At 45.3% G+C, this 72089-nt stretch overlaps 1 protein-coding gene, 1 pseudogene and 1 gene segment (V, D, J or C); all 3 read left to right on the forward strand.

Annotated features, from left to right (window-relative positions):
• Positions 1 to 15901: 15901 nt before the first annotated feature.
• LOC114198081 (immunoglobulin omega chain-like) lies at positions 15902 to 26255 on the forward strand (the record flags this gene model as incomplete). Its single annotated transcript, XM_028089357.2, has 3 exons — positions 15902 to 16176; positions 17707 to 17771; positions 24427 to 26255. Coding segments are annotated over 3 exons (741 nt in total), but the record flags the coding sequence as incomplete, so codon positions are not given.
• A 10194-nt stretch (positions 26256 to 36449) lies between these two features.
• Positions 36450 to 36969, forward strand: LOC114198083 (putative non-functional immunoglobulin lambda variable 5-48). The segment is given in 2 exon segments: positions 36450 to 36495; positions 36605 to 36969. Coding segments are annotated over 2 exon segments (411 nt in total).
• A 4602-nt stretch (positions 36970 to 41571) lies between these two features.
• Positions 41572 to 42308, forward strand: LOC148162298 (immunoglobulin lambda variable 5-45 pseudogene; annotated as a pseudogene).
• Positions 42309 to 72089: the final 29781 nt, after the last annotated feature.

The raw sequence follows: 72089 nt of genomic DNA on the forward strand, positions 1-72089 counted from the left end.
AGCTATACAAGTGAAAAGCCTCACAAATATAGCAAATGTGGAAAACACCACTCAGCTGCATCACATATCTTACTCAAATTCAGAGACATATTGGAACTTCAGAGACATACTGTCTCATAGTGGAGACAAAGCCTACAATTGCAAAGGATGTAGGTATACATTCAGTGATAGTGCATATCTTATCTTATTGAACATCAGAGACCCTATGTATATATGTATACATATGTATGTGTGTATCTTGTTATTGAAGTATAATTAACACTCAGTGTTATACTGGTTTCAGATGTACAACCTATTGATTCCACAAGTCTACACATTACTCAGTGCTCACCACAATAAATGTGGTTACCATCTGTCTTAACCATATGTTATTAGGATATTATTGACTATATTCTCTATGTTGTACTTTTCATCCCCCTGACTTATTCATTTTACAACTGGAAGTTTGTACCTCTTAATCCCCTTCACCTATTTTGCCCATCCCACTACCTCCCATCTCTCTAGCAACCACCAGTTTATTTTCTCTATTTGTGAATCTGTTTCTTCTTGTTTCTTTGTTTGTTTTGTTTTTAGGTTCTATGTATAGGTGAAATCATATGGTACTTATCTCTCTTTGTCTGACTTATTTTCTTAGCATAATACTCTCTAAGTGATCCATGTTGTCTTATATGGCAAGATCTCATTCTTTTTGATGGCTAAGTAATATTGCATTTATATATATATATATATATATATATATATATATATATATATATATGTATGTATGTTTCCTTCATCCATTCACCTGTCAATGGACAATTAGGTTACTTCCATGTCTTGGCTATTGTAAACAATGCTGCAGTAAACATAGGGGCATGTACATCTTTTTGAATTACTGTTTTTTTGTTTTGTTTTAATTTTTATTTGAGTCTAGTCAACACACAATGTTACATCAGTTTCAGGTGTAGGTGTGAAATCTTAGTGTAATGAATGTGCGAGAGCCGTTAGGCATACCTTTAGTCCTCATTAACGTCAGAGAGTTTGCTTTGGAAAAAAGTTCTACAAATGCAGAAATTGTGGGAGATCTTTCATAGGATCACACCTTATACAATGCACATTCAGAGAGATACCATATGAGTATAATGTAAATGAAAATCATTCAGCTGGGTCTTATCTCTCGTCCTACTTCAGAGAACATACTGGGGAGAAATCCTATGAATGTGATGAATGTGAAAAAGCTTATAGTCAAAGTACTTATATCATGTGACATCAGAAGATTCACACAGAAGTGAAAGGCTATTATTATTATTAATTATTATTATTATTATTATTTAAGAGGGAGAGCGTGCTCACATGGGTGCTAGCTGGGGGGGCAAAGGGAGAGGGAGAGAGAGAATCTTTTTTTTTTAAAGATTTTATTTATTTATTTGAGAGAGAGAGAATGAGAGATAGAGAGCACGAGAGGAAAGAGGGTCAGAGGGAGAAGCAGACTCCCTGCTGAGCAGGGAGTCCGATGTGGGACTCGATCCCGGTACTCCAAGATCATGACCTGAGCTGAAGGCAGTCGCTTAACCAACTGAGCCACCCAGGCACCCAGGGAGAGAGAGAATCTTAAGTAGGCTTCATGCCCAGCATGCAGCCTGACGTGGGGCTTGATCTCACAACCCTGAGATCATGACCTGAGCCGAAATCAAGAGTCAGACGCTTAACCAACTACGCCACCCAGGCTCCCCAAAAGCTTATTAATATAGTCAGTGTGGGAAGGCTTTTAACTAAAGTAAATATCTTAATCTGCATCCCAGAGCTCCTACTGGGGTAAAACTCTATCAATGTCCTGGATGTGGCAAAGTGTATAATCGTAGGTCATCCTTTATTCAACATAAGAGGATTCATACTGGAAAAAAACATTTGAATATTAAAAATATAGGAAAGCCTTTACTCAGAGCATTAAGCTTATTTTCTATCTGAGGATAAATATGGGAGAGAAATCCTATGAATGTCCTGAATGCAACTAAGTCTATAATCATAGGTCATAGGATCCTCAACGTAAGAGGATCCATGCTGGAGAAAAGCCTTTTGAATGTAATGAATGTGGGAAAATTTTCTGATGGAACACACGTCTTACTCAACACCAAGAATTCATACCAAGAAAAACCTTGTAAATGCAGTATGTGGCAAATCTTTCAGTAGAAGTATACACCTTAATCAACATGAGAGAACTCATACTGAAGAAAAACCCTACAAGTGTAGTGATTGGTAGTAGTCACTACCAATCCTTTGGCCAGAGCACATATGTGACTCAACACCAGAAGATGCATGCTGGGGGAAAACCCTACGAATGTATGAAATGTGGGGAAGACTTCATCATAAGTGCTACCTTATTCACCATCAAGGATTCATAAGCGGGTGGGGGGGTGGGGAAACTGGGTGATGGGCATTAAGGAGGGCATGTGATGTGATCAGCACTGGGTGTTATATGCAACTAATGAATCATTGGACACTACATCAAAATCTAATGATGTACTATATATTGGCTAATTGAATTTAAATTTAAAAAGAAAAGGAAAAAAAGGATTTATAAGAGAAAAGTCTTAATGTGCCAAACATAAAGAAATTCAGACAAGAGAAATTCAACAAATACATTTAACGTGAGAAATATTTCAGCTATAATGCAAACTTCTCAACATCAGTGAAAGATCAGTTCAAGAGAGATATTCTATGAATAATAATCATGAGAAATACTTCAGCCATAGTATATTATTTATATGACATTTTCTCTTTCTAATGAAGGATTCCTAGAAATATAAATTTATAAAATATTGTAGTGAATTTTTATCTCTCACTAAATATTAGGGAATAAACACTGGAAGAAAGTACAAATAACATATTTTCACCACAAAATTAGTCAATAAGGTGAGCCCTTTCTCCCAATACTAGTAATCAACTTTCTAGAAAAATGTAAAAATAATGTATTTGTATCTTAATAGCATCTAGAAACAATATTACAAATGAGGAAAGGGTTTAATGTTGCAAATCTGATGCCCAACTTTTTATAGAAGTAACTTTGAATTTGGTAAATATAAAACTGGCATGTCAGAGGCCTATACAGTACATAGCTCTAATATTAATCTAAAACTAATCTAGGCACTACAGTGATGAATCCTATTATCTTGAATTTACCTCAAAATTACAGTGTACTACATAGGGTTTTTCTTATTTGGCAATTCCCAAATTTTGTTGCAAAAATTAGAGAATGGATTTTTTTTTTGAGATGATTTAACCCAGATATTTTTCTTTGAAAATTATCGTTATTCCTTTGATACCATCTGGAATCACCTCTTCTGCTTTTCTATCTTTGCTATTATGTTTAACAAACACAGGAATTAAAAGTCAAACATCCGAGGCACCTGGGTGGCTCAGTCGGTGAAGCATCTGCCTTCAGCTCAGGTCATGACCCTGGATCAAGCCCCACATCAAGCCCCACATTGGGCTCCCAGCTCAGTGGGGAGTCTGCTTCTCCCTCTGCTTCTGCCCCTCTCCCTGCTCCTTCTCTCTCTCTCTCAATCTCAAATCAATCAATCAATCAATCAATCAATCTTTAAAAAACTTAAAACTTCCTCTTTTCCAGCTGTTTGAAGGGAGGGGTTTCTGTCCTTTTTAGCCAATCAGGTTATCATTAGCAAGTGCAGTTCAAAGAGCTCAGTATGCAAATTTAATGAGACTTAATAGCTAAGATTCCTTTACTGCCCTTATTAGTTACCTTATTATTTAATATAATCAAAACCCTTACATCTCCTACATTCAGCAAAAACAGTTCTGTTTCTCATCACAGGATTTTTGTCTTAAAAGTAACATATTTCAACTATTTCTAGAACATGGTTGTTTTTCCTTTATCAGCTTTTAAAAATTAATCTCTATGAGTTACATTATAAGGTAAGTGAAATAGGTGAGACCAGTTTTCTTAACTTATACACTGGAGTTTATGCATCCAAATGGACTATATCCTTCCAAATAGCCAACATAAAAGGTTCTCTGCTAAATCCTGGGCTATTTCCATTGTTTGCAATGCCTGAAATTCTCTTTGTTTTGAAATGGCCCTGGAGGAGTTTTCTGGCCATGCAGGCAAATTAATGTCACTTAATGCCATGGATGCCTTCCAGTGGTGCTTTCTGGTTTTGTTCTGCCTGAGTCTCTTGACACTTTAGCCACTCAGCTGAGGACACTTGAAATGTTTCATTTTGTTGATATGAGTAACAAATGAATTCTCCCAAAGAGTTAAGCATGACCCCTGGTGAAGGCCCAGTGGAGTTGTATCAGTCATCTCGGGCTGCCCTAACAAAATAACACAGATTGTGTGGCTTAAACAACAGAAATTGCTTTTTCTTACAGATCTGGAGGCTGGAAGTCCAGGGTCAGGGTGCCAGCACAGTCAGATTCTGGTGAGAGATCTCTTCCTGGCCTGCAGACAGCTGCCTTTTTGCCATGTCCTCACATGTTGGAGAAAGAGAAAGCTCTGATGTTCATTCCTCTTCTAATAAGGGCACCAATCCCATCATAGATCCCCACCCCATGACTTCATCTAAACCTAATTATCTCCCAATGACCCCGCTGCCAAGTGCCATCACATTGGGGGCTAGGCCTTCAACATATGACTTTTGGAGGGGACACAAGCATTCAATCCCTAGCTGGGGTGCTTCATTTTGTCCATGTCAGAGCTGATTGGCCCAGGCATATAGATTTTTACTAATTTGTTGACATCACAGACACAGGTGGCTGGGCCCTGGGGATGTGCATCACCATAAATCATATGCCATGTGCCCTGAATAAATGAATAACTAATGGACAAGATTTCACTAAACCCATGTCTTCCAGGCACTGGTTGCACATTGTCACTCCCTTTTGGCCATAAATTAAGGGATGAATATAGTCTTTCCAGACAATATGACATAGGGCTTATCATTTTATCATGAAAGTGCTTCTAAAACTTGATGAGAAAGTAGTCAGGCGAAAATGGTGGTGGAGTAGGAGGACTCTAGGCTCACCTCATCCCACAGATACAATTGGATTACTCCCAAATCATCCTAAATATCCCAGAAATCAACCAGAAGATTGGCAGAACAAACTCCACAACTAAAGGTAGAGAAGAGGCCACATTGAAGAAGGTAGGAAATGCAGAGACATGGTTTGGGAGAGAAACAGATCATGACTCCATGGTCAGGAGGGAGCTGTGGTCATGGAGAAGGGTGGGAGACAGACTAGCACATGGGAACGCAGGGGGAAAATGAATCCCCATAACAACTGGATTGGAAAGCAAGAGAGGCTGAGTTTCACAACTTCTGGCAAGCTGTGGGACATAAAGCTTGGAGTTTTAAAGGTCAATGGGCTTGGCTGGGATATACCCCTGAAGGCACTGCACTGCTTGTGGAGAGAAGGCAGGCAGACAACCCACAGATATACAGCGTGGAAACACCGATCTGAAGAGCGCCTGGGGCACAGGGTGGGGAGGTTAATTGCTCATCTCAGAGTGTGTCCCAGAGAGGCAGTGTTCATGGAGAGACCCCTCTGGGAACAAAAGTGTCCAGCACCATTTCCCTCCCCTGCCTCTCAGCATAAACACAGGGCCACCTGCAGGAACCAGCACATCACCAACACTTGCTACTTAACTTGCTTACACCAAGTCCCGCCCCCTTCACTCCAGTGGAATCACGCTTCCAGTCATGCTTGCCTCAGTCCCAGTTTGGTGAGCCCCCTCCCCCAGAAGACTGGCCCAAACGCCTGTTTACACCATTCCCAACTAGGGAGTTTTGTAAGGCTTTGGTTCTGGTGGAAGCGGCAACAGACCAGCACAAGCAGAGCAGAGCACACCTCGTTAAATGCACCACATCCAGGCCAAGGACCAAACACCACCCACAATAGGCGAAGAGAACCTCTGTAGATGACTAGCCTGGAGGAAAAAGTGGCCAGGGCAAAATAGCAGACCACACACAGCACACATTGGGGACACTGCCTGAAGTGCCAGGCCCTGGAGAACAGGGGACATTACACAGCAGGGTACACAGGCCCTCTTCTTCGTAAGGACATTGCCCTCAAGAACAGGAGACACAGATGACTTTCCTAACACAGAGAAACAGGCACAGAGATTAGACAAAATGAAAAGACAGAGGAATTTGTCCCAAATGAAAGAACAGGACAAGAACAGGGCCAGAGATTTAAGTGAAACAGATGTAAGTAACATGCCTGATAGAGAATTTAAAGTAATGACCATAAAGATACTCACTGGACTTGAGAAAAGAGTGGAAGACATCAGTGAGACCCTTAACACAGAGATAAGGAATAACATAGCAGAGATAAAGGGCTCAATAAATGAAATGAGAAACACATTTGATGGCATGAACAGAAGGCTGGGAGAAGCAGAGGAATGAATTAATCACCTAGAAGACAGTAATGGAAGATAATGAAGCTGAACAAAAGAGAGAAAGGAGAATTATGCAAAACAAGAATAGACTTAAGGAACTCACTGACTCCATCAAATATAATAACATTCACATTATAGGAGTACCAGAAGAAGAGAGAGGAAGGGGGCAGAAAATTTATTTGAAGAGATAATAGTTGAAAAATTCCCTATTCTACGGAAGAAAACAGATATCCAGATCCAGGATGCACAGAGAACCCCCAACAAAATCAACAAAAGCAGGTCCACCCCAAGCCATATTATAATTAAAATGGTAAAATATACTGATAAAGAACAAATGTTTAAAGCAGCTAGACAAAAGAAGACAGTTACATACAAGGGAAACCCCATAAGGCTATCAGGGAATTTGTCAGCAGAAACTTTCCAAGGCAGAAGGGAGCCAGTCAAGGAACTCACAAAACAAAAGGATTTAAAACATGACACCATATACCTAAAACGTGGGGAGGAGAAGAGTAAAGAATGGGTTCACACTCAAATGACCATCAGTTTAATATAGACTGTTATATGCAGAAAATGTTATATACAAATCTAATGGTAACCACAAATCAAAAACCACTAATAAATATGCAAAGAATAAAGAGGAAGAAATCCAAATATATCACTAAAGAAATGAGCAAACCATGAAAGAGAGAAAGACAAGAAATGATTAGAGAAAATCTTCAGAAATAACAGGTTATACAATGGCAATAAGTACGTATCTATCAATAATTACTTTGAATGTAAGTGGAATAAACACTCCAATCAAATCAGGGTGACAGAATGGATAAAAAACCAAGACCCATCTATATGCTGCTTACAGGAGACTCATTTTAGACATGAAGACACCTGCAGATTGGAAGTGAGGGGATGGACAAACATTTATCATGAAGAAAGCCAGAGTAGCAATACTTACATCAGAGAAAATAGACTTCATTTTTTAAATATTTATTTATTTATTTATTTTAGAGAAAGAAAGAGAGTGTGCGACTGGGGGGAGGAGCAGAGGGAGAGAATCTCAAGCAGACTGCCTGCTGAGCATGGAGCCCAATGCCAGGCTGGATACCACCACCCTGAGAACATGACCTGAGCTGAAATCAAGAGTCAGATGCTTGACTAACTGAGCCACCCAGGCACAACTAAATAAAATCTTTTTTTTAAGATTTTATTTATTTATTTGACAGAGAGAGAGAGCAAGCACAAGCAGAGGGAGTGGCAGGCAGAGAGAGAGGGAGAAGCAGGCTCCCCGAAGAGCAGGGAGCTAGATGCAGGGCTCAATCCCAGGACCCTGGGATCATGACCTGAGCCAAAAGCAGATGGTTAACCGACTGAGCCACCCAGACGCCCCTAAATAAAATCTTTTTTAAAAATTGACTAAAGACCCAAATGTGAGGGGCATCTGGCTGGCTCAGTTAGATGAGCAGCCGACTCTTGGTTTTGGCTCAAGTGGTTATCTCAAGTTCTTGGGATTGAGCCCTGAGTCGGGCCCCGCACTCAGCCAGGAGGTCCGCTTGTGGATTCTCTCTCTCCCTCTCCCTCTGCCCCTCCCCCTGCTCTCTCTCTCTCTCTCATCAATCAATCAATCAATCAATCAATTTGGGGGGGGGAGCCCTAAATGTGAGACCTGAAACCATATAAATCCCAGAAGAGAGCACAGACAGTAACTTCTCTGACATTTGCCGTAGCAACTTTCTTTCCAAATAGCTGCCCTGAGGCAAGGGAAACAAAAGCAAAAATAAACTATTAGGACTATATATATATTTAAAAAAAACAAACCAACTCTGCACAGCAAAGGAAACGATCAACAAAACTAAAAGGCAGCCTATGGAATGGGAGAAGATATTTGCAAATCACATATCTGATAAAGGGTTAGTATCCAAAATATATAGAGAGAACTTATAAAACTCAACACCCAAAAAAACAAATAATCCAATTAAAACATTGGCAGAAGACATGAACAGACATTTCTCCAAAAAAGACATACAGACAGCCAACGGACACATGAAAAGATGCTCATCATTATTTATCATCAGGGAAATGCAAATCAAAACTACAATGAGAATATCGCCTCACACCTGTAAGAATGGCTAAAATAAAAAACTCAGGAACAAACAGGTGTTGGTGAGGATGTGGAGAAAGGAAACTGGTGCAGCCACTGTGGAGAATGGTATGAAGTTCCTCAGAAAAGTAAAAAATAGAACTACCCTATGATCCAGCAATCCTACTAGTGGGTATTTACTCAAAGAATACAAAAACATTAATTCAAAGGGATGCACATTTGCAGGTCTTCAGATCAAGAGAAGTCCCACTCAAAGTCAAACCAAGAACTGCACCTGAGGAGTTTCACCTGCACCTGTACCTGGTTTAGATACTGGATTTAGGTTCTGGACCTTGAACCTGAGCCCAGTGCCATAACAGGATAAGACTTGGGGGAGGGGCTTGCAAGAGGTGAGTGTATTTTGCATGCAGGAGGAATGAATGTAAATACTTTTTGGTCAGAGAGTAAACTGTGGTGGTTTTTAAAAATGGCCACAAACTTTCTGACAAACGTCGCACTGAGAGGTGGACTCTACGCCCCCTCCCTTTGAATCTGGCATGGTTCGTGACTGCTTTGACCGACACAATATAGTGGGAGTGATGCTGTGTGGCTCCCAAGACGAAGTCATAAAAGTCTGTGTGGCTCCTTGGGACACTTGCTCTCTTGCAGGACACTCCCCAGAACCTGGCCACCATGCTGAGAGGAGCCCACGCCACATGAAGAGACCGTGATTAGGTTCTCAGGTTGAGAGTCCAGGCTGAACCCCGTCTTTGAGTCTTCCCACCCAGGTGCCAGCCATGCCAGTGATAAAGCCTCCAGATAATTCCAACCCTCAACCATGAAGTCACCTCAAACTATGACAGTCTATCTGGCTGAGACCTCAGTCTGCTCACTGTGGCGCAGAGATGAGCCCCCATGCCCCATCTTAATTCCTGGCTCACAGAATCCATGAACACGATAAAATGGTAGTTTTACATCACTGAATTTGGGGTGGTTTTCTTATAGCAACAGAACATCCTCCTGCAGGGAGATGTAGCCTGCACATATGGAGGTAGGAGGAAATGTTAGTAGCTGTCTTACTGGTAATCACCCACAGAGCTCTTTGGGTCTCAGGCTAGTTTACGACAAACACAGTTTACTGTGGGGGTTCAAGAGAAGCTCACAGAACTCAGAGGCAGGAAGTAGAGCCAAGGTTCCTGGGGGCTGGAGCTGAGAATGGAGCCTGCAGGAATTAGGGCTGTGCTGACCTGCTCTCTCTGGGACTGTGCAGGTCCACCTCCTCCAAGTGCCCTCCTTGTGGGAGCCTCTAATGACTCCTGGCCCCACGGTCCTCCAGGACCCTCAGTCGAACTGGGCACACTGGCTGCTCCCATGAGAATTCCCAGCCCACGGGGAATTAGCTTGGGAACCAGGCCTGGCTGCCTTTGGCCCCCAAAGCCAAGGCCAGGCAAGGGGTGGTCCCCTGCAGGGAAGGCACTCTGAAGTATGTCAGTCATCCAGATGGGTGGGCATATTTTTGATCAGGAAGAAATAAAAATAGGCATTGTTGGCTGATAATCACTTTTTTGGGTCTTTCCTGTATGTCTGAAGTATCTAAACCTTATTGTCCAATCTACCTACCTTCCTTCCTTCCTTCCTTCCTTCCTTCCCTCCTTCCTTCCTTCCTTCTTCCCTTCTTCCTTCCTTCCTTCTTCCTTCCTTCCTTTTTTCTTCCTCTTCTCTCTGTCTCTCTCTCTCTCTCTCTCTCTCTTTCTTTGTTCTCAAGTTGCTCCCAGGGAGAAGGGGAGTAGAGGTTGAGCCCAGGGAGGAGCCTTCTCACCTGGGGCTTACCCCAAAGTGTTCAGATCCATAGGACTCATGGAAAAGCAGGTGAAAGCAGGAACTGCCTGGAAACCTGCCTGCCCCTCACCATCATGTCCTGGCCCTGATGCTTAAGGGACTCCAGGGAGAAAAGCAAAAACCGTGTTTCTGACACTCACAATGAACTTCACTTGTCCTTGGTCAGCAAAGCAAGGGCCTTCGTCCCAGGTCTTTTGATTATATGGGCCCTCCTGTCCCAGGATGGCACAAGCATTCGGCTTTCTCCTTCTAGCAGGACAGCCCCTAGTGCCTGGCACACTGGCCTTGAGTCCCTACCAAGTGAGCCATAGCCAATACTGACCCCCTGGCACCCCCCACTCATGTCCTTATTTCTGTGCCCAGAGTCCCCACATCTTGACATGGCGGTTCCCAGAAAAAAACCTCAGCAGATGTCTCACTCTTTCATGTGTGTGGCAGACCCTCAGAGTGGACACGTTTCTATCCAGGAATAGGGAAGCAGGGGCAGTTATGTACATCTGCAGACTCTTCCCCTCATAACTCACCCCCACTGCCATCAGAAGAAAAGCCCAGGGGTCAAGGGCAGCAGCTGGGGCTTCCTGAGGGCACCTTCCTTCCTGTTCTGGGTGGTCCCAAGCAAAGGACCTGATTTTCTGGGCAAAGAGAAATGGACCCACTCCTACCCTTGAGGATGGGAACAAACAGTAGGTCAACAGTCAGGATCCCTCAGGACCTGGCAGGTGTCTCTGGAGTCTTATCCTTCTCACTCAGAGGTCACATGATCTGCATTTTCCAGACTCACCTGCCAAGCACACACATGTACACACACACACACACACACGCACACAGGGAGACACAAACCAGAACTGTGAGACAAGAGCCATCAGCTAACACTCAGGTGCATGTGTGTACAGACCATGAAATAGAAGTCACAAGTAGAAGCACACAGAGTTACACATGGCCCAGACCTGCAGATATGATGTCACTTGTATGCAGATGCATGCTCACACAGCTACACACACACCCTCAGACAGACCAGACTGTGAGATAGCGGCCAGCACGCAGGCCCACATTCTGTCCTGTAAATAGGGACGTGATTACAGTGTCACATGAAAGCACATGCCCCCAGAGGGAGCATGGATGAGAACTGTGAGCCACAGTGTGTATACACAATCATTCTGGTAGATCTGCAAAGGTTGCAGTGGTACACAAACTCACACAGAACACAAATATATGAAGACATACAGACTATACCCACCACCCAGCATCCACAAACACACAGTCCCACTGGGAAACCCACAATCAGTCATGCATGCACACACAAACACACACACAGGTGCACACAAGGCATTCACTGGCATAGACTGGTACTCTCACAAACACAGACCTATAGATCAGCAGTTACACCAAAGGCACACACATTCACAGGTGCACACAGATTGTCACACACACAGGCACACTTCCATACTTAGACACACACACACCCCATCCAGGCAGTTGCTTCTGATTAACATTGGTCCTGCACGTGGCAGGAGTATTAATCATCTATAGCTGTGTAACAAATAACTCCAAACTTAGTGACTTAAAACAATAACAGATATTATTTCACACAGTTTCTGTGAATCAGAAATTGGAGAGTGACTTAGGTGGGTGGTTCTAGCCTGGGGTCTCAGTCAAGATGTCAACCATGGCTGCACTCACCTGAAGGCTTGACTGGGGCTGGAGAACCCCCTTGCAAGATGGTTTGCCAATGGTTGGCAAGTCCATGCTGGCTGTTGGCAGGGAGCCTCAGTTCTTCACTGTGTCTTCTCAGTAGGGCTTCTTGAGGGTTTTCGTGACATAGCAGCTGGCTTTTGTCAGAGTGGATAATAAAAGAGAGCAATGCTGAGCTGTAAATGCCTTTTATGACCTAACTTTAAAATCTACACATTGTCATCTCTGCTACAGCCTATCGGTTACAGACGTCAGCTCTAATCAGTGTGGGAGGGGACTATACAAGGGCATGAGCACCAGGAGGTAAGGATCATAGGGGACCATCTTATAGGCTAGCAACCACAGTCCACCTCTAGTCTCTGGTGATTCACATCTCTCCCATGTGCAAAATACACTCATGCTTTCCTGAGTCTGCCAAAGTGTCATGCAATTACACCATCTGCTCAAACTCTATAATCTTGTCATCTACATTAGGTCCACGTGTGGATCTACATCAGTATTTTCTCAAGTTCAGCTCCATGAAGGCTGTTGCTCTTGCTCCAAAGAACTGTGAACTTACAACTGCCCTCCACTGCTCACCCAATATACATGGTGAGACAGGCATAAGATAACTGGATGTTCTTGTTCAAAAGGGGGACAGATATGGGAGATACACAGGAATCATTGGTCCACAGTAATTATGAAATCTGGAAATGCATGGCTTACGAGCTCTTTGATTAGGTCTCAAGGTCTAGGAATAATTCCTCATGGCATTTTGCTCAGCCCTCTGAGTTACTGTTCCTTTTCCATGAAAGGTTCTTGTGTTTATAACTGTGTAGTCTTATGTGTTATCAGTCTGATTCTCATCGTATAGAAAAGTTTGATCATCAGAAGGCTTCTTTTCCTTTTGTACTGTCTCTGTCCCTTTTGGTCCAAGCTGGTGGCACTTTTGCCAATATAATTGTCTTAAAAGTAGGGCAGGTCTCCTGTGAATCTTATTGGAGTTTATGCAATTAGACAAAATCCACACCCACAAATCTCTTTGAAATAAGCCCTTTTTTACTGCGGACTTACACCGAGTTGTCCAAAAGACAACATACTTATGTTTCTAAGAAGCTCTTTGGTTTGAATAGCTTTCTGAGGCACCACACTTAGACTTTTCTCAGTTCTTAACAAATAATTCTATAATTTCTTTTTTAATTTAAAAGCTTTATTAAGATTTAACTCACAGTCCATTTAATTCACCCATTTAAAATGAATAATTTGATGGGTTTTAGTATATTCACAGAGTTGTGTAACCATCACCACAGTCGGTTTCAAATATTTTCATCAACTCTCAAACAAATACCACCCCAGAATCATTAGCAATCACTGTCTATTTTCCCCAGACTCTCAGCCCTAGGTAACCACTAATCTACTTTGTCTCTATAGATTTCCCTATTCTGTCCATTTTATACAGATGAAGCCATACAACGTGTGGTCTTTTATGACTGTACTCTTTCATTTACTATAATATTTGCAAGATCCATCCATATTGTAGCATGTATCGATATTTTGAACAATGACTAATATTCCACTGTATAGCTATTCCTCGTTTTATTTACCCATTCATCATTTGGTGGACATTTGGGTTGTTGCCACTTTTTGGCTACTATGAATAGGAGAGCTATGAACATTCATGTACAAGTTTTTGTGTGGACATAAGTCTTCATTTATCTTAGGTATATGCCTAAGAGTGGAATTGCTGGGTTATATGGTAACTCTATTTTTAGCCTTTTGAGGTACTGCCAGACTGTTTTCCAAGGCATTTTTGTATCATTTTACATTCCCAACAGCAATGTATGAGGGTACCAATTGCTCCACATCCTTGCCACTACTTGTTACTACCTCTTTTGGATCGTGGCCATTCTGGAAGGGGTGTGAAGTGGTATCTCAGGGTAGTTTTGTGCATTTCCCTGATGGCTAATGATGTTGAGCACCTTTTCATACAGCTTCATCTTCATAGCATTTTTCCTGACTGTGCCCTAGATTTAATCTTTCCCTGCAAACCATTTCCTGATTTCAGCATCATTTGCCATCTGGAGAGCCTGGGAATTTTCAGATGCAGCAATACCTCACTCCTTTTTGTTTAATAGTGAATTTCTCCCCTCTCCTATGTTCCTATGAGCAGCAAGAAGCCAGGAAGCACCGTCAACACTCTGTCTGGAAACTTCCTTAGCTAGATCACCCAGTTTATTAGGTACCTTTTCTACCTTCCATGTTACTACAGGTGACCACATTGCTAAACTTTCTGCCACTATGCAGCAAGGACTCCCATCTCTCCAATGTCCAACATTCTCCTCCATTTCCTTTAAGCTCTCATCCAAAGTATGCTTTTAAAAAATATTTATTTATTTAAGTAATCTCTACCCCCAACATGGGGCTCAAACTCACAACCCCAAGATCAAGAGTCACAAGATCTTCTGACTGAGCCCCCCAGGCACCCCATCATCTGAAGTATCCTTCAAGTCCATCAGACTTCTAAATAGATCCTTCAAAGGCAATTATGCTTTCATTACCACTCTTCTCAAATTCCTTTTAAATCTTCATGCTCTTTGCTGGTTCCAAAACTTCTCCCACAATCCAGTTTTTGAGGCCACAGCATCCTATTTCTAAATACTGGATTTAGTTATCTGCTTTAATTATATATACTACTTTTACCTGTACTTGTTATCTATTGCTGTACAACAAATTACCCCTGAATTAGTGACTTAAAACAATAAACTTATATTCTTGTACTTCATGTCTGGCTATTCTTGTGTTGCTCTGGCTCGAGATCTTTTATAAGTTTGCAGTTAAATTGTCACGAGGGCTGGGGCGTCCACTTTCAAGATCAATCCTTCTGTGGGTGGCAAGTTGGTGCTGGCTGTAGGCAGGTGGCCCAAGTTTCTTGCCATGTGGAACTCTCCAGATTGCTCAAGTATACTTAAGATGTGCTGTTGGCTTCCCCGATAAGTGATCCAAGACAGCAAGGCTGAAGCTTCAATCAATGTCTTTCATGTCCTAGCTTCATAATTCACACACCACGATATCCACCATATTATTTCTGTTACACAAGTCATCCCTACTCAGTTTGGGAAGTATCACACAAAGATGTGACTACCAGGAGACAAGATTTATAGCGGCCATTCTGGAGGCCAGCAACCACAGCAGGGTTGTGCCGTTGCTGGCTGGGTACAGCTTGTGGCCAAAGCTGAACCTGGGATTCAAGTCAGGAAGGGTGAAATTTTTCGAGCACTGTGTCAAGTCTGGACCAGACCCTCCTTCCCCTGCTCGTGAGGAGGGACCAGCATCGGGATCACCGGGCCTGAGAGCAGGGCTGAGGATTTCCCTACCCCTTCCCCTGTCCTTCCTTGCGACCTCAGGTTAGGGGCAGCAGGGGCAGGAAGCCTGGTAAAACCCACCACCACTGGTATCCTTAGGGCATGAGGTGCATGAGCCTTTTCTGCAAAGATGGATATGGACTGGGACCCACCTGAATCCACCTGGAGAAGTGGACGAACTGATAGAATCATTCCATGTTCCTGGGCACCATCTTCCGGACACCCCTGCAATTAGACACACACGCAGCAGTCCAGCATGACACCGGAACTACACTTCCCAGAAAGCTGTGCTACAAGCTCGTCTGGGTCGGGCGGTCAGAGCATCTGGGAAATGGAGTCCGCTGTCTGCGCAGCGCAAAGGCTCCCGGGAGTTGTAGTGGGCGCCCGGTCCGCGCAGGCGCACCTTCGCACAGCGGTCTTCCGGCTGCTCCTTTGTGGCTGTCGCTCGGCTTTTGTGGGAGGGCGGTCAGCCCCGGGACCTGTCTTCGAGGCCGGGCTCCGCGCCCTCTAGTTCACAGCAGCTGATCCCGAAGCCGGCCTGAGTGTGTGGGGCCCGAGTGATGGGGTGTGGGCGCCGCCTGGGGTGTGGGGCGCTTGCTGAGCCTGCCTGACCCCGACCTTGATGGGGGCGCAAGGGGCTCCGCGTGCGTGATTGTGCAGCCGGGACTGCGTGTGCGACCCCCCGGGGCTCCCCTGCAGGCTGTCCCTGAGCCCCAGGAGCAGGACCCGCGCCTCTGGGCCTGGCCTGGGCCCCAGGAGGCTGCAGAGCTGCCCACACCTCCGGGGAACGCTGCCGAGTGGCGCCATGGAGACCCCTGCCCCGAAGCCCCAGGAAACAGGTACAGCGTCACTCTCTGTCTGTGGATTTGTATCGGAAGAGACTGAAGGTGAAGTTTCCTGCTGTGAAATTCTATACGGAAAACTCAGAAATGACAGCTGTATGAACGTTGATGAATCTTACCTACCCAAAGTTAAGCAGAAGAGTAACACACAAAACGATTACGTTTATACCAAGGTCAAACACTGGCAAAATAGAAACTATTGTTTATGGGTGCAAAGTTGTGGTAAAACTGTGAAGTTAAGCAAGGAAAGTATTACTGTAAAAGCCAGAAGCGTGTTTAGCTGGGGAGTGTAGGGAGGTGAGGGAGAGAGATGGTAAGAGAAATAGGGCAGAGGCTGTTTCCGGGACACCACTAGTATTTATTTCATGACCTGTGTCAAGAATTCCATGGATGTTCTCTATACAACTGTCCGCTCCAGCGTAAGGTTCTTGCACGCACTGTATGTGTGTTTCACAATCAAAATCAAGTACAATGTAAAATAGAAATGGTGAGAACAGGGGCACCTGGGTGGCTCAGTCGTTGAGCGTCTGCCTTCGGCTCAGGTCATGATCCCCGGGTCCTGAGATCGAGCCCCGCCTCGGGCTCCCTGCTCCTCGGGAAGCCTGATTCTCCCCCTCCTGCTCCCCCTGCCTGTGTTTCCTCTCTGTGTGTGTCTCTCTCTGTCAAAGAAGTAAATAAAATCTTAGAAAAAAAAAGAAAGAAATGGTGAGACCAGACATCCTTGCCTAGTTCCTAATATCAGGGTTAAAACATTGAATGTGTCATTATTTATTATGATGTGAGTTGTAGGTACTTTTTGTGGATGCCATTTATCAACTGAATAAGTTCATTACTGGTTTGCTAAGCATTTTAATCATGAACTAGTGTAGAATTTTATCTAGTGATTTTCTGCATCTATTAAGATATGATTTTCCCCTTCATTCTCTTAATATGATTTTAATGTGATTAATTACATAAAATTCCTAATCTTAAACCAACATTTTTGTTTTCTGGGATAAACTCCACTGGAGGATATACACACACCTGCACACTTATATATACATATATTTTTGATTTGCTGATATGTGGTGAGGATTTTTATATCTATGTTCCTGATATTGGTCTTTAATTGTCTTGTCATGATTTGTCAAGTTTGAACAGCAAGGTTGTGTTGGCCTCATGAAATGAGTTAGGAAGCATTTCCTTTTCGATTTTCTGATGGAGTTTGTGTATTTTGCCTTTAAGTGTTCGATAGCATTCATTCATCACTGAAAACCATTGGGGCCTGGAATTTTCTTTATGGGAGGAGCTGGTCCTGAGAGAGAAAGGATCTATGCTGTCAATGTCTCAGAGATGTCAGAAAAGACAAGGAAGCCAAGGGAAAAGCCCCACTCTTTCTCCACGGTGTAGAGCCCCAGGGGCACAAGTGGTCGTGTCCTTTGTGCCCCTGTTGGGGCGCGGGGGGAGAGGTGAGCAGTCCTCTCTGGACAGTTCTGGGCCCACAGGAGCAGGCACTCATGTGTCCTCTCTCTCTCTCTCTCTCTGCAGCTTTTCCTGGAAAAGAGGACATGGCCAAGGCACAGGTGACGCTGAGGACTTTGCTTTCTGTGCAGGTGGGAGTCAGGCAGCGTATGTTTATTCTTTCTGACCTTTGCGTGTTTATTTATTGGAGTCGTAATGTTTATTTAAAGCCCACTTCTGTGAATTTTTTAAGTCATTAAATTTTCAAATAAGTAATACATGCACATAATTGAGAATTCAAACATGCAAAAGGGTGAACGGAGAAGTGCAAGTCTTCTACTTCTGTCCCCAGCCCCTCAGTTGTCCTCTGCAGACAACCTCCTGTGTATTCTTTTAGGGATAATTTATACATATGCAACCATCTGAATTTGTATCCTTCATCCATTTCTTTTTCACCCAAGTGGTAGAATGCTACACACACAGGTTATCACTTTGCTTTTTTCTACTGTGGCAAGATATGTAGAACATAAAATTTGCCATTTTAACCATTTTTTAGCATACCCTCCAATTACATTCACAATATGGTACACTCGTCACCGATTATCACCACCCAGTTACCATCAAGCGAAACAGAAACTATATAAACTAAGAAATAGGGGCGCCTGGGTGGCTCAGTCTGTTAAGTGTCCAGCTCCTGGTTTTGGCTCAGGTCCTGATCTCAGGGTCATGGGATTGAGCCCTGTGTTGGGCTCCGCGTTTAGGATGGAGCGTGCTTGAGATTCTCTCTCTCCCCCGCTCCCTCTGCCCCTCCCACTGCTCGCTCTAAACAAACAAACAAATAAATAAAATCTTTCAAAAAAATAAACTAAGAGATAATTCCTCACTCTTAACATATGATATGTGTTGTAGCATGTATCAGAATTTAACTCCTTTTCATGGTGGGATAATATTTCATTGTATGCATATCCCCCATTTGTGTATCCAATCATCTGTTAATGGACACTTGGGTTGTTTCCACTTGTTAGCTATTGGGAATAATGGTGTTGTGAACATGGGTGTACAGGTATCTATCTGAATCCCTGTTTTCCATTCTTTGAGGCATATACCTAAGAGTGGAATTGTTGGGGTATATGGTAGTTCTGTGTTTAACTTTTTGAGGAATCACCAAACTGGTTTCTACAGCAACTGTACCGTTATACATTCCTACCAGCTGTGCAGAAGTGTTTCAGTTTCTCCACGTCTCACCAACACTTGGTATTTTCCGTTGCTTTTATTGCAACCATCCTGGTAGATGTGAAGTAAAATTTTATTATAGTTTTGATATGTATTTCCCTAATAACAAATGATGTTGAGCATCTTTTCATGTATTATTTGGCCATATGTATACATATACATAGATATATTCTTTGGAGAAATGTCTCTTTAAATCTTTTGTCCATTTTTATTTTTATTTAAAGATTTTATTTATTTGAGAGAGAGAGCATGAGCAGGGGGAGGGGCAGAAGGAGAGATAGAATCCCAAGCAGACTCCACGCTGAGGACCCTGAGATCATGACTTGAGTCCAAATCAAGAGTCAGATGCTTAACCGACTGAGCCACTCGGGTGCTCCTGTCCATTTTTAAGTTGGGGCTTCTTTTTTTTTTTTTTTTTTGGTGGTGGTGGTTGTTAATTTGTATGTGTTCTTTATATATGGTGGATATTAAGCACTTACTGTTCTTTGGACCCAGATTTTAGACACTCATCCCCCATGAATTCACATTAGGCCATGAGGGTTTTCAGTGCAGGAGAGATGGAAGAACCCCTCAATAGAGGAGGGCTCCATTTATAGTAATGTTCTGTGTATAACAATCTTCATACTAATTAAAATTATAAAACTGATTTATTTATTTATTTTTGTTTTGTTTTTTAAAGATTTTTATTTATTGAGAGAGAGAGAGAATGGTAGAGAGAGAGCATGAGAGGGAAGAAGGTCAGAGGGAGAAGCCGACTCCCTGCTGAGCAGGGAGCCCGATGCGGGACTCGATCCCGGGACTCCAGGATCATGACCTGAGCCGAAGGCAGTCGCCTAACCGACTGAGCCACCCAGGCACCCAAATTATAAAACTGATTTAAAATATATTAAGTATACAAGAGAGTCAAATATAGAAGCATTTTGCAGGCTGAATTTCAAGGAAACTTTGAACCCAGAAAAGTCAGCAGGAGCAGAGGACGCATTTCCCTGACAGCGTTCTGTTCCCATGGCAGAGACAGGCATCCAACGTCCTTGCAGTGCAGGCTGAGGGGACCTCACAGGGGAATCCAAACCCACACCAACACCAACGGTCAAACTGGAAGACGGGTCCGTGTAGAATTACTATGAGGTGTGAACCACCTTGGTACTCGGAGAACTTGAAGCCTTTTCCTTGGTTCAAGATGATGGTAGACTGGTTATGACCCCAAGCTCCTGGAAGAGGCAAACTCCAATGTCAAGTAATCCTGAGATACCTGGTAACGTAAGCAGTGTGCAATACACCATGTATTTAACCATCCGGAGGTCATTAGTGATCTGGATAAAACCTGTCAGCCCGAACACCACAGAGGACACCTCTTCATTCTACTGCTCTGGGCAGTGATACTGGAATGATCCAATTGCTGAAGTCTGGACATCATTCCAGGAGCTCTGGGAGGTGTCAGATGGGCTGGACGACTTGGTGTCTCGGCCCAGCAGGTGGCGCTGTGGGACTGGGCCTGTGAGGACGGGCTTCTGGTCCAGACCAGCTGGGGAACTGCTCTACTCACTCCTGCCCACTTGGCAGGGGGTGTCTTCACTGAAGTGTGGCTGCAGCACCTGTGTCCCCGCAGCTGCGTGGGGGCTCAGCTCTGACTCCCTCCCTCCTTCCTGCTCCATCCGCCACCCCATGGAGGCCTTGCCCAGGCTGGTGTTCAGACAGGGACAGACCCGCCCACACCTGGAGCAGTTGGCATCATGAAAACTAATCACGTGCCATGCTGCGGGGGCCCAGGGCAAGAGACCCCTGGGGACAGGAGGAGGGGAAAGCCAACAATGTGGCCTCAGCCAGCGAGCTCTGGGGCGTCTCTGTCCTGTCCTGATTCCTCTCTGGCCTCCTCCCTCATAGACAAGGAGTTCCCTTTAGGGCTGAAGGGAAAAGCTGCTGCGGTGGGAGGGGGGAGGCATTTGCACTGCTTTGTTCCCAAACAAGTCCCATTCTTTCTGTCACCTTAGAGCCTCCAGCTTTCCTTCCAGACTGTGGCACTCTGCCATCCAAGGCATCGGGGTCCTTGTTGGGGAAAAGGAAAAAAAAGTGACATATATTATAAATTATTATAAATAAATATCACATATTATAAAAGTATATAATATATACACATTATATAAACATATATTAAATGTGTACACTATATTATTGAATTATTACATCATTTTATATATACTCTAGTAAATATAAATGTCATGTATTATATAAAATACCATAGATTATATATGAATATTATATCATGTGTATGTTACAAGTTGCATGCTGCATATACATATCGTATATTATAAGTTATACATTTAAGTACCATAAGCTATATATAGAGGGAGGGAGAGGAAAATGAAGTTACTGGGGTCTGGGAACTAATATGAGTTTGCTCCGTCCTGAATTAAATTTAGAGACCGAGCCAGGTGTGGAGTCACACAAAAGAATCCATATTTGCAGCAAATAAGGGGATCACAGGGAATACCTTGCAAAGCCTTGACTCCCAGAGCAGGAGTGAGTGGGTTCTTTTTATTATTTGGGATGAATATTCAGAGGGGAGCTTTGTCATCCCACGTCAAGGTGGGCGTAAGGTCGGTCAGGAGTCCTGAGAGTGCAGGCCTACACAGGCATCCTCTGCTCTGTGAATGCGGCCAGTGCTCCTCCTAGTGCAGAGACTGTCACATTATAACGAAGCAGAGGTGGCTGTCCCACAAGGGGAAGGAGCTAGGGACCTGCTCCCAGAGCCAGCATTAACTGGAAAGGGTTTGAGCTCCTTAACTGAGGCAAGGAGGCCAAGGCCTGGTTTCCTTGGAAACAGCCCGGGGGGTGTCTCTGATGTGCTTAGACTGTTTCCTGGATTGTTAGAGATTGTCCATTTTTGCATTCCTTTTCTTCCCTTAAAATCCTTAACTACTGAAGTTTTCTTGTTTTTGTGTTTGTTTTTGTTTTGCATTTCTTCTTAATCCTGACACCTCTCAGGAAGATCTGCAAGATGTGTGCTGGGAAAGTAGAGCCACTAGGGCAGAGATCACAGGAAATAGCTGGGGGCCTAAAATGACTTCTCCTGTGCCAGGAACACTATATTCCATCTTCCCCCCACCAACCCTGGGGACCCCTAGCTTTTTCTGCTCACACACGGACCCACTGATGGGACTCCTTGGTACTGGAGCCCCTGGTAGGCAGTGCGCATCAGCATGGTCCTTCAGAGATGAAAACACCGCCCAAAGGCAGCTCTCCCCTGGGACAAGCAGCATCTCCTTAGAGCCCCCGGGAGTTGGAGGCAAGGGAGAGGCTCTCTGCTCCTTCCAACTTTGTGAGGGGCTCCTGGGCCCACGGTTCTTCTCCCACATCCAGTTTTCCAATCCTCGTGCTCACCACTGGCTCCAGACCGTGCCAGCAGGAAAGGATTCTTCTGACCCGGGATGCCTTGAGAATGCCTGAGACAGGTTCTAGGGTGGGCTCAAGGCTCTCTTCAAGGTCAGGGAGCCTGGCTGATTACTGTGAATCCCCAGTTTATTCATGATGGAATCTACAATAAATTCATTAGTTCTCAAACTGTCATGATATTTCGTTGCTCTTCCTAAGGAATATGATATTGGTCATTTATTTCTATATTTTATGGTGACTTGCAGAAGCTGACAGTGTGTTTTTCAGATATGACAATTATTCTTTCCAGTTTTTCCTTTTTCTCTTAAGTGTTAGGTCCTCCTTATCTTCAAATTTGAAGCAGATAGAATTGCATACTTTTCTCCAGTGTATCAAAGAATCTTTTGATAAATGGACACAAAGTGATTGAGTAGGAACCTTTGTGCGATAGAAGTTGGACTCTCAAACACAGACACTGAGAAAGGCAAAGAGAAACCATGCACATTATATGAAACACACAGTGTGCTAAGAAATTCTGAAATGAATATAAAATCACATTTTACTTCACGCTAGGATGAACAATGATCTGACACCTGTGGATATTCCTTAAATGTGTGTTTAAAGAGTGAATGAGTGAATGAATGAATGCATGAATGATGCAGACTAGGCCCTCAGGCGGAAGGTCACTGTAACACACACGTCCTCCCTCTAGGGGAGGGAAGGCATCCCTCGGCCCTGGTTCTCTGTGAGTGTTTCTGCACCTCTGCACAGGTCATACCATGGCCTCTATGTGACAAGGGGACAACGGACCCATCACCAGCCCTCCGCCTGCTCTCCCACCTGACCTCACCTGTGTCCCTCCAGGCGTCCCCGTCCATCCACCTGGCACACGCTCTGGCCTACCCCTCCCTCTCCCACAGTCCAGGGCCCAGTCACTCCCTGTGTCCCACCTGGGGACACAAGCCACTTCACCCTTCCCTGTTTCCTTGGCTGTCATCTTCCTCCGGTCACCCTCCCCCCAATGGCCCCTTCTAGGTTTCCCTGTCCCAAATGCTGTCCGTGGACTGCCCATGGAGCTAATTCTCTAATGAGCAACAGTGAGGACAGGCCCAGCTGGGATTAAGAATCTCACAGCAAGTGGACGAGAGGTCACAGGATGTCCCCGCGCTGGTCGCTGCTGGACACTCAGGCCCTGCCCTGTCTCCAGACGCCCCAGGAGCCTCTTCAGGGTTCACTCTGTCCTGTCAGCCCTGCTCAGGAAAGACCCAGCATTCCCACCCTCTGCGCCCTCCTCTCTGAAGCTGTGCGTCCCCTCCACAAGCCCCTGTTCACATTCAGCACCCGGAGCCAGCCCACCTCTGAGAGCCTCCTACAGGGACAGATTCCCTCTGCTCTCTGCTCCCCGGGTCTTGCCCTCAGCTCCACGGCGGTCCACAGGCTCTCCTGGGTCAGGACTGCTCATGTACCTCCTGCTGGACCCCTGTCCACGGAGGAAGCCTGATCAGGGACAGCACACCAGGACCTCTGTCCTTCCTTGGAGGGTCACTGTCACCTGGTGCGAACAGGAATCAGAGGAGCAGGTGAAGGAGAGGCTTGCTAGCAGTGCGAAAGAAGGACGTATTTGCTGAGAGACGAGCAGGGGGTGCGGTGAGGTGGCATCTGGGTGTTCGTGCAGGCTAGGGCTCCCAGCTGGGTAGTCCTCCACCGACAGGAGGCCCTAGGGCTGGGCCCCTTGCTTTCAGTGGGAACTGGGCAGTCGTGTCCTCTCTGGACCTGGACCAGTCCCTAGACCTGGCCTGTGTGCGGTCCCAGCAGCTGCTTCCTCCAGGCCCACCAGGGAGAAACCAGTGCATCAGGAATTTACCCCGTCAAGGGGCCACAGGCCTGGGAGTGCACAGCAGGGAGAAGCGGGGGGGGGGGGGGGGGGGGGGTCACATTTGCACGAGCAGCTGCTCTGTGCGGCCCCTGGACAGGGGATAAGACAGGCCCGGGGCAGCCCAGCCCCAGCTCCGTGGCCTAAGAAGGGGCTGTGACACCATGGCCTGGAGCCCCGTCCTCCTTGCACGCCTCTGTCACTGCACAGGTGGGGACAGGGCCCAGTGCCCGAGGGCGGCCCCCCAGCCTGAGTCCGATCCCTCTGGCTCAGCTCCTCATGCACACGCACCCCATTCCTTCTCTTCCTTCTGATGTGTGTGTCTGCAGGCTCCCAGTCCCAGCCCCTGCGGACACGGCCGCCCTCCCTCTGGGCGTCTCCGGGAACGACGGCCAGACTCACCTGCACCCTGAGCAGGGACAGCGGTGTGGGCGGCTCTAACATCGACTGGATCCAGCAGCGGCCAGGGAGCCCTCCCCGGTGTCTGCCGAGGTTCCCCTCAGACTCCGAGAAGCACCAGGGCTCCGGGGTCCCCGGCCGCTTCTCGGGCTGCAAAGACGCCTCGGCCAAGGCGGGGCTTCTGCGCATCTCGGGGCTGCAGGCCGAGGCCGAGGCGGACTCTCCCTGGGCTACAGCTCACGGCAGTGGGCGCAGCTACCGCTCCTCACAGCCTCTCAGAGAAGGAGGAGGTGAGACGAAAACCAGAGATCTTGTCTCTGAGCCTCTTTGATTGAGAGGCTCCTGTAGGGGAGACTCCTCTGTGGGGAGACCTGTCCTTGAGGAGGAAGGACAGACACACAGATTAGGCTGTCGCCTGAGCCGGCACAGGTGTCCCAGTGACGTAAGAACGAACGTGAGGGTCGAAGCCAATGGCAAAGAAAGAATTCTTGGGCCATCTTTGGTTCAAAAAAGGTGGTTTCATTAAAGCATGGGGACGGGACCCGTGCGCAGAAGGAGCTGCACCGGGGTCGGGAGGAGCGGCCCATTACGGACTTTCAAGTCGGGAGGGGGTTAGGGATAGTGTAAGTCTCCGAGGAATTTTGGAAGCAAGGCTTCCAGGACCTTGAGTGGGCTAGCTATTGTTGGGAAAAGGTCATGTATTACCGTCTAATAAACCCTTAGACGTGAGACCCCTCAGTTGTATATCGGTGGGCCATATGCTTGGGGGATGATTGCCAACACGTCTCTTGGGGGGGTTAGAGATAAAGTTTCCAAAGGAATTTTTATACATTAAAACAGACTTACAGGATCCTGGGGTCGGTTCAGGCTAGCATTGCCTTTTGCCCTTAGCAAAGCGCTAACATTGAAGCAGTTGAGTCCCTAGAGGAATGTCTCTCTGCCTGTTTCAAGGACTTCGGTGGGCTCTAGGTAGTAAGGATGTTGAATAATTTTTCTTCTGCCTTTGTTTCCCACATCACTGTCACACAAAGGAAACTTGATCTGCAGCAGACGAGGAGATCAGGGGAAGAATTTCCAAAGCTGTGGCTCCCTGAGTGGGGGTGAGCGGGTGCCATTATTCAGGGTTAGGATGAATGTTCACAAAGGGGAGTTTTGTCATCCAGGGTAGAGGTGGACATAAGGTGGTGCAGGGAACTGAGAACACAAACTGTGATGTATCCTGTGGGGTGTTCCTGAAGCTTGTGCTCCTCCCAGGGCAGGGATTTAAGATTATAAGAGGCAGAGTCACACTCCATGGTCCTTCTGTGCAGGAGGAGTTGGTGGATGAGCTCAAGTTGGTCCAGGCTGCCAGGCTTTTCCTGCTGTTTGCCTCTGAAATGTAAGGTTAACTTTCCTGTGAAGAAGAAGGGGTGTTCCTGGGAGTCTTGCTGGTAACAGTTTTCACCTCATTAACCCTGTGGAGCATGGTTTCAATCCTACAGAAAATGACTGGAGAACGTGCTTTAGGTGAATGTTTGCTTTTGTTAAAGCACTCAGAGTTTTCCCACTGAGTTACTGTTTCTGAGGTGGTTAGACTGTTTCCTGGCCTGGTAGGACTCTTAGGTTTTGTGTTCCCTAAAGCTGTTAAAATCCTTAACTACTGAGGTAATTACATTTCTTTGTTCTTTCCTGCCTAGGAAATTCCACAAGATGTGTGCTGGGCAGGTAGAAACTGCAGGGCATAGATCACAGAAAATAGCTGGGGGCTAAAATTACTGCTGTAGGGTCAAGGAAGCTATTCCGCTTCATCCCCCACCCACCCACCCTGGGGACCCCTAACTTTCTGCTTGCAGATGACTCAGGGTATCTCTTTGAAAAATATTACACTGATAGGATAATTCAGTAAAGTCATGAGAAATATATAAAATAAAGTTTCTATTACTTCTTTCAATAATAACTTAAATAATAATGGTACTATTTCACATGCTAAAAATAACGAAAATGATTCTCATAATATTACCAACAAAGTAAAAGTGGTAATGTTATGGGACAGAGAACTGGTTTCTGAACTTAGGTTCTGCGTTTGCCTCCGGATAGTCAATGCTTGAGACAAGGGATGGAAGCGATGGTGGGAAAGGAACGGGTGCTTTACTCAGGAAGCCAGCAACCTGGGAAGATGGTGGACTAATGTCTCAAAGACCATCTTCCCCATCCAGGAGAAGCCCTAGAGTTTTACAGGGGAAGGTGCAGGAAACGGTGGGGGCTGTGTGCAGAAAAAGCAAGTGCACAGGCAGCTAGTCCTATGTGGACATGACCCTTAACAGACTTGCTGGCATCCTTGGTAGGGCTGTTTCAAATGTGCTCAGGCCTTCTCCCCCGGGAAAGTCTCGTCCTTCACTCCTCTGGGCCACTGGCCTGCAAATCTCAGGAAAGTAGGGTAGTTCTGCTATGAACCAAGGGACTTAGCTCAGCAAACAAGGAGTGCATAAGCTTGAAGCAAGTTCACCCTTAAAACCAGTGGGAGTGCTGTTACACTAAGAGGAAACATCCTCAGATGTGTGCAATCTGTATATTAATGAAATTATAAAATTCCCTGAAGAATATGCAGCACATTTGAAAAAAGGGTGAACATCTTATTTTTGTCTTGAATAGGGAAGTCTTCTAGCTTCTGTTTTCCAGTTTGGAGTCTGGATAGGAAGATACATTCTAACATCAAGGAAACTGAGAAAAGTCTGACTATGTACTGCAGACGGGGGCAGATAACAAAGGATTTACAGAGACGGAAATGAGAAATGAAGGACCACAGTGTGTCTGAACTAGGGACGCCCCATAGGGGGTCTCACACGTTCACAGGGGAGCAGTCAGCATGGCCACGTGCACCTGCAGCCACAGTCAGCTGGGGACTCGGGGGAGGGAGCAGCACGGTGGATTCCATGGAGGTAGGGTTAGTGAGGTGTGGGGACTAACCCTTGAGGAGAACATGGGATGGATTGCGATGGTGATAATGATGACCCATGATTTTTAGTAAGTGAGGAAGAACGGAGTATAAGGAAGTGAAGAAAGCATCAGGGTAAAGGAGAGAGAAAATGGCATTTCTTCTATGTCATGAATATCTTCCCACCCACCTTCACTTTGGACCGGAAGTCCACCTTCCCACCCTGCCTCCTACCTTGCCATCTTGATACTAAAGCAGGAGTGGAAATAAATCAGTTGTGATCGTAGCCAAACTATTAGAATGACAGAGGAGAGCAGGGCTCCCTCACCTTCTCAGGTAGATTTGAGTCTCTTCTACTACCTCCTCATTGATGTGGGTTCCCCAGGTCTTGTAACTCCACACGTTCTCCATCATGACTCCACTTCCCTCTTGACACATCATCCACCCCACTTGTTGAATTGCTACAAGTATTCATGGGCGGCCCTCACCCTCTATTGCCAGGTAGTGACCTGAACTATTGTTATATACGCATAATTCTGAATATATGACACAGTTTTTGAAAAGGAGGGAATCAATTCTCTAAAAGTTACGAAATCAAATGACTGCATCCACCTCATCACCCAGTGTGGACTCCATATGTCATGATTACTTCTCCTTTCTCCCTCGCCCACAGAGACCTTGCTGGTTAGCTGTCCTGGATAATCTCACTCCCGACCAGCTTTTATTCATTCTGTCTTCCTGCTCTCCCTGGGTGGCATTTCCTCCAGACTTTCCCTGTTGTCCCTCATGCCCGACCTGCTCTCCAGCCAACTCCCTGCCCTCCCTTTCTCATGGTTGCATTTCACAGACTGGTACCTTCCACCACAGGTTTTGCCCTCTTGTGACCTTGCCCGTCATCATCCACTATGTCTTCATCCAGGATGCTCCTACACCTAGATTCTTTCCAGCGCCACACCATACATTCCCACTTCTAGGAGCCTCATCCACTGCATATAGGGAACAGACATGCAGAGGATTCTCACTCAGCAAATTTGTAAAAGAGGAAAGAAATGGGAGGGGGTACCGGATATTTCTTCTGAGCATCTATTCAAATGAATTGGGTAGACCTATTACAGATTTTGAAAGATGCCCTCGTTATTTTCTTGGTAAATGTAGAACAATAACATTATGATATCATTTACTCACAGTTGTAGAAAGATGATATTTAAGAACGAGGGGAAAGCCTGAAAAGATAACCATATGAAGCTGTTTACAAGAGTTATCTGTAAAGGCAGCTGGATGGAATTAGCAAGAAAAATAACTTTAAACTCTGCTTCTACACCACACATAGTGTTTGGATGTACTGCTTTGTGTCATATTATGTTTATTTTTTATGTACCATTCATGTGTGCAACTAAAAAATAGGATTTACTTTCTTCACAGAGTGCCCAACATAGGGAACCTAAGGCCCAGGTTGGTTCAAGTGACTGTACCACTGGAATTCAAAAACTAAATATTAAATCTGCATATTGTGAGTCCCTGATTGACTAATATATAAATCGTATTATAATATCTGAAGGCATCAATTTAAATGTAAAAATATTTTATGCAAAGAGAAAAATACTTTTGTAGAAATTTCAAAGATAATATCCAAATAGAAGTTTTTACAAAAAAGGATGGCAAGAGCATTGAAGACAATAGTCTTGAAACACATAAGCAAATGTGTGAATTAAATATGTGGGGAAAAGGGGCACCTGGGGGGCTCCTTTGTTAAGCGTCTGCCTTCGGCTCAGGTCATGATCCCAGGGTCCTGGGATCGAGTCCCGCATCAGGCTCCCTGCTCCGCGGGAAGCCTGCTTCTCCCTCTCCCACACCGCCCCCACCCCCGCTTGTGTTCCTGCTCGTGCTGTGTCTCTCTCTGTCAAATAAATAAATAAAATCTTAAAAAAAAAGGGAAAAATAAACTATATTATTCTTACATGATGTGATCATTTATGTAGAAAATACAAAATAATTGACATGAAAAGAAAAATCTCAAAACTAATAAGCAGTTACAACAAAGTTTCAGAATGCACACTTAATATAGAAGAATCAAGTGCTTACCCATTAACTAGCATCGAACGAGTGGAGTGTGAAATATACACAATTTATATTAGCGCTGAAAAAGGGGAAATTCTTAGGTATCAATCAAAAATAATATGTGCAAGATCTATGTAAGGAAAATAACACAATTCTGATGGATGAAATCAAAGAAAAACTAAATAAATTGAGAGATATTCTATGTTCATTGATGAGAAAGCTCATTACTTTCAAGATGTCAGTTCTTCCCAATTGGATGTATAGATTCAAGGCAACCCTTAAAATCCCAGCAAGTTATTTTGTAAATCCTGAAGAACTGATTCTAAAGTTTATGCAGAGAGGGAAAAGATCCAAATTAGCAACATAATATTCCAGGGGAAGAACAAAGTTAGAAGACTGACACTTGAACTTGAAGACCTATTATAAAGCTACAGTATTCAAGATCAATAGAAGACAAATAGAGAAATATAGATCACAATGTGTTATACTTTGTGTCTGCCCTGCTTTCAACAGATGCTCAATGTTGCCAGAATATGTGTGTCTACCAAGATCTCCAGGTGAAACCCATCTCCTTCCGAGAGAACCTGGTGTGGAGAACATGGGAAGGACTGAGTTCAGGGAGTCCAAGGCCAGAGGAGGTCTGAGGCTGGAGCAGGGGACAAGGGGCGGAGCTGCGAGGTGGATGCGGGGAGTGGGGGGAGTGTGCAGGCCAGAGCAGGGAGGATCCTTAGTTGTGGAGGGGCTTGGGTGTTTAGCAAACAGTAGTGAGGAGTTACTGAAGGGGTTGAAACCGTGGGGTGACCTCCCCGAACTAAAGAAGAAGGACCTCTCTGAGTGCCTTGAGGAGAGGGTTTCTGAGGGAAGTGGGTGATCATGGTCATAGGCCTTTTACTTAAGGTCCCCGTGAGTCTGGAGATTTGGTGACTATTTGCACATATAGCCAATTTGGTTTTGGGGCCCAGTGAGAACATGATTTCTGCACCCCTTTTCCCAGGCATGTGGAAACAATAAAACATCACATTCATCTTCCTACTGAAGGAAAGCAATGGGTACGAAACTACAAGTGGAAAATAAATTTAGCTACAATATGAACAGTTTGTGAGGCAGCAAAGACAGAATCCTGACAAGAATTTGAAAGAAATACTCAGAAACCAATGAAGTTAGGAGCTACATCTTACTTCCAAACATAAAGAGATATGTGTAATATTCACCACTAAAAGTTCAGTCAGGCAAAGCTGTTAGCTTTTCAGAAATCACTCGGTCATATCTGATCCCGATCAAACTGTAACAGCCACCACATGACCTTTGAAATGTTTGCTGAACTGATGTCTTGGGAGTATGTCACTGAACTTACTTCCTGGAAAATGTCCAGTCTTTACCATTCCCTGAAGATCCCCTTCAAGTCCCTCAAACCAGCTCCACTGTCCTCTGATCAGTGATGTTTGACATGATCCATTCACCTTTTACAGTAACTTCTCTGAGGATGGTGAACACTAATGGGTTATTTGTGTACATTTTTGCCCTTTCCATAGAGAGGTGTCCCTTCAGAAAGTGAGAAACCACAGTAATCATGTACAATGTACACGAATCTTGGTATCTAGAGATCAGTCATGGGGGTGAGAATAGACAGGGACCTGGTGAGCTGCTGAAAGTCACTGGGCTCTCAAGGCTTTGGTCCATGGTGAGGTGGGTGCCTTGTGACCAGCAGGGACGCTGTGGGTCTGCCCTCTTGACCCCACCCAGCTGTCAGGTGAGGACCCTTCACTCAAGGGAGCCTGGGCCTGCGTGCTGGGTCCTGTGCTCCCTGATGGAGACTCAGAAGCTGTGTCCTGTCAGGCCTGGCAGAGTCCCCTGAGCAGGGACCTGTGTGTGGTCTCAGCAGGTGCATCCTCCCAGGGCTCTCCCCAGGGCTGAAGCCACCCCCATCCTCCTCAGTGTGTCTGTGAGCTGAGCTCCAGCATCAGGTCTGAAGGAGGGGCTGGGCAGTCACTGGGTGGACCCCGTTTGCATGGACAGCCCCTCCTGTGACAGAGGGTGGAGGAGAAAAGGAGGCCTGGGGCAGCCCAGCCCACTGTGGGGACCAGGGGTTGTGTCACCATGGCCTGGACTCCTGTCCCCCTCATGCTCCTCTCTCACTACACAGATACAGACCTTGGGTATCGGGTCCCAGTTCCCAGGCTCCATCAGACCCTCTGGCTCAGACACTGAGAACCTCTGCCCTGGTCCCTGCCCCATCACCCATGAGCGTGTGTGTTTGCAGGCTCCCTGTCCCAGCCCGTGCTGACCCAGCCACCCTCCCTCTCTGCAGCTCCTGGAACAACAGACAGAGTCACCTGCACCCTGAGCAGTGGCTTCAGTGTTGGCGGCTCTAACATCTACTGGTACCAGCAGGAGCCAGGGAGCCCTCCCCGGTATCTCTTGTACTACAAGTCAGATAAGTACCAAGGCCCTGGGGTCCCCAGCCGCTTCTCTGGATCCAGAGATGCCTCGGCCAATGCAGCAGCTCATCTCTGGGCTGCAGGCTGAGGACGACGCTGCCCGTTACTGTGCTACAGAACATAGCTCTCATTATTCACAGTGTCTCAGACAAAGAGGACGTGAGACAAAAACTCCTCAGCCCACAGGCCTTGTCTCTGAGTCTCTTCTACTGAGAAGCTTCTGCGGAGGCTCCTGTAGGGGAGACTCCTCTGTGGGGAGACGTGTCCTTGCGGAGGGAGGAGTGACACACAGATTAGGCTGTTTCTTGAGCCAGCACGGGGGTCCCGGGAGCTCACCTGGGTGAGGGAATGGAGCCCGAATGCTCATCCCCCAGGGTCTGGAGAACACCAGCAATACTAAACACATATACATGAAAAACATCAGTCCTTCCTTCCTGTTGTGTCTCCTGTACTACTGTCAGGAAGCAGGAATGTCCTGTCCATTTCAAGATCCTTCTATCTGGACTAAGAATCAAACTGACATGAGACAGATTAATAGGAGAAAATCAAATTTCATATTGTACATATGGGAATCCACACAGACATGGCAATTCCAATGACACTCAGGCAAAATGAAGTATATATGTTTTTCTGACCTACATGGACCCTTGTGGGGAATATGGGAAACGTGCCAAACTACAAATTAGAAAAGGTGAAACCAAAACAATATTTCTGTCCAGAGAAAATCATGCACGGGAATATTTAGAGAAGATTTGTTCATAATCACCATATGTGAAAACAATCAGAACTGCACATGGATGTTTATACCAGGTTTTTAATAATCCCTAAGACTTGATGTAACAAAGATGTCCTCCAATAGGTTATACATTTGTACACTGGGATGTTAATCAGCTTTCTACCCCATGATCCAGCAATTGCACTGCTAGGTATTTACACAAAGGATATGCGAATACTGATTCAAAGGGGTACATGCACCCAATGTTTATAGCAGCATTAGCAACAATAGCCTAACTATGGAAAGAGCCCGAATGTCCAATGACTGAAGAATGGATAAAGAAGATGTAGCATATATATATAGTGGAGTATTGCTCAGCCATCAAAAAGAATGAAATCTTGCCATTTGCAACGATGTGGACGGAGCTAACATGTATTATACTAAGCAAAATAAGTCAGTCAGAGAAAGACAAATTCTGTATGATTTCACTCCTAAGTGGAATTTAAGAAACAAAACAAGTGATCATATGGGAAGGAAAAAAAGAGAGAGAGGGAAGCAAACCATAAGAGTCTCTTAACTATAGAGAAAAAGCTGAGGGTTGATGGAGGGAAGTGGGTGGGGGATGGGCTAAATGGGTGATGGGTGTTAAGGAGGGCACTTGTTGTGATGAGCACTGTGTAAATGACGAATCACTAAATTCTATACCTGAAACCAATTTTATCATATATGTTAACTAGACTTTAAATAAAAACTTGAAAAGAAGAAAAACACAAAACAAAAACAAACAAAAATAAATGACCTATGAAGTCACAGTAGTATACATGAATTTTAAATACATATTTCTTCAGAAAGAACATTTTAAAAAAGATTTTATATATTTACTTGAGAGAGAGAATGAGATAGAGAGAGAGAGAGAGCATGAGAGAGAGGGTCAGAGGGAGAAGTAGACTCCCCGCTGAGCAGGGAGCCCCCTGCAAGAATCGATCCTGGGACTCCAGGATCATGACCTGAGTGGAAGGCAGTCGCCTAACCAACTGAGCCACCCAGGCGCTCAGAAAGAAGGACATGTAAAGTGCCACATTTAATATAACTATAATTGAACTACATTTTAGAAGAGGCACAAATCTAGTCAGTGGTGGAGAGCAGGTGGAGGAAGCAGCAGGAGGATGGATATGCAAGAACAGGATTTATGGTGGTGTCGCTCTTACACAGGACACTGTGAAGCAGCCGCACCACACTGCTGTGTTGTCACAGCTCAGTAAACTCTATAGCACAGTGACAACACCTTAGTGCGTGCACATGAAGTCATCTAGGAAGTCTGGGGTCCATGACGGAGTGCACAATGTGACATCATCCCATTCGCTGCTCTAAAAAGGTAGGAAGCCACCTCACTGAAAGGGTGGGGCAAAGGGCTGATGACCTGAGGATTTTGAAAAGAAGGGGAGCCTGTATGGGAAACTGTACATGAGACCCTTTCTCCATTTGATGGACTTGTGTCTGATGGCGTGGGTGATCAATAATTGTGATGTTTCTGAGCCATGCCTGAATTGAACAATGAAGTCAGTGGTCACAGACGGTGGGAGCCAGCATTCTTCCTCCAGGATCAGAAGTTCCTGTTTTGTGCAGGTCTCATCCACTCCATAATCGATGCAGTGGTGGACCCACCTTTGTGGTTCTTATTATGACTACAAGTTATCCTTCAGCTAGAACCATAGGAATCTTTGAAAAATAAAGGTTTATTACTTATAAGACCTGGAAATTACACAGCACACCTGGGGCCACAGATCAAGGTCATGGGTTGAGAAAGAGTGAGCCCATGCCCTCCCCACCAGGAATGTGGACAGAGCCTCAGCTGACAGAGGAAGGAGCTGGGGGTGGGAGACAGAGACAGAGACATACAGAAAGACAGAGACAGACCAGCTTTCTTGGGTACCAATTTGAGAGTCATGGGGGCAGAGGCACTGGGGCCTTTGTCCTTTTGCTCCTTGCACTGAAGATGGGTTCTGACACCTCACTTTCACCCTGTTAGTGGAGAAGAACTGGAGAAGTGGGGACAGTTAGAGACAGTCCTCAATGAGGGGCCACAGCAGGAAATTCTGAGTGTGGCCATGGGGCTCCAGTCTAAGGATGGCCCAAGTGTGGCCCATCCTCCATGGAGAGTGGGCAGGGGACCCACAGTGCTGGAAGCAGGGGGATCTCTGCTCTGGTCTCCTGTCCCCTCATCTCAGTCAGGGGGGACGAGAGCTGGGGTTAGCAGCGGCACTGTGGAACCTGTTCCTGGGGTCCATGGGGTGAGGGCAGCTGGGAAGGCAGTGTCTGCTTGAGTCTGGGCCCAGGGCCCAGCTGCCTTGACCCCAGGAAGCTCAGAGCTCACGTGGGTCCTCCCAGTCCACTCCTCATGACAGACACCAGGAAGAGGAAGTGGAGGTAGGGGGCAGTGACCAGAATGCAGTGCTCTTCCCCACAAAGGCTGAGGGGATGAGAGAGAGCCTAGAGCTCTGCCTCCCTGTGGCTAGAGGTCCTGGGGATGTGCAGGTAGGGTGAGAAGTTTGGGTTCTTCTCCATCCCCACTTCTTCATGATGCTCACTGTCCAAGGCATTTCAGCCCGACCTTGGGTGCTCCACACTCATGCATCCTCAGGACCTGTCCTGAGCTCACCCTTGAGTTTAAAGGTCTACAATCATCACCACCAACCACATCTTCACTGTCCTCAGCCCTCCCTGAACATGTGTATGAGAAAGACAGCTCACCCAGCTCACCACTCGGTATCCTGAGCGGAAGGTAGGACGTTGCTAACACACACGGGGGCGGTGTCTGGGCTTCTGTCCCAGCCTCCTGTCCCTCCCTCATGTCCACACCCCCACCAGGGACTGCTCACCACACCTGGACACCAGCCGCAGGCCGCGGTCCCTGCATGCTGCCACTCAAGGTCAGGGTCCACCATTTCTGAGCTTGGACTTCAGGGTTTCTACTTATTTCTCAGACCTTCAACTCTTTTATGAACAGAGACGCATCTCCTTACCTCATGCTCCGCTGCAGTGAACAGCAGTGCCGTCGGACGGGGCAGTCGGAGCAGAAACCCCCAGTTCCCACTCTACTCTTCCTCCTTCTCTCCCCGCGTTCCTTCTGCTGCACAGCCTGCGTGTCTCCTGGGAGCACAGCCGCCTGCGTCCGCACCTCCTCTTTCCCTGCCTCAGTTGCTCTTCCTTGACCACGTAGGCTCTTCAGTCCTGCCCTGCTGTGTGCGCCCTCTATTCCCCTGCGCACACTGTCACCAGATCGTTTCGTCACTCTGTGAAATTGCGGTGTCCCTTCATGGTTTGAGCATCTTCACACCCTGTTTTGATTTTCTCTCCTATGAGCTCATATGGAGAACACGGTCACCCCTCTCCTGAGACACGCTTGAAAGTCCCCTCAGAAGAGGAGCTCCCAGAATGTCCCAAGGCGGGGGATAATCTCACTCTTTTCTATGATTTATGTGTTGTAGGCGTTCTCATTTCCACAGGAGTGTTTATTTCTTCACGACTTTCCTCTCTATGTTATAAGCGTCTCAAATCACAGACATGTATCCATGTTCTTTAAACCAGACCCAGCATGGGGCTTCCCACGGCTGCTCCCTCCACCCCCTCCTGGGTCCCACTCAGAGCAGGCCTTGCCCTCAGTCCCCTGTCAGGATCCCGATTCACTGACCAGGTGGAGTCTGAGCGAGTCTGAAAGGGGGTGCAAATTTTCATGAAGAGCACCCTCATTTGCATGGGGACAGTAGGGAGGATAAGGCAAGCCTGGGACAGCCCAGTTCCACTGTGGGGACCAAGGGCTGTGTCATCATGGCCTGGACTCCTCTCCTCTTCCGGTTCCTCTCGCTCTGCTCAGGTAGGGACATCATCTGACTTCTTGGGATCTTCCCAGATATTATCAGGCCCTAAGACTGAGAAACTCCCAGTGGAAATGCCCCATCACCCATGAGTGTGTGTGTCTGCAGCCTCCCTGTCCCAGCCCGTGCTGACACGGCCACCCTCCCTCTCGGCATCTCCGGGAACGACGGCCAGACTCACCTGGACCCGGAGCAGGGACATCAGTGTTGGCGGCTACTGCACGTACTGGATCCAGCAGCGGCCAGGGAGCCCTCCCTGGTGTCTGCTGAGGTTCTCCTCAGACTCCGATAAGCACCAGGGCTCCGGGGTCTCCAGCTGCTTCTCGGGCTCCAAAGACGCCTCGGCCAAGGCAGGGCTTCAGCACATCTCGGGGCTGCAGGCGGAGGCCGAGGTGGACTATCACTGTCTTGTTGGAGACAGTGGTGCTTCTCACAGTGACACAGGCCGAAGGGGAAGTAGAAAAACTCCCTGACCTGCTCTGAGTTATGGCTGCTGTGAGTGGGACCCAGGAGGGGGTGGAGGGAACAGCTGTAGGGACACCCACAGGACTTTGTCCAGGAGCCTCTCCTTCTCTGTCAAGTTCCCGTCAACGAAACTTTAGTCTTAGACAAAAAATGAAGGAAACAAATCAAATAAGAAACAAACAAAATCACAGTAAAACTGAACTTATACCCGGTGAAAGAAACGAGCAATGGCACTAGCTTTCTTGGTCAGAACGAGGCACCATCCCGGCAGGTGGACAGTCCTGGAGACATGGCTTCTGCTCCCGAAGCCCCCGGAGAGACCCTCCGTCCCGGTCCCATCTGAGAGGCTGGCGGAGGTAGACTGTGCTCCTGAAATGAGGCAGGAAGATGGCAAATGCAGGCCTGGGGGAGGTCAGGGCTCAGAGCTGGCCTGGCTCACTGCCGTGCTGTCTGTGTCTTCCACTGTCATGTGAAGGAGACGGGGGTTAGGCATGGGGGACATTTGCTACCTGAGGCCAGCAAACCTATTTTAGGGGCTGGGGAGAGTGAAGGGGAGAGAATGCAGCGTTCCTAGGAAACCGCTGAGTCCCATATGTGACTTCCCCACAGGTGATACCGCTCGCCCCTCATGAGCTCCCATGGGTGGGTTTCCAGAGCCCATGGGAAGTGACGTGTGTCCTCTTCTCCTTTTCTGCCCTGTAGGGGCTTTGACGCACGCAGGGTGTCAGCCAGGGTTGTGAAGTATCGAAAACCCCCTAATATGTGCAATAACACCTCCTCTGAAGCTCTCAGTAGGGTCCCAGTGATGAGTCACCTTGGTCACACGGAGTGCAGCAGACACTTTGGAGGTTCTCATGATGGCTGGGAGCAAGGTGTCCCAGGCAGAGCCCCTGAGTCTGTGACCTAGGACACCAGTGATGGGTCTTCAGGAATCCCAGGCCAACATTCCTGCTCCTGGTTTATCATCATGACCTCCTTGTTCACCCGTGGCCTGCAGCCTGAGGATGAGACTGACTCCCAGCATCACAGAGCTGAGCACAGCCCCTGTGCTAACAAAAGCTACCCTTCCACAGGGAAGGAAGAAAAACATCTGTCCCCCATTAGATGCTCTGACCCCTGCCTGTGACCAACAGCAGCTCTACTTCTCCGGTGTAGCTTGTGCTTCAGAAACCAGAGAACTCCACATACTTGACTCTGTCCATCTTATGGGCTCCATGAAAATAACTTACTTTCAGGGCGCCTGGATGGCTCAGCCAGTTAAGCATCTGCCTTAGGCTTAGGTCATGATCCCAGAGCCCTGGGATCAAGCCCAGCATCAGGCTCTCTGCTCAGTGGGGAGTCTGCCTCTCCCTCTCCCTCTGCAGCCCCCATCATGCTCTCTCGCTTTCTGTCTCTTAAAGAAAATCTTTTTTAAAAAAAGAAAATAACCTTTCTTACTGTGTCCCAGTCCAAACAAACTCACTTTGTCTCAAGAAGCAAAAGTACCCCCCACACTTGTTGGGTGGGGATGGTAAGGAAAGCAATAATATGGGACTGTGACCTGAGAGACCCAAGTCCCCTCTGCCAAGCTCCCTACATGTCCCATGGTCCTGTCCCAGGATTAGCTGATCATTTCCTGACTGTGAAACTGGCGGGTCTGTGTTTCTCTGTCTCTTCCAATGGTGCCCTGGGGATCATGGGAATGCCCTGGGGCTGGAGAGGACCCCTCCCCTTTGAGGACAGGGCCCTCAGACATGCTCACTTCTCCTTGTCCAATCAAGAGTCCACATACTTTCTCTCTCAGGTTCTTTGGTTGGGATGATGTTAAATAAATCTCTTATTGCAGGTCTAGATCCTGTGAACCCAAATCCCATTATCAGATAAACTTTTATTATAGGAAAATTTCTAGATAGTCTTATTTTTCTAAGGGATGGTCCATGGAGCTCTCAACAAACTTGATCAGACCCTGTGCTGGTGAGTAACAGCTCACGAGGGTCCTGCAGTTCAGAAGTGGAAGGAGGACCTCTAATTCAGAGGAGGTCCCACTATAGCAATGATTTTCTTATACCAATTGTCTTACTGAGAACAATTACAAAACTCCACTAAAAATATGTTAAATATATCAGAGAAGCGAAAGAGAATAAGGAATTTCCAGGTTTACAGGGCAAATGGAAACCAAGAGAGGTATGAATGAGCAGAAGACACTTTTCCCCACAATGTTATAGTCTCATGATGAATACAGACATCAAATGTCAAGTCCTGTACAATGTGGGCTGGGGCAACCTAACAGGACACCCTTACACCAACAAGAACAACAGCAGAATGAGACACCCTATAAGAGGAACACATGTACAATCAATTCCAGTTATGAACATGGGGGAACTCTGGGGAAGATAAAACCTTAATCTTAAGGACCAGTTCAAGCTGGTCATGGATCGGTGATGGCTCCAGTACAGGGCTGAAGAAATCCAAATGCCAGGTAATTCTGAATATCTGGTGACATAATCACTGTGCAATACATTCTGTGTTTAGTTTTCTGGAGTTCATTAGTGAACTGGAAAAAAAAAATGTCACAGTCCCAGTCATGGTGTAGGAGACCTACTCATTCTATGCACCTGGGTAGTACCATCAGAAAAATCCATCTGAAATCAGGATGGTCCAGGAGAGCTGGGTGGTGTCAGGGGGGCTCTGAGCTCAGCAGGGGGCACTGCTGAGCTTTTCCAGAAGGGACAGGGCTCTGGCTAAGCCAACGAGGAAAATACTCTACTGACTGTTGCATAACTGACCAAGCAGTGTCCTCAGTGAAGTGAGACTTTCTGCTTGTTGGGTCCCCAGAAACCACATGAGTACTCAGCACTGACTCACACCCCTGCATCAAATTTCGTCCTCCATCATCATGAGTTGTCATCCTGGCCTACGTCCAGGCAGGGATAGATGGACAGTCAAACACAGGGACAGATTTGTATGAAGATACCTGGCCTATGAAGGCAAATGGTCATAGGATCAGTGACACCTGTGGGTGGGAGTGTCAGATTTCCAAATACTTGTCCTCTGCAAGCAGAGTCTTGGGGCTTCAGCATGGCCAGGATTCCTCTGCCCTTCACAAATCTCAATCCATAGAAAGGCGTTCCATGAGGACACTAGTGGAAAGATTTTGAGGGCATGAACCTGCAGGGACAGCAGATGTGAGGTAAGGAATATGCACAGTACGTCAGCTGCGTCGGTTAGCGAGAGAGCCCCTGAGCCCTCAGCTCTGGTTCCATGAGAAAGTGGGGTGGGGAGGGGGGGGTCACTGCACACATTGCCTTGGGACTCACTGCTACCTTAGCCCAGGGCAGGAGGGGTGCATGGGCATGTCCTTCAGGGATTGAAAGCACAGCCCAAGGGCAGCACTTGGCTGCATCAAGCAGCATCACCATGGAACATCTGGACAGCTGCTGTCTGTCCTTCTCATTGTGAGGGGCTCCTGGTGCCCTGGTTCTCCCTCATCCAGCTTCCCAATTCTCCCATTCAGCACTGGCTCCTACTTGCCCCCTAGACAGTCCTCAGGGACGGTAATTCAGTAATGCGGACCCATGAGAATGACTGGGACAATCAGCAGGGTTGTCTCAGGGCTCCCTCTAGTGGTCAGGAATCCTTGTGGAAACCATGGTGTCCCTGCTCATCCTTGATGAACTACCCAATACCCATCGATGGTATTTATGACTGTTCTGTTTCTTCTCATTTGCTTCATCATTTTGTAGTGGTGGATGAGAACAGATACATACATCTTCAGATGTTTCAATTATCCTTTCTAATTGTTCCGTTTCCCCTTAAGTTTTAGGTTCTCTTCATCTCAAAATTTCATACATAACAGTTACACATTAACTACTTTTTCAGGAATAACTTTGTTTAATAAATATCACTGAATTTAGTATGAATATTTATGTCTGATGTCACTTAAGTCTCTGAACACAGATGATTATAAAGGGAAAAAATGATCATGCAAATTTCATTAAACAATTTACTAGGCATTCAGAAATGAGCATCCAATCACCTTTTTATTGGGATGAGCCCTGGGTGTTATACGCGACTAATGAATCGTTTAACACTACAACAAAAACTTATGATGTACTATATGGTGGCTATCTGATCGTAATAAAAAAAAAAAAAAGAACTTCACTTACCTTCGTAGCATCAAGCTGCCAGATGTGTGAACTCTCTGTGAGCATCTGTGCTTTATCTCCATTTACTTTCTGCATCGGCTAGAAATATGTTTCCTAATGTGTCAGAAAAGCCAAAGAGGTTATTTTTTAGGTCTGGGAATTTAAAAAAATCATATAAATTGATTGCAAATACTCCTTCACATTATGCCATGTTAAAATAAGAAAGGATTTGGAGGAATGTTCAACCGATTGCAGAAGAAACCCGTACTAGAAATCAGAACATGGATGTGTCAATACAGACAGGCACCTGGTGAGGTGCAGAAACCAGCTGGGCTCTCAGGGCTTTGGGCCTTGTGAGGTGTGCGCCCTGTGACCAGCAGGGGGTGCTGTGGGTCCAGACGGTGGCTGACCCTCCGCGGAGGCTCAGGGAGGGGTTTCACTCAATGAAGCCTGGGACGGGAGACTGGGTGGGTCTTGTGTTCCCTGATGGGGATTCAGCCGCTGTGTCTTCTCGGGTCCGGCAGAGTCCCCAGAGCAGGGACCTATGTGGTCCTGTCAGCAGGTGCGTTCTCCCAGGGCTCTCCCCTGGGCTGAGGCCAACCCCCATCCTCAGGGTGTCTGTGAGCTGAGCTCCAGCACCAGGGCTCAGGGAGGGGCTGGGCAGTCACTGGGTGGACCCCGTTTGCATGGACAGCCCCTCCCGGGGCAGAGGGTGGAGGAGAAAAGGAGGCCTGGGGCAGCCCCGCCCACTGTGGGGGCCTGGGTCTGTGTCACCATGGCCTGGATTCCTGTCCTTCTTGTTTTGCTTTCTCATGGCACCGTCGGGACAGGCCTCGGGGACACAAGACAGCCCTACAGCTGGTGTCAGCTCCTCAGTCACAGAGTCTGAGAAACTTTACCCTTGTCCCTGCCCTATCACCCATGAGACCTGTGTCTGCGCTCACCTCTCTCGGCCCGTGCTGACCCGGCCGCCCTCCCTCTCTGCAGCTCTGGAAGCAACTGTTGGACTCACCTGCACCCTGATCAGGGACATCGGTGTGGGCGGCTCTGACAGCTACTGGATCCAGCAGCGGCCAGGGAGCCCTCCCCGGTGTCTGCCGAGGTTCTCCTCAGACTCCGAGAAGCACCAGGGCTCCGGGGTCTCCGGCCGCTTCTTGGGCTGCAAAGACGCCTCGGCCAAGGCTGAGCTTCTGCGCATCTCGGGGTTTGCAGGCGGAGGCTGAGGCGGACTCTCACTGGGCTGTAGTTCTTGGCAGTGGGCGCAGCTACCGCTCCTCACAGCGTCTCAGACAACGTGGAAGTGAGACCGAAACCCCTGGGCCCTTCTCTCTGGTCCTCTTCATCAAGAAGCTTCTGTGGGGCTTCCTGTCAGGTGTATGCCAGCAGTGTAGCGCTAAGCACAGTGACAGAGACACATGAGGGGGGTGACAAAGTCCTGGGGCCCAAGGGTCCAAGCGGTGACACGTGTCCAGAGGTGCTTAATCCCTTCACTGGTGACAGCAGTATAACACATTCCCGAGGGCCCCGCGGGAACTCTGTCCTTTCCTTACACACGGTGCCCATGGAGCCTCTAAAATGTAAAACAGAATGTCTATTAATACTAATACATATTCACATCACTAACACATTTTCCCTTGTAAGACGTGTGGAACAGGAGATGAAATCCATCCAGATGGCAGCACACAACATCATACTATGTTTTAGGAATCATTACACACATATATATATTCTCTTTTAAGATTTTATTTTTATGTAATGTCAACACCCAACGTGGGCCTCAAACTGACAACCCTGAGATCAAGAGTCAATGCTCCAGGGACTGAGCCAGCCAGGCCCCCTCTAGATGCGTATCTTTGCTTATCCCAGCCCCCAGGGATAAGAGAAATGAGAAAGCTAATTAAAGAGATGAACTTTCTGAGGAGCCTCCCCTCCATCACAGAGATTTCACACCAAAGCCCTGTTTGTTTGCCTGGAACTGGCAGTGAGCCTGGAGTTCAGAACCCACATTGTCTGAATGCCCTGCTTTTAACATAAAATGCTGTCTCTGGGTCAAATATGTAAAAAGCCCTGGCAGCGCAGCCCTTGGCGCTCACACTTTGTGTGGTTGTTGTTGTTTCTTTCTGTTTGGTTTTTCCTCTCATTTTAAAGTCAAACAAACCATCCTGTGGAGCCTCTCTGATGGGCAGGAATGTACTTCCTGTAAAACAAAGACAGAGCATATGTATCTTTTTTACTACACTTGGCCTCACTTTGCATCACAAAGGAGGAGAAGGAAGAAGAGAGCCCTAATCAATGACTCACACGGTTTCATCTATCCTTCTAGATCCTGTTCCCTGAGCTCTGGAGTCTCTGGAGCCCCCTCTCCAGAGACCCCATGTCCTCCTTTCCCAAGACCACCATGCAGTCCCTGCTTCTGTGCCCCAGGACCCCTGGGCTGGCCTTTGCTGCCACAGACAGACCCCCAGACCTGGGGAGAGGAACGGGAGGGATGGAGCTGAGGGGTGAGGTCTTTGGGCATCAGCTCCCGGATCCACAGGACTGGGGAGAATGAATGAATCCACACTTGTTAAAAGAGTGCTTCTCTGCATGGGTCCCAGAGCGGCCTGGGGGACCTCTCCTTGTCTCCCTCCCTTTCTCCACAGGATCCAGCCACAGGGCTCTCAGGCACACACTAGGCTCTGCTGAGATATTTCTGGGTGCCAGCTAATCCCTCCTAAGGGCCCTGAAGGGGATGAGCATTTACGACCACCTTCCGCCTGGGAGGAGCTGGACTCTCAGGTGTGACCACAGGGATTCACTGCCATGATGGCACCTGCCCTGTGTCCTCCACACACATTGATTGTCACCTCTCCCTGCTGGTTCTGTTGTCCTGTCCTCACTCAGGGGAGCCCCTTCTTCTTTGCAGTCTCCAAACCTGACAGCCAAGACGCCTGTTTTATTCCCTCTGTCCTTCCCCTCACAGATACAGGAAGACATGGGTCCTATGGGACCCTCTCCTCAGCATGTCTGACATGTTCCTTCCTTGTTTTCCCATTTACTTCCCTGCCATGGATTCCTCACACGCGTGCACGCTCCTCTTGTCTGATGTGAGTCTCGTGTAGCCATAAGATGTCTGGTCATGCACGCAGTCTAGTGTGTGTGACATCTTCCCTGCCAGGTCTCCACTGCCCACGGAGGGTGATGTGCTCGGGTGTCGGCCCCACAGCCCACTGCACCCACCCCTCCCCTGGGGTCACTGTCACATGTCACTCTGCTCACGTGAGAGTCTGTGTGTCTGCTGTCCCACTTGGCCTGTGTCACTAACAAAGAAGGGAGAGGATTAAAAATGATATTGCAAGCCTCCTCTGTAGCAGCTGAATTTTAGTATAAGGCCAAAGTTCTGTGCGTTTGTAGACGTATTTTATTTTTATATTTAGTGGTGGTGGTGGTGCTCACAAGGGAGGTCCTCATAGGAACCGAAGGCCATTATAAAGGCAACACATTCTTTCTGTATCTTTCAAGTTCAACCTGTAGTTATTTTATCACATCTACAAGCCCATACAATTGAACAATGACTTTAGGGGTCTTCCATGTAATTGGTCCAGTTGTATAGTCAGCTAATTCAGTGCTTCGAAAATTTAAACTCTATATATTAGTTTCACATATTGGTTTTTCTTAACTAAGTAAATTATTTTACAGAATTAATCATCCTTATTCCTGACATAGTAATTAAAATGAAATATATTAAACTTATATGTGTGGAACCAAATAATGCACATCAACTAAGTAAGATTTTAATTGACAACATATCTAAAATAGTCAGTTATGCAATTTAAAATTGGATTTTCAAACATGTCTCTCTATACTGTATTATAGCAAACATTTCAGAAGATACTTAAGTGCACATAATCCTTCTTATCACAGAAAGAGTAATATCAAATATTTGATTTTTCTCCACCTGTCTACTATGCATTTCTAATTGTCCTGGGGTTGACCAGCAGGCTCCTCCCACGGAGAAGGTCAGCAGGGGACCAGGTGTGACACTGACACCTGTTGCCTGGGACCTGCAGCTGTCAAGTTCCAGAATAATTCTTTTCCTTCCCAGTCCATGCCCTGAGCCCCTTGTGAATAGCACTGAGTTGTGTGCTTCACACATAACAAGAGGTGGCTCTGCCATCCAGTTGCCAGATCTGTCAGCTATGGGGTCTGCCCGTGCCGTCTGCACACATCTGAGGACACGTGAAGGTGCTGTGAACTAGAGGCTCTTTCCCAGGCTCCAGGCACCTCGTGCAGCCACTCGAGGGCTGAGAGTGACATGTGGCTGCAGCCTGGCTCCCATCTTACAGGGGACTGACGTCCGTGTGCATGAAGATGGTTTAAAGCTCACACTTACATACCATCTCTGCCATGGAAGCAAATGGCAGCACCCACATTACTTTGCAACTGAGCTTCTCTTCAGTGATTTACTCCATGCAGTGGGTTTCATGGTGGGAAGACATCTGGGTTTATTGTTGTAGAAATGATAATATTTAGTGGTTTTGAAGGATTATTCCATTTATGGCATAATTCACACTTCTTATACTTTATAATGCCTATAGATAAAAGTTTTAAATTCTAGTACAATTAATGGATTGACTTTGTACAGACAGTTCTTGTGGTCATAAGTAGGAACCACATGATGTGCACTTTTGTGCAGTTGACATCCATCTCGACATGCCTTACTAGAGAGTCAGAATGGACCCATGTCTTTAGTTTGCACTGGCAAGTCAGACAGGATGTCAGCCTCCATGGGCTCCTTTCCACACCTCCTTCTGCACCTGATATGGATATGAAGATCCTGAAGCCAAGAACCATGCTGGGGACAGTGGTGGCAGCATCTCCATGCCCTGGCCAGTTCCTGTCATGACACAGCCCCTCTCTGTCTCCTGTCAGCTGAGTCCTCAGCGGTGCTATGGACACACGTGGCAAATCTTCTGTCTCCCCGGGAGAGGCCAAGGCCTCCTCAGCACGACTAGGGAGCACTCAGATTGGGTCCTAACCAGGGACCTCACTCAGGGACAAAAGGTCAAGGCTGAAGTCGCTAAGAGATCAAATACCTTTCAGGACCCTTACTGGGTGCTCTGATTGTCGCCCATTCCCTATGGGGCTGGCACCTCTCACTCTGAAAGTCACACAATGAGCTCCGTGGACACCTACAGAAGTCGAGCATGTCAAGAGCACAATGGTTAGACACCTGGAAAACCTAAATCAGATGGTCCATGAGCTTGAGCTGGTCAGCGGGAGAGGAGAACTGGTGACTTTGAGAGGTCACACTCCTCGGCCCCCAAATGTGGGGAGACAGTGGTGTTGGCTCTGGGCCTCTAGGGCCCATGGGGGAGAGCCTCCTGGAGATGCTTTAAATCCTGCTCCTTTAAATTAGGCCTGTGATCAATCACGGGGCTGTTGTTCATTGAGTTATTGTTAATAAATACACCCATTGCTGTGTTGAACATGCTTGTCCTATGTGAGTGTGGACAGGGTCCTCTGTGTCAGCAGTGAGTGCAGACTGCATAGCTGTTTCTCACTAGGGCCTTGCTTTCTCTGACAGATTACAAACTCTTGTGGATCACCTGTGGTCTTGCTTTGATCACAAAATCTTCTCAGAGGAAGCACATGCTACTTGTGGACAAGGGCCCATGCTCACCCTGCCCCTTAGTCTCCCATTCTGCCTCCCTGACCAGCAGTATTCCAAGAATGGCTTCTAATCCACGTCAGCATGGGGGGCAGCTGACCACATGGAGGCTTGTGGAGGGAGAGCAGCTTCAATAAGAGGTAAGGATGTTGCGGCCCCTCAGTTTCTGATGAAAGGAGCCCAGGTGAAAATCCTTCCCCATTTTGTTAATAAGAAGCCCAGTCAGAGCATGCACACCTCTGGGAAATCACTGGGACTCACTGAGGACAATGCCCTGAGCCCAGAGTTTGCAGAGGAGGCGTCTGAGGCAGTGGGGATTTGACTTAGGAGGGGCAGAGAGCATGGGGATCAAGGCTGCCCCCACACTGAGCAGACAGAAACCAGCTGGGCTCTCAGGGCTTTGGCCCACGAGGAGGTGTTTGCCTTGAGACCGGAAGGGGGCGCTGTGGGCATGTTCTGTGGTCCTTACAGAGCTCCTCAGAGAAGACCTTTCAAACAAAGGAGCCTGTGCTTGCAGGCTGGGTCCTGTGCTCTCTGATGGGGACTCAGCAGTCTCCAGAGGGCTTTGTCTCCAGAACAACTCTTAACACTCTTAACACTTAACTGGGATCCGCTGATGAGACTGTAAATGTAAACCCCACCCCCACCCCAATGCACACTGCCCAACATGGCCTGATCTGTCCTTGAAGTCCCCTTAGGAATTCAGGCAACCCTGTATATTTAAAAGGTCTGCAGAGAAGGAAAATGGCAGTTGTTCCTTACTCAGATTTTGAAAAATGGTTCCTTTCATGGTTCTCAAGCTGTCCTCCAAATCAACCCTGCCATCACCAAGAAACTGACACCTCAGTTCATCTCCAACAAAACAGCAGGGATTGCAAAACTAGGGGTCCAATTTTCAGTTACCCCTGACTGCCAAGTGATGATACTTGAGCAGGTCTGATCTGCAGGGGACAGGGCCAAGAGTGGGTTCTGCTGCTCACAGACTGGGACTCCCCTCCTTCTCTGGATGGAGACGTGCTATGGGATGCTTATTCCAGCAGGATCCACATCCTGAGAGGTCTCACTCTGACAGAGGGGTCCTATGAAAACACTGCTTGACAAGAAGGAATATTTTAGAGGCGCACACAGTGTTCAGCTGTGCTTCCGATTGTCCAATTCCAATGTTAACAAGGCTAAGCAACAGAAATCAGGAAGGAGCCCTGCTCTTCAAAATGCCAACACATTGTTGCATCCGGTTGTTATTTCACGGAAACTCCAGAGAGCTGCCCACACATCTGCTGCTTCCTCTTATTCCACGTGGTTCAGGTCATGTTCTTTACAAAAATCATGAAAAAATATGCAGTAAGAAAGAATGCCTTGAGTTCAGAGAAATACAAGAACTGAAAGTCTTGTCTTTATGTCCAAAGCAATCAGAAGAAAAGAACTTAAAATAATTAGAGCAGAAATCAATGAAATTGAAAACAGGACATCAATAGAGAAAAGTCAACAAAACCCAAATCTGATTCTTTGAAAAGACCAATAAATTTGACAAGCCCTTAGCCAGGCTAACCAAGAAAAAAGAAAGAAGACACAGATTACCAACATCAGACTTGAAAAGGGGGTCATCTCTACTGATCTCATACACATTAAAAGGATAAAGAATTATTATAAGCAACCCTACCTACAAACTTGATACCCGGGGTGAAATGTATCACTTCCTTGAAAACTACCAAAACTCACACAAGAAGAAACAGATAGTGTGAACAGACCTGTAACTATTAAAGAAAATGAATCAATAAATAATCATTACAAAAGACTACACCAGACACAGATGGTTTTACTGGTGAATTCTACCAAATATTTAAGGAAGAAATATTGCCAGTTCTCTTAAAACTCTCTCAGAAAACAGAAGCAGAGGGAACAACTCCAATTCATTCTATGAGACCATTATTACCTTTATACCAAAAGCAGAAAAAGAACTAAAAGAAAGAAAAACTGCAGAGTATTTCTTATGCATAGATGCAAAAATCCTTAACAAAATATTAGTAAATCAAATCCAACAATGTATAAAAGGACATCACAGTGAAGCGGAATTTACTCCACATGGGAAAACTGGTTCAACATTCAAAAATCAGTTCAAATAATTCACCACCTCAACAGCCTAAAGATGAATGATCATAAGATCATATTGTTTCAGAAAAAAACTTTAGACAAAACCAACATCCATTCATGATAAAAGCTCTTAGCAAACTAGAAATATAAGTTAATTTCCTCAACTTGATAAAGAATGAGAAAGAATCTCTGTAAAAATCCAACAGCTATAATAGATACATAATGACATATTTGATGGTGAGAAACTGGATGCTTTACCCCAAAGACTAGGAATAAGACAAGGATGTCCTTTCCAATTGTATTGGAAGTCCTAGGTCTTAGAAATAGAAATAAATGGTATACAGAGTAGGAAGGAAGACATAATTTAATCCACAGATGACATGATTACCTATGTAAAGTATCCCAAAGAACGAACCACCACCACCAACAGCAACAAAAGCCTCCTGGGAAGTGATTATGGTAAGGTCCCAGGAAAGGCTAATATACAAAAATCAATTGCTTTTATTTACATACCAGCAGTGAACATGTGGAATTTGAAATTGATGTAAATTACCATTTACATTTGCATAAAAATGAAATATTTAAGTACAGATCTAACAAAACATGTGTAAGATCTATATGGAAGAAACTACAAAACTTAGAGGAAATCAATGGAGAGATATTCCATATTCATTGATTGGAAGACTTAATATTGTTAAGATGTCAGTCCTTATTGATTTGATCTATACATTCAGTGCAATCCCAGTAAATCCCCAACAAGGTATTTTGTAGATGTTAACAGGCTGATTCTAAAGTTTATATGGAAAGACTCAGAATAACCAACACAATACTCCTCTAAGAAGAGGAACAAAGTTGGAGAGCTGACATTACCCATGCTCAAGATTTACTATGAAACTACAGTAATTCAAGACAGTGTGATATTGGTGAAAGAATATACAAATAGATCATTGGAACAGAGAGCCCAGAAATAGACCTGCACAAATATAGTCAACCGATCCCTGACAAAGATGCAAAGGCAATTCAATGGAAGAAGCATATTCCTTTCAACAAAGAGTTCTGGAACAGTTGGATGCCTATCTGCAAATACATTAGATACAGATGAGAGAGAGAGAGAAATAGAAAAAGAGAGAGGGACCTACCACATTTCACAAAAAGTAGCTCAAGATGAATCATAAAGCTCTATGTAAGATGCAAAAGTATATAATTTTTTGATTATGACATAGGAGAAAAATCTGGGTGACCTTGAGTTTGGTGATGAGTTTTTAGATATAACACCAAAAGCACAATCCATGATAGAGAATTTATGTTGGGCTTTAGTAAAATTTAAAAACTCCTGCTTTGAGGCCAGAAAGGACTGGCAAGATATCTTCAGAGCACTAAACGAGAAAAATATGCAGCCAAGAATACTATATCCAGCTAGGCTGTCATTGAAAATAGAAGGAGAGATAAAAAGCTTCCAGAACAAACAAAAACTAAAGGAATTTGCAAACACGAAACCAGCCTGACACAGGCTATTAGATTGGATTAAAAAACAAGACCCATCCATATGCTGTCTGCAAGAGACTCATTTTAGACCCAAAGACACCCCCAGATTGAAAGTGAGGGGGTGGAAAACCATTTACCATGTTAATGGACACCAAAAGAAAGCTGGGGTGGCAATCCTTATATCAGACAAACTAGATTTTAAAACAAAGACTGTAATAAGAGATGAGGAAGGACACTATATCCTACTTAAAGGGTCTATCCAACAAGAAGATCTAACAATTGTAAATATCTATGCCCCGAACATGGGAGCAGCCAATTATATAAGGCAATTAATAACAAAAGCAAAGAAACACATTGACAACAATACAATAATAGTGGGGGACTTTAACACCCCCCTGACTGAAATGGACAGATCCTCTAAGCAAAAGATCAACAAGGAAATAAAGACTTAAATGACACACTGGACCAAATGGACTTCACAGACATATTCAGAACATTCCATCCCAAAGCAACGGAATACACATTCTTCTCTAGTGCCCATGGAACATTCTCCACAATTGATCACATCCTAGGTCACAAATCAGGTCTCAACCGGTACCAAAACATTGGGATCATTCCCTGCATATTTTCAGACCACAATGCTTTGAAACTAGAACTCAATCACAAGAGGAAAGTCGGAAAGAACTCAAATACATGGAGGCTAAAGAGCATCCTACTAAAGAATGAATGGGTCAACCAGGAAATTAAAGAAGAATTTAAAAAAATTCATGGAAACCAATGAAAATGAAAACACAACTGTTCAAAATCTTTGGGATACAGCAAAGGCAGTCCTGAGAGGAAAGTATATAGCAATACAAGCCTTTCTCAAGAAACAACAAAGGTCTCAAATACACAATCTAACCCTACACCTAAAGGAGCTGGAGAAAGAACAGCAAATAAAGCCTAAACCCAGCAGGAGAAGAGAAATCATAAAGATCAGAGCAGAAATCAATGAACTAGAAACCAAAAGAACAGTAGAACAGATCAACGAAACTAGGAGCTGGTTCTTTGAAAGAATTCACAAGATTGATAAACCCCTGGCCAGACTTATCAAGAAGAAAAGAGAAATGACCCAAATCAACAAAATCATGAATGAAAGAGGAGAGATCACAACCAACACCAAAGAAATACAAACAATTATAAGAACATATTATGAGCAACTCTATGCCACCAAAGTAGATAACCTGGAAGAAATGGGTGCATTCCTAGAGATGTATCAACTACCAAAACTGAACCAGGAAGAAATAGAAAACCTGAACAGACCTATAACCACTAAGGAAATTGAAGCAGTCATCAGAAATCTCCCAAGAAACAAAAGCCCAGGGCCAGATGGCTTCCCAGGGGAATTCTATCAGACATTTAAAGAAGAATTAATACCTATTCTCCTGAAACTGTTCCAAAAAATAGAAATGGAAGGAAAACTTCCAAATTCATTTTATGAGGCCACCATTCCCTTGATCCCAAAACCAGACAAAGATCCCATCAAAAAGGAGAATTACAGATCAATATCCTTGATGAACACGGATGCAAAAATTCTCACCAAAATACTAGCCAATAGGATCCAACAGTACATTAAAAGGATTATTCACCACGACCAAGTGGGATTTATCCCTGGGCTGCAAGGCTGGTTCAACATCCGCAACTCAATCAACGTGATACAATACATTAACAAAAGAAAGAACAAGAATCATATGATCCTCTCAATAGATGCAGAAAAAGCATTTGACAAAGTACAGCATCCTTTCTTGATCAAAACTCTTCAGAGTATAGGGATAGAGGGTACCTACCTCAATATCATAAAAGCCATCTATGAAAAACCTACAACGAATATCATTCTCAATGGGGAAAAGCTGAGAGCTTTTCCCCTAAGGTCAGGAACGCGGCAGGGATGTCCACTCTCACCACTGCTATTCAACGTAGTATTAGAAGTCCTAGCCACAGCAATCAGACAACAAAAAGAAATCAAAGGCATCCAAATCGGCAAAGAGGAAGTCAAACTCTCACTCTTTGCAGATGATATGATACTGTATGTGGAAAACCCAAAAGACTCCACCCCAAAACTGCTAGAACTCATACAGGAATTCAGTAAAGTAGCAGGATATCAAATCAATGCACAGAAATCAGTGGCATTCCTAGACACCAACAACAAGACAGAAGAGAGACAAATCAAGGAGTCTATCCCATTTACAATTGCACCCAAAACCATTAGATACCTAGGAATAAATCTAACCAAAGAGGCAAAGGATCTGTACTCAGAAAACTATAAAATACTCAGGAAAGAAATTGAAGAAGACACAAAGAAATGGAAAAACGTTCCATGCTCATGGATTGGGAGAATCAACATTGTGAAGATGTCAATGCTACCTAGAGCAATCTACACATTCAATGCAATCCCCATCAAAATACCATCCACTTTTTTCAAAGAAATGGAACAAATAATCCTAAAATTTGTATGGAACCAGAAGAGACCCCGAATAGCCAGAGGAATACTGAAAAAGAAAAGCAAAGCTGGCGGCATCACAATTCCGGACTTCCAGCTCTATTACAAAGCTGTCATCATCAAGACAGTATGGTACTGGCACAAAAACAGACACATAGATCAATGGAACAGAATTGAGAGCCCAGAAATGGACCCTCAACTCTATGGTCAACTCATCTTTGACAAAGCAGGAAAGAATGTCCAGTGGAAAAAAGACAGTCTCTTCAACAAATGGTGTTGGGAAAATTGGACAGCCACATGCAGAAGAATGAAACTGGACCATTTCCTTACACCACACACAAAAATAGACTCCAAATGGCTGAAAGAACTAAACGTGAGACAGGAGTCCATCCAAATCCTAAAGGAGAACACAGGTAGCAACCTCTTCGACCTCAGCCTCAGCAACTTCTTCCTAGAAACATCACCAAAGGCACAGGAAGCCAGGGCAAAAATGAACTATTGGGATTTCATCAAGATAAAAAGCTTTTGCACAGCAAAAGAAACAGTCCACAAAACTAAAAGACAACTGACAGAATGGGAGAAAATATTTGCAAATGACATATCAGAGAAAGGGCTAGTATCCAAAATCTATAAAGAACTTATCAAACTCAACACCCAAAGAACAAATAATCCAATCAAGAAATGGGCAGAAGACATGAACAGACATTTTTCCAAAGAAGACATCCAAATGGCCAACAGGCACATGAAAAAGTGCTCAACATCGCTCAGCATCAGGGAAATCCAAATCAAAACCTCAGTGAGATACCACCTCACACCCGTCAGAATGGCTAAAATTAACAAGTCAGGGAACGACAGATGTTGGCGGGGATGTGGAGAAAGGGGAACCCTCCTACACTGTTGGTGGGAATGCAAGCTGGTGCAACCCCTCTGGAAAACAGTATGGAGGTTCCTCAAACAGTTGAAATTAGAGCTATCATTCAATCCAGCAATTGCACCACTGGGTATTTACCCCGAAGATACAAATGTAGGGACCCGATGGGGTATGTGCACCCCAATGTTTATAGCAGCAATGTCCACAATAGCCAAACTGTGGAAAGAGCCAAGATGTCCATCGACAGATGAATGGATAAAGAAGAGGTGGTATATATACACAATGGAATATTATGCAGCCATCAAAAGGAATGAGATCTTGCCATTTGCAACGACGTGGATGGAACTGGAGGGTGTTATGCTGAGTGAAATAAGTCAATCAGAGAAAGACATGTATCATATGACCTCACTGATATGAGGAATTCTTAATCTCAGGAACAAACTGAGTGTTGCTGGAGTGGTCGGGGGTGAGAGGGATGGGGTGGCTGGGTGACAGACATTGGGGAAGATATGTGCTACGGTTAGCGCTGTGAATTGTGTAAGACTGTTGAATCACAGATCTGTACTTCTGAAACAAATAACGCAACATATTTTAAGAAAAAAAAAAGAAAAAGAAGAAGATAGCAGGAGAGGAAGAATGAAGGGGAGTAAGTCAGAGGGGGAGACGAACCATGAGAGATGATGGACCCTGAAAAACAAACTGAGGTTTCTAGAGGGGAGGAGGGTAGGGGGGATGGGTTAGCCTGGTGATGGGTATTAAAGAGGGCACATTCTGCATGGAGCACTGGGTGTTATGAACAAACAATGAATCATGGAACAGTACACCAAAACAAATTATGTAATATATGGTGATTAACATAACAATAAAAAATTAAAAAAAAAAACCTCCTGCTTTGCTGAAGACAGATTGGGAGAAAAATATTTGCAAAACACATATCTGATAAATGACTTGTATCCAAGAACTCTTAAAACTCAAAAATAAGAAAACTCACTTTAAAGGTAGACAAAAGATCTGAGCAGACACCTCATGAAATAAAATGTACAGATGGCAAATTAGTATATAAAAAGATGCTCACATCATTTGTCATTAGGGCATTATAAATTAAAACAACAATGAGAAACCACAACACACCTGTCAGGATGTCTAAAATCCAAAAATCTAACAATTCCAAATGCTGGTGAAGATGCAGAGCAACTGGAGCTCACATTTGTTATTGGCAGAAATGCAAAATGGTAGAGGCACCTTGGAAGGCAGTTTGGCAGTTTCTTACAAAGCTAAACATAGTCTTACCATATGATCCAGCAATTGCACTCCTTGGTATTTACCCAATTGAACTGAAAACTTATGTACACACAAAAACCTCTAGATGGATGTTTATATCAACTTTATTTATAATTGCGAAAAACTGGAAGCAACCAAGATGTTCTTCAGTGGGTGAATGGATAAACAAACTGGTACATCCATATAATGGGATACGATTCAGCAATACAAAGAAATGAGCTATCGAGCCATGAAAAGACAGGGAGGAACTTCATATAGATACTGCTAAATTTTAAAAAGCCAGTCTGGAAAGGCTACATACTGTATAAGTTCAACTCTATGACATTCTGGAAAAGACAAAAGTATGTGACAATAAAAAGATTCGTGATTGACAAGAGTTTGGAAAGAGGCGGGAACAGATGGGTAAATGGAATTCAAGGGATTTTCAAGGCAGAGAAACTGTTTTTTTTTTTTTTTAAGATTTCATTTATTTATTTGAGACAGAGAGAATGAGAGAGAACACGGGAGGGAAGAGGGTCAGAGAGAGAAGCAGACTCCCCGCTGAGCAGGAAGCCCGACGTGGGACTCGATCCCGGGACTCCAGAATCATGACCTGAGCCGAAGGCAGTCGCCTAACCAACTGAGCCACCCAGGCGCCCCCAGAGAAACTGTTTTGCATAATGCTGTAATGCGGATACATGACATTATGCATTTGTAAAAATCTATAAAACTTTACAACACAGAGTGAATGTTAATGTATGCAATTTTTTGTTTGTTTGTTTGTTTGTTTGTTTGTTTAGGAGCTTGGGAGAATCCCCTCACCCAAAATGCAGCCTTGGTACTGTTAACCTTAAAAACAGAACTGTCAGTTATTTTACCAGCAAAAAATGGGCTTATTTGGGAACAGAAGAGAATTATAATACAGGACAAGCAAGCCATGGGAAAACCACAGGCAAGTCCCAAGAACAAAGGAGAGGAGGCTCTCTTACAGAGAAAAGGCAGCAGTTGACCAGGCTATTATAAACTAAAAGTCCATGGAAGTAATCTGGGAGTCCTAAGTTTAGTGGCTTCTCATTGGCTGGGTTGTCACTGTCTCTCATTGGCTGGGCTGTTGTGGAAAGGGGAGGAGGGTAGGAAAGTAGTATCCACTTCCAAGACGGGTCTCTTCCGTTGGGTCTGCACTTGAAACTGAGTGGCAGGGCTGAGAGCTCCCCTTGGCAGCCTCCCAGTGCCATTCCAAATGAGGTTTCCTTTTATTAATTTTCACAGCTAAGAGAAGAGAACCTCCTACAAATAGGTGAAACAACCTCATTGAAGGCATGGGTGAACAAGTGCTGACCTAAGTAACTTTGGGCATGAATGGAGTCTGTAAGACTAAAGGCATGAGGCACTGCAGGTAGGTACTGTACCCTAGTCAATGAAACTTAGTCCCGTGGGGATATGGCTAACCATTTTGCTGCTGCCATAGGTGTGTGCTGGAATTGAATGGCTGAGTAAAGAGATGGTGGGTGGTGGGAGCCAGGTTCTCACTGGTAGAGTTGAAATTTCCGATCAGCAAGGGGAGGAGGCTAGAATGACCCATGAGGTACTGGATTGCAGTTAGAGACGTTAGTAAGAGCTCGTGTTTAACCTTACATACATACAGATGGCTACATAGAGAAATGTTTATAGAAAGAGGAGAGGAAGGGGGAGGAAGGAGGGAGGGAGGAAGGGGAGGGGAGAGGAGGGGAGGGAGTGAGGGAGGGAGGGAAGGAAGGAGGGAAGAAAGAAGGAAAGAAGACATTGATAAGGGCATGTCAAAGGGACACAGGAGCCTGAAAGAGCCCCCAGTGGCCAAAGCAGGAGCAATGTGAGCAACAAATTAATGTAGGAATGGATTATAACCCAAAGTATAAAATAAATATCCATGAGTCCATAATGAAATAAATGACTGATAAAATTAATAAATGAGTAAGAAGAGACAAATGTACCTCATGGGGACTATAGTTAATAATACTTAGTATATATTTGGGGGCACCTGGGTGGCTCAGTGGGTTAAGCATCCGACTCTTGATCTCAGCTCAGTTCCTGATCTCAAGAGTCCTGTGTTGAAGCCCCTCATTGGAGCCTACTTAAAATAATAATAATTAATAATAATAATAATAGTGTATATTTGAAGGTTGCTAAGAGAGTAAATCTTGAACGTTCTCATCACAAGAAAAAAATTCAGTAACTATGTACAATGACAGATATTAATGAAACTTACTATGCTCATTTAGCAATATATACAAATATCAAATCATTGTGTTGTACATCAAAACTAATATAATGTATGTCAATTATACCTCAATAAAATAATAAATGTGTAAGAAGAGACAAATCACCAGTGCAGAATTCCAAATAACATTTGTAGATATCCCACTCTGAAGGAGGGGGAGCAGAGCTCCCTGCTCCTAAAGTGTACACCGTGCATGGAGATTCCTTCCAGAAAGGACAGTGTGGAAGAGGGGAAAGAGAGAAACTCCACAGTGGAGAAACTGACAAACACTATTTCAGCCAGGAGAGCAAGGTCATCATCACTGCCCACAAATCATGTTGGTAGCCTGCACTCTCTGTATCTTTTAACATTTTTTATTTCAATTCAATTAATTAACATATAATGTATTATTGGTTTCAGAGATACAGCGCTGTGATTCTTTAGTCTTATATAACACCCAGTGCTCATTACATCACATGCCCTCCTTAATGTCCATCACCTAGTTACCTCCTCCCCCCACCTCCCTCCCCTCCAGTAACCCTCAGTTTGTTTCCTATGATTAAGAGTCTCTTATGGTTTACCTTCCTCTCTGGTTTCATCACGTTTTACTTTTTCCTCTCTTCCCCTATGATCCTCTATTTTGTTTCTTAAATTCCACATTTCAGTGAGATCCTATGATAATTGTCTTTCTCTGATTGACTTATTTCCCTTAGCATAATACCCTCTAGTTCCATCCACGTCATTGCAAATGGCAAGATTTCATTCTTTTTGATGGCTGTGTAACATTCCATTGTATAAATACACCATATCTTCTTTATCCATTCATCTTTATCCATTCTATAGTTTGGCTATTGTGGACATTGCTGCTATAAACACTGGGGTGCAGGTGCCCCTTCGTTTCACTACCTTTGAATCTTTGGGGTAAATACCCAGTAGTGCAATTGCTGGATCTTAGGGTAGCTCTATTTTCAACTTTTTGAGGAACCTCCATACTGTCTTCCAGAGTGGCTGCACCAGCTTGATTCCCACCAATGGGAATACATGAGGGTTCCCCTTTCTCCCCATCCTCGCCAATATCTGTGGTTTCCTGACTTGTTAATTTTAGCCATTCCAACTGGTGTGAGGTGGTATCTCACTGTGGTTTTGATTTGTATTTCCCTGATGGCCGGTAATGTGGAGCATTTTTTTCACTCTTGATGAAAATGGCACTTTTCTCTGCGGCCTTGTTCCCATAATCCCAGTCTATTTAGAGGAAAACATCAGACGATTTTCTCTGGAGAAGCAGCCTGTAATACACTTGACCACTATGCCTCAAAATTGTCAGGGTCATCAAAGACAAGGGAAGTCAGAAATTGCCCTAGCCAAGCAACTGAGCCTAGGGACATGATGACTACATGCAATGTGGTACCCTGGGGGAGGTCCTAGAACAGAAAAAGGAGATTTGGTAAAAACTAAGAAAATCTGGGGGCGCCTGGGTGGCTCAGTCGATGAAGTGTCTGCCTTCAGCTCAGGTCATGATCTCAGGGTCCTGGGATCGAGTTCCGCATCGGGCTACCTGCTCATCGGGGAATCTGCTTCTCCCTCTCCCTCAGCTTCTCTCCCCTGCTCATGCTCTCTCTCTCTCTCGCTCTCTCTCAAATAAATAAAAACTTAAAAAAAAACTAAGAAAATCTGAATAGAGTCTTTGGACTTTAGCTAGTCATGATGTATCAATATCGGTTCACCAATTGAAATAAATATAGCATTATAATGTAAGATAGTACGCAGGAAAACTGCCGGGAGGTATATGGAGTTCTATGTACTGTGAGTTCAGTTTTTCTGTAAATCTAAACTGTTCTAAAAATGATGCCTATTGGGTTTTTGTTAATTTTTAAAAATAGGGGGGGGGGGCAGGAAGACAAACCTTTCCAGAAGGTTACGGACTTTCTAGAAGGCAGTGGGTTGTTCCAGAGCTTGGAATAGACATTTTCGCTGATCTTATTCGGTCCCAGGTAACTTTGGATTTACACCACAAACTTTCCACAACCAGCCACTGCTCTAATGCTCCAAATGTAAGAAAAGTCCAGTTCCTTCTCTCTTTCTCCCCAAACATACAGTGAACTCCATCTGGGGTTTTGCCACCTGTATCCACCCAAAAAAATCTTGATAATCCCCGGTAATCTTTCTTGGCCTTTCTCAAACTTAGGGCTCTGTCATCATTGTCAATGGACCTCCCAAACCCCTACCTTGCTCCTACCTTGCATACACACTTCAAAGTGAATTATTGGTTGTGTCATCTTCCTGCAGTGCTTCTCAAGGTCATGGTTGGCCCACCAATCTTCTAGTGCGCGTTGGGCCTGTGTGGCCTCCTGCAAGTCTGTTGTCTCCTTGCTGTTTCATCAAAGACTTACTTATCAGCTGTTTTTTGTAAACTTGTAAAACATAAAGCATAACATACTTACTGCAAAGTATGCAAACATTTTTGTCAATGTTCACAGAAATACAGAAGCATAATTTTTATTCACTAAAATGCATAAATTTCAAGTGCATTCATTCATCTCAATGCATTTTTTACAAATGAAGAAACTCCTATAGCTGCCACCAGGGTCAAGATAGGCAGCACTGCCAGCTGTGTGTGTGTGTGTGTGTGTGTGTGTGTGTGTGTGTGTCTGTGTCCGTGTGTGTGTGTGACTTGCCAGCAGGAGATGGAATGCATTTTCCTGATCCCTATTGTTATGAGTTGTAGGCACACTTCTGCTGTGTTTCCAGTCAAGTGTCACCGTTTCCAGGGTCTTGCCTCATTGCAGTTCATGCTAAATGTTTCCAGGCTGCTGCCTACACTGATTCCACACTGCTTTCTCTCAAAGAAGTCTAATGAACTTCTTGATTTATGTTTTTCAGATAAGGAGTCTGATCATGATTGCCACATGGCTTATCTTTAAAAACAATTCTGTTTCTCATAGGGACAGCTGAGACTTCACTGAGTTTCAGCTGAATTTACTGATGAGCTGAGAGGAGCGGCATTGAGCCGGCTCCCAGCAACCCTCTTGCATTCAGCCAAACACTGTGAGCTGTGTGGGACACAGGTCTGCAGAGAGGACCAGGCTGTGCTCAGTCTCCAGCCCTCAAGACCCTCCATGAGGTCTTCTGTCTTTACTGAGAAATGAAGGAATTCTTCCCAGGACTCAGAGCTTCCAGAATTTTCCACTGGCTTTGGGCACCCTTTCCCTGATCCATGGTTCTGGCAGACCTCCTGGTCGGTGAGTTCCTGGGGTTCCCTTACAGACACACTCATGGTATCGTGGTTAAGCCCACAAGCTTCAGGCCACTAACTAGCTCTCAAATGGAGATTGAAATTAGGATGTTTCTCATAGGCCTTGCATAGGTTTACACAAGTCAATGCAGACAAAGTGCGGAGCATGGTGTCTGGCCCATGGCAGCCACCACATTTTAAGTGGACTTCCCCTGGATGCTGATATTGGGGGTGGGGAGGGCAGGAGTCCTGGTCGAGCTAAGCAGGGATCAGACCCTTCCGGGCACCACTGACAAATGGGCAGGGCCTGGGGGGCTTGTGGGCATCACACTACATTCACCTAATACTCAGCCTCACGGTGAACAAGGAGAAGGTCCCTCTGCACCTGGCTCACACCGTTCCTAAAATCCTCCTCACACTGAATTTCCACAGTCCATTTACCTGTGCCTCTGCAATTAGTACAGAGTTTCTCAACCTCAGCAGCACTGACATTGGGGGCCAGCTGATTGGTGGTTGCTGGGGCCTGTGCTGCACATTGTGGGATGGTTGGCAAGACCACTAGCCTCTCCCACTGGATGCCTTCAGCACCCTTTGCTTCAAGCCACGGCAGCCAAAACTGTTGTGGGTGTTATGCAGTGTCTCTAGGAGACCAGCTCCAGCGGGAACCACTGGGTTAGACTGGGAGCTCCGGGTGGGAGAGGCCGTCCCCTCTTTCTCTGCATCTCCCAGGCCTGGCACACAGTAGGTGCTCATCAAAGGGAAATGGAGCGTATCCAAGCCCTGCACTCAGCATTTCACCTGAGTCATGCCCTTTGATCTTCCCCACATCTGTGAGGAAGATTCGCACGAGGGATGAAGAAACCGAGACACAGCAGGGAGGCCACTGGCCCAGGATCTCCAGGCTGCTTAGCAGTGGATTTGGAGCTTGAGCTCCACGCTCTGTCCTGTCTGATTGGCCGTGTTGAGGCCAGACAACACCTCCTGTCCCACAGGCTTCCTCAGTACCCGGGGCGGCAGCTCCCACATCTGCCTGGCCCCAGGGCCTCTCCAGGTCCCCGTCAGTCTGTCTGTCCCACCTCTCGCTCACTGAGCGCTGGGTGCTGCAGGCCACAGCCCTCCACGTAAACCCCGCTGTGGAAGGCGTGACTTCAGCACTAAGGTACGCTTCCCATTAAGGTCAGACAGTTCTCGCCCGCCCTGGGAAGTTCCAGTGGCCAGCCCTCCCGTGGAAGGGCATGAAGACTGGCTTGAACATTATGACAGCTCAGGAGAAATGGGTGCTAGTGACCACACAGAACTAGTATGTGGGAGGAAGCTCTTGCCAAGGGGAAAGCCAAAATGGAACAGGACTCAGGTTCTGGAACAATGGACACATGAATCATAGTAAGTAAAAGAGAGTGAGTTCGCTTTCCCCCTTTCATTGACATACCGATGATCGTAAGATAAATGATCTTTGGAGAAGATTCAGAATGATTGGACTGAGTTTGAGTGAAGCATTTCTGACTAACCTTGGATCCGGTAACCTATCTGAGGACTGACATCTGTGGGATGCTGGAGTGTCCAGCTTTCGGTGACACACCATTGCTCACACCGTGGAATGGCAGGGAGAGATTTCACGGGACAGAAATGCAGCGAACCTAAGGGACAGACACACACGCTCTTCCAGGTTCAGGGACCAAAATTCAAAATCCATGACCCACTTATAAGCAGGTCGAAATAGCCCCACCTGTAAGCAATTTTTAATCTCATTTTTTCCTAAATGAGAGGAAGGAGGCAAGGATCTTGAAGTGACCTTCCAGTTGCAGAGATCTCCCTGGTTCATGGTGTTTGCTCCCGTGAAGTGAAATGATCTCCCCGTTGCTGAGATTTCAATAAATGCAGAAGTCCTCCTGGGCACCCTCCAGGGAGGGATTTCACTCTTCACGTATACTCAATGTTCCAGAAATACGTTGTACTTGTGAGCAAATCTGACATAAAATTTCCAACTAGACCCTTGGTAGTAAAATTTGCCAAAGAAGGGACAGGAGAAATAAATGAGCATCTCTCCTGACAGAGTCTCCCCAGGCTGCGGCCTCCGTTGGAAGACAGCCCTTGCTCCCCACATGCCTTCAGGTGCCCTCCCTGTGCCGAGCTCTGTGTCACTCTGGGGGGACCTGGGCCACCCTCAGGGGGCAGCTTTCCCTCTGTGGCCTCGACCCCCGTGAGGAAGGGGAGGGTGAGGATGGCGGGTTTGCACACAGTGGGAGATGGAAGCTAAAAGTGGGACAGGTTCAGAAACGAGGCAGAGCCGTGCCAGGTGGGGCCCGAGGCCTGGGTTTCGGAGCCCCACAAAACTGGGTTCTTGTGTGACCCAGCTGTGACATATTGGCAAGTCACTTAAACTGTGTGACCACCTGATTCCTTGCCTGTAAGCCCAATGTTGTCATAAGAATCAAATGGCATGCTCTTCTCCCTAAAACTAAATATCAACTGTATACACACACCCCACAGATGAATCTAAGTATTATTACATTCAAAATTGTCGTGACTTATTGGGGGTCTCTCTCCCCTGCTAGGATGTATGCTCCACACGGGCAAAATGGTCTTCACTGCCACATCCTGTGCCTACTATCATGCAGACACAGAGGTGCTTGGTGAGTGTTTGTTAAGTGAAGGATGAGTATGGTCACCTAAGCAAAGGAAGAGCTACCCCAGTGCCCCCCTTGAGGGACCCTTGCCCCATCCTTCTCTGTGCACACCTCACTCAGTCCTATGTTTCCTGCCACCTGCATGGGATAATTTTCCAACAAACACAGTGAGGATAAAGAGGCACTGGTCAAAGGATCAAAAACCTGGGGTCGGTACTGATCCTGTCACTAGTCACTCATGTGGTTTGTGGGGTGTCCCTCTCTGCTCAGGGCCTGCATTTCCTTATTTGCACCAAGATGAGGTTGCATCAAGCCTGTCGTTTTTGAACTGTCTCCACAAAACCTGTAGATGGGTTTCCCACCAAGACCCCTGGAGTCCTAATTTCCAGGACCCCACGCTTCATGTTACCGGAGTCACTCTACTTTTGTCTTTTCCGTAGGACAGCTTCTGAGAAAGACAATGCTTGAACAAAGGACTTCATTTCTAAAAAAGCTTTATCCCTCTGGACTGAGAGGCCCCTAGAGTCCCTCCTCCACTCTACCTATCAGTGAGCATGAGGCCCAGTTTGGGGCTGTGAGGGACACGGGACATCCCCTTGTGGGACAGTCACCATGTTGCGTCTCCCAGGACATCTGTAATTTGGCAAGGGACAGCTCTACCTCCCATGAGAGGCTTTCAGAGCACCCACCAGGTGGCCGGGCCCGTGCTCCCCGGGCAGCGAACCCTCCCGCAGGACACAGACACCCACATCACCCAGCGCCACCCAGCACCCATCAGTTCTGTCGCTCACGGTTTCCACAAACCTTCCTTCTCTCCTAAGTGCTTGTTCCACTAAAACCCCCGGAAAACCTTGCCTATATCTCAGGGACAGAGTGAACCCTACAAGAGCTTTCTGCCCCCCTTTCTCTGCCAAACATATCTGTCTCCACACATTACTTTCTGTCAAGTCGTACAGCTGTCCCCAAGCAGCGGTGGCCACTGGACCACAGGTTGGCTGAAGCCACACTTGCATGGATTCGACCAGCAAGGAAATGGTTCTGGGTGGTTTATTACTTACACGAACAGCAGAAACAAGACTGTCTTGGTGTTAGCCTCCCACATTCTTAGTCTCATGGGATGACACCAAACTGGAGGAACGAGGGAACAGTCATGAGCCAAGGTCACTCTGTCACAGGAGAGCCGACTGTAAAATATACCTTAGTGGCTTTATAGCTGCAGCCTGTGCCCAAGAGCGGCCTGGGGATGTCCTAGTCCCACCAGAAGAGGGAAGCACATGACACACTGTCCAGGGCAGCCTCTCACGAGACAGGGAGCCTCCTTCGTGCCAGGCAGGGAGGCAGGTAAGAATGGCCTCAGGAGTAGTCCCTCCAAGGCCCCCTCACTTGCCATATTCCTGGAAGGATCATGGGCGTTCTGCCAAGACTCAGATCAGACGGCGATGAACCCTGCCTCCGTGGTCTGCATGGGACGTGCGAGGGCCCTGTGGTGCAGTCCTTCCCCTTCTCTAAGAACAAGGGTCTGTCCTCTTGTCTAAACATGAGCTCATTCTTATCTCTCTGGATTTTACCTCACCTCTCATTGGAAACCCGATTTCATCAATGGTCCCTTCCCTCTTCTGAATCTTCATCCCACCCACCCTGCTGGGTATATGGTGTGTAGCCACAGCACACAAGCATGCTTCATATACTTATCTTAAAAAGACAATAAACCACTAAAAAACACACTTCTACGTCTGCCCTAGATCTTCATTCTGCTCTGGCCTCCTCCCTTCCCTCTCCCCAGATGCCCTCCCCCACATGCCAGCTGTTACCTTTATGTCACAAATTCCTCTATTTCCACCCCTTGACTTCCACCCCGTTCTCCCAGGTGCTTCCACAGAGCCAGCGGTGAACTGAGAATCTCCACCTGAATGTCAGAAGAGCCCCCCAATTTAGTGTGGCTGAGAAACAATGGTTTATCTTCCTCTCAAACCTGCTATTCCTCCTGTGTGCACCTCCAAGAACACACTTTCAGGAGCCAAAAATGTGCCAGATGGCCTAGGCTTGGCTTTCTCTCATCCCTAATATCCAATATTGACTTGGGGACGAAGTCTTATTAACTCTTAAACATTTCTTCCCCTTTTAAAATATTTCCCTTTATTAGCACCATAGTTTTTGCATCAAGATATATAACCTCAATAGCAGGCTTCTTTTGAAAGCCGAGTACTTACTCTACCAAAAAAACAAAACAAAACAAAACAAAAAACAAAACGCTTAATATTTATTGTATGTAACCTGGGCCCACTTCCATGATTATCCCAGATATCTAAATGTAGGTAACTTTGTTTCTCCTGTTGTGTATTCAGAACCAAGGCACCAGGAAGATGGAACCAGATAAGAATTATTTTATAAAGAATTGTTTTATACAGAAAAGGTTGACTAATGTTAGGTCAAACTCTAAAGGAGGGATGGGAGTAAATAAGGGATATTTTCTTCTAGAAACAATTTATAAAACATTCTAGCCCATAATTTTTTTTCCAAAATGGTTTTAGGAAGAGGTAAAATATCAACACAAGCTTTAAGACTGTGAGGGATTTCCCCTCCCAGCCATGATGTAGTATCCAGAAAAAAACTTCCCCTCCAGGTAGAAAATTGGACAAATATGTAAAAATAAAAACACTTTCCTAAAAAGACATTGGGCTCAGAGCTGTAATCTCTGAGAGAAGGGGAATAAGAGTGAACAGTGCACCTTATGATTATTGAAATTTGTACTTGAGGCACTTTCTGGACTGTCATGCAGGATCCGGCAGTCTTGTGCATTGAGGAGTGAGAGACCAGAGTTCCAGAAGGATGAGTGATCAGAGAGCCAGAGAGAAAGGAGCAACGCAGAGAAAGAGCCACAAATCTCAAAGATGTCCCCTTAGGCTTTTTGCTCCACACTCAGCTGCTTGTGCGTGCAGTGAAGCTCCATGAGGTAGGCAGAAATTCTGGAGAATTATAAGCAGAACAATCCCCAGAATTCACACAGGATTGGGGATATTTGAGTTCTGACCAGCCAAAGTGGATAGAACGTTGGGTGAGTAAAGGCTCACTGAGATCTACCCTAACAAAGGTTATAAACAAGCCTCAAAATGATTTGGTGGATTCACAAGCAACTCGAATACTTGACAAAACAATCTTCATTGTTTAAAGGAAGAGAACACAATCCAGCACTCAACAACATATACACAATGTCCAGCAACTGACCGAAAATTACTAAACATGTTAAGAAGCAGAGATACGTGGTCCGAAGCCAGGAGAAAAATAAGTCAATAGAATTAGGGAAATGAAAGAGCTTATGGAATTAGAAGAGAAAGGCTTTTCAAGTAACTATCACAAGTATGCCCGCACTGCTCAGGGATTTAAAAGAAAATATGAGAAGAGAGATCAAAGAAATTAAAAAAAAAAAAAAACGTGAAATTTATTGCTACAAAAAATACAACATCCAAGAGGAAATTTTTACTTAATGGGATTATCAGTCAACACTTCAGAAATTTGATTAATAAACCTGAAGACATAGTCATAGAAATTATCCAGTTAAAGCCTCAAGGATAAAAAGACCCAAAGCAAATGAACAGAGCCTCAGAAACTTGAGTCCAATATCAATACATCTAGCATATGTGTATCAGAAGGAAAGCTGAGGGGAGAAAAAATAATATCTGAAGAAATAATGGTTGAGGGGCGCCTGGGTGGCTCAGTTGGTTAAGTGACTGCCTTCGGCTCAGGTCACGATCCTGGAGTCCTTGGGATCGAGTCCCGCATCAGGCTCCCTGCTTGCACTCCGCTCCCTGCTTCTCCCTCTGACCCTCCCCTCTCTCATGCTCTCTCTCTCTATCTCATTCTCACTCTCAAATAAATAAATTAAAAAAAAGAAATAATGGTTGAGATTTTTCCAAGTTTATTATAAATTATAAACAATTTATAAATTATAAATCCATAGATCAAAACAACAACAAATCCTGATCAGGAAAAATGAATATATAATGATATGTGTCCATCATTATACATTCATACAGAGTCTTATCACCTCCCTAACAATCCTCTGTGCTCCGCCTGTTCATTCCTTCCTTCCCTCTACCTCTGACAACCACTCATCTTCTTATTGTCGGCATCGTTTTGCCTTTTCCAGAATGTCACATAGTTGGAATCATACAGTATGTTTTTTTTCCGATTACCTTCTTTCACTTAGAAATATGCATTTTAGATTCCTCTGTGTCTTTTCATGGCTTCTTAGCTCACTTCCGTTTAGTGTTGAATAATATTCCATTATTTGGATGTACCACATTTATTTATCCATTCACCTCCTGAAGGACATCTTGGTTGCTTCCAATTTGGGGCAATTATGAATAAAGCTGCTATAACATCCATGTGCAGGTTTTTGTGTGAACATAAATTTTCAGCTCCTTTGGGTAAATACCAAGGAGTGCAATTTCTGGATCATAGGGTAAGACTATGTTTAATTTTGTAAGAAAACACTAAACTGTCTTCCAAAGCGGCTGCTCTATTTTGCATTCCCACCAGCAATGGGTGAGGGTTTCTGTTGTTCCACATCCTCAGCCATATTTGACGGTATCAATGTTCTGGATCTGGGCCATTCTAATAGGTGCATAGTAGTATCTCATTGTTTTAATTTACATTTCCTGATGGCATATGGTGTGGAGCATTACTTCATATGCTCTTTGCTGTCTGTATGTCTTCTTTGGTGAGGTGTCTACTAAGGTCTGTGGCCGTTTTTAATTGGGTTGTTTATTTTGTTGTTGAGTTTTAAGAGGTCTGTGTATGTTTTGGATAGTAGTCCTTTATCAGAGTATCCTTTGCAAATATTTTCTTCCATTCTGTGCTTTGTCTTCTCATTCTCTTGACATTGTTTTGTTTTGTTTTGGTTTGATTTGGTTTTTTTTGAAAGCAGAAGTTTTAGTTTTAATGAAATCCAACTTGTCAATGATTTCTTCCATGGATCATGTCTTTGTTGTTGTGTCGAAACAGTCATCTCCATACCCAAGGTCATGTAGGTTTCCTCCCATCTTATCTTCTAGGAGTTTTATATTTTTGTATTTCACATTTAAATGCAAGGTTTGTAGTCTATTTTCAGTTAATTTTTGTGAGGGGTGTAAGGTCTGTTTCTAATTGTTTTGGGGTTTTGTTTTTTGGGGTTTTTTATGTTATGTTAATCGCCATACATTACATCATTAGTTTTTGAGGTAGTGTTCCATGATTCATTGTTTGCATATAACACCCAGGGCTCCATGCAGAACCTGCCCTCTTTGATACTCATCACCAGGCTAACCCATCCTCCCACCCCCTTCCCCTCTAGAACCCTCAGTTTGTTTTTCAGAGTCCATAGTCTCTCATGCTTCGTCTCTTTGGGTTTGTTTTTGTTTTTGTTTTTTTGCCTGGGTTAACCAGGTGTTCCAGTGCCATCTGTTGAAAAGACTCTCTGCCCTATTGCAATGCTTTTGTTCCTTTGGCAAAGATCAGTTGACTATATTTATGGGGGTCTATTTCTGGCCTCTTTATTATGTTCCATTGGTCGATTTGTCCATTCTTTTGCCAATACCACACTGTCTTAATTACTGTAGTTTATAGTCAGTCTTGAAGTCAGGTAGTGCCTGTCCTCCAACCTACATCTTCTCCAACAATATTGTCTTAGCTATTGTGGGTCTCTTGCCTTTCCATGTAAACCTTAAAAACAGTTTGTCAATATGCACAGACCATTATTACCATGGGTTAGAACTTCAACAGAACTTTTTCTTTGGTGGGGGCGGGTGGCAGTGCACAATTCAACTTACAGCCTGGGACAAAAAATGTATCAAGAATCTCTTTGAGAATAATCATCTACTTAATAAAACTAGTGTGATGATTGGGTACATTTAATTCTTCCACATAACATAAAAATAAGCCAGTCCCCAAGCTCTCTGTCCATCCAGCGGTCTTAGACGGCATTTTCATTGATTGCATGGGATTTTGATGTTGAAGAAGCAGCACCATCGATATCTGTTGTCCTTTGTTCAGTGGAACCCATGAGGAAGAGCCATTTTGTTGAACCCATCCTTAAGATACAAACCACACACCTGGAGAACAACTGACTTGTACTGGGACAGCCCAGCCCTCAGCTGTTCCATCATTGTCTTATTAACCTACATCTTTGGATGCTGACAAACCCCAACAAACACCTTGACAGCCTTTCAGCCTCTGATGGGCCAACAATGACAGAGAAAGGAGATCAAGACCTCAGAAAATCTGTACCCATGAGGCATGTATGGTGGACTAGTCACTAGGGTTTGTAATTATACAAATGGGGAATCTTATGAAGTGATCAAATACATGTCAACAAATTGACCTGATCCTTGTTATTGTGGCAGGAAATGTCCCAAGGGCTGACAGAAGATCATGGCTGTCATTATGATCCTTTACATCCTATGTTGTCACACAAACTCCTTGCTCTCCTTCATCTTAAGACCCACCACATTCTTTGGCCTGAATATTCTTTTCTGACAACCCTTTCTCCACTCACTGCATAAATCCAATTAATCATTTGGGGCTTAGTTTCCATTATCTCTTGTGCTTAGAGTGTGCCTGCCATATGATGGGTACTTAATAACATTTGCAGGATGTATTTAAGAAAATATTGAGATACCTTTTATCTTTCAGATCATCTTTTTCATAATGTCCCTTTTCTTTTGATGATACTAATTTTGGAATCTTGGCCCAAGGAGAATGTGAAAAACGTCCTTCTTAAAGCCTGACTATGAGATGTGGAACAGGTTCTGGAATGTATCCAAAAGCTACCTCTTTAGCTACACAGCAGAAAAGTCTGGCCGTTGTAACTTCAGGAGAGAGTGTTTTCCTTATCTAAATTGGTGCAGAGCACCAACGAGTTGTTCTAAAGCAAGAAATGGAAGGGCTATAGAGAGTGTCCATTTTGTCTCCCACCTCCCACCACTTTTACAAGTGGGGAAACTGAGGTTCAGAGGGGAAAGAGTGTGGTGCAGGCAGCATGGCAGTTGGTGGAATACTTAGGATTAAAACAAACTCTCAGGACAGTGCCCCTTCCTGCTCCATCTAGATTCAAGCTCAAACTGCAAAATAATATCAGGAACCCTGAAAATGAAGAAGTGATCTATGACACATGTCAGTATCACCTAACTTTTAAAAATGATTCTTTAAGATGTTACATTGGTCTTGATATACCTTTACAAATATTAATTTTAATGGATATCTCTAAGGCCTTTCATGACATAGACCACAGGTGTTACCTTGGGCAAGAGCAATTGTCTGGCAGCTCTCAACATGTAGTCATGCAGAATCCTAAATAACATTGTCAATCTCAGTGTGGTGTTTCACAGAGGACTAATTTGGACCTTCAACAACATCCTTGCCATATATCTTTGGAAGTTCTGGTCCTGAGAAGTTTATCAGAGTAAATGGAAACTCTGGTCACAATTAAAATAAAAGGACCAAGGACATTTTCTGGAAAGTAAGAGAATACATCACCTGATAATGAAATTCAAAAGGGTGTCACAATGTAGATGCTCTTGGCTTCTGACTCCTGTTGGTTTTGAGGGCTTCTCCAAAGGTGGGCACCAAATGCATTCTCTTCCCAGTTCTGACACTGTGACCGGTGGCATGCATTGATGAGGTGGTAACTGGGTGCCACCTTTAGTGGGAAAGAGTTATCACAGAGCCAAAGGTCACATCAGAACTGGTTAGGTCCATGCTGGAGTGTCTTAACTAGGGCGCAAGGGCAGTTGCTTTCTTTTTCTTCTAATATTTTTTATTGTTATGTTAATCACCATGCATTACATCATTAGTTTTTGATGTAGTGTTCCACGATTCATCGTTTGTGCATCACACCCAGTGCTCCACGCAGAATGTGCCCTCTTTAATACCCATCACCAGGCTAACCCATCCCCCCTACCCCACTCCCCTCTAGAACCCTCAGCTGGTTTTTCAGAGTCCATTGTCTCTCATGGTTCGTCTCCCCCTCTGACTTACTCCCCTTCATTCTTCCCCACCTGCTATCTTTTTCTTCTTTTTTTTTTCTTAACATATATTGCATTATTTGTTTCAGAAGTACAGATCCGTGATTCATCAGTCTTGTACAATTCACAGTGCTCACCATAGCACATATCCTCCCCAATGTCTATCACCCAGCCACCCCATCCCTCCAACCCCCCACCACTCCAGCAACACTCAGTTTGTTTCCTGAGATTAAGAATTTCTCATATCAGTGAGGTCATATGATACATGTCTTTCTCTGATTGACTTATTTCACTCAGCATAACACCCTCCAGTTCCATCCACGTCGTTGCAAATGGCAAGATCTCATTCCTTTTGATGGCTGCATAATATTCCCTTGTGTATCTATACCACTTCTTCTTTATCCATGCATCTATCGATGGACATCTTGGCTCTTTCCACAGTTTGGCTATTGTGGACATTGCTGCTATAAACATTGTGGTGCACGTACCCCTTCGGATCCCTACATTTGTATCTTTGGGGTAAATACCCAGTAGTGCACCTGCTGGATCGTATGGTAGCTCTATTTTCAACTGTTCAAGGAATCTCCATACTGTTTTCCAGAGTGGTTGCACCAACTTACATTCCCACCAACAGTGTAGGAGTGTTCCCCTTTCTCCACATCCCCGCCAACATCTGTCGTTTCCTGACTTGTTCATCTTAGCCATTCTGACGAGTGTGAGGTGGTATCTCATTGAGGTTTTAATTTGGACTTCCCTGATGCCGAGCGATGTTGAGCACTTTTTCATGTGTCTGTTGGCCATTTGGATGTCTTCTTTGGAAAAATGTCTGTTCATGTCTTCTGTCCATTTCTTGATTGGATTATTTGTTCTTTGGGTGTTGAGTTGGATAATTTCTTTATAGATTTTGGATACTAGCCCTTTCTCTGATATGTCATTTGCAAATATATTCTCCCATTCTATCGGTTGTCTTTTGTTTTTGTGGACTGTTTCTTTTGCTGTGCAAAAGCTTTTTATCTTGATGAAATCCAAATAGTTCATTTTTGCCCTGGCTTCCCGTGTCTTTGGTGATGTTT

This window comes from Eumetopias jubatus, unplaced genomic scaffold (genome assembly GCF_037043125.1).
Source record: "Eumetopias jubatus isolate StellerSeaLion01/CBP00866 unplaced genomic scaffold, mEumJub1_p1.0 scaffold_16, whole genome shotgun sequence".
Classification (NCBI taxonomy): domain Eukaryota; kingdom Metazoa; phylum Chordata; class Mammalia; order Carnivora; family Otariidae; genus Eumetopias; species Eumetopias jubatus.